Source organism: Callospermophilus lateralis, chromosome Y, assembly GCF_048772815.1.
Source record: "Callospermophilus lateralis isolate mCalLat2 chromosome Y, mCalLat2.hap1, whole genome shotgun sequence".
NCBI lineage: Eukaryota > Metazoa > Chordata > Mammalia > Rodentia > Sciuridae > Callospermophilus > Callospermophilus lateralis.
Genome location: NC_135326.1, coordinates 10,794,893 through 10,853,645, shown reverse-complemented (window position 1 = coordinate 10,853,645; position 58,753 = coordinate 10,794,893). Strand labels below are relative to the sequence as shown.

Genomic DNA, 58,753 nt, shown 5'->3' with positions numbered 1-58,753 from the left:
GACTGGGGCTTTCCCTCAGTGCCCTTCATCTACCGATCACCCTAGATACCCCTGGGGGCTGTCGGGAGGGGGCTCAAGAGAAAGGACCTTAGGAATCATCTGAGTGTAGCCCAGACCAGAATTCCGCAGTTGTTCCAAACTCCTTCCTCCACCTCCAAGCATCCAAGGCAGATCAGAATTTGGGACACTGTGTACTCATGCCAATTGCTCTCTGGGCCCAGACAGAAAAGTTGGAAGCTGCTTTGGCAGAACCCAACATGCCCGCTCTGTACCGAACAGGTGAAGTAGCCGTCGGGTGCCCACCTTACCCTCCAGAAAGAAAGAGAGAGAAAGATGCACCTCAAACAGACACGGGGTGCGTGCACTTACCTCGGTGTAGAATCTCGTTATGGGACCTCCAATATGTTACCGCTGTTGACCGGTGAGGAGTCCTTGCTTCCCCAATGTTGAAGAATAACACCAAAGAAGCACACCAAGGCAAGGTCAGAGTAGAAATTAGAAGTTTATTAAAGGACAGCAAAAAAGACTTCTCCCGGAGGAAGAAGGGGACCCAAGCGGTGGAATCCCAAGATGACCATTTTTTAAGGAAAAACATGTAAAAGTCCATTATTGGAAACTCATAGAGAATACCAGAGATGGTGCTATATTGGTATCTAAGTCATCTAATGCACATTTCAGAAAAGGAGCTAAAAGCAATCATTGAAATGGCTGCTTCAAAAAACCAGAGAAAGAAGAGCAAGGTAAACCTAAATTTACCACAGAAATGTAACAGAGAAGGTGTTGATGAAACCACAATCAGGAAATTCGTAGTCTGCAAAATCAAGTTCTTCATGAACATCAGCATCACTGATAAACTGACATAAGGCTGAGAATACAGAGGACAGGGACTGGAGTTATGGCTCAGTGGAATAGTGCTTGCCTAGTGCTTGGGAGAAACTGGGTTCAATCCTCATGACACATAAAAAGAAAGAAATAAAAGTGAAAATATACAATAACATTAAAGAAAAAAGCAAAGAGGACAGAAAACCTACTAACACATTTAAAAGTGTCATCATCAACAATGTATTGGGACTTCAAGATTATCATAAACGTACTTGATACAAATTAGAAAATTGCAGAAACTGGACCATTTCTTTGAGAGGGAATACACAAAACAGATGAGCCCATGGTGGCTCAAAAAAACAGACTCAATAACTAATTACTACCCAAAAAGGCAAGGCAAGGCTCTGACATCTCAAACAGGCTTCCATGAGACACTTAAGAACTGCCACCAATTTTCTACCTTTTTTTCCAGAACATATAAGCTAAGTTAACACCTCCTAATTCTTTCTGAGGCATAGGTTACTATATTATCCAAATTAAGTAGATAAAGAAAAGTATTAAATAGAAAAGAAACCTATGAATGATGCTTATAATCATAAATGCAAAATTTAATCATAAATGCAAAAAACTGTACAATCCAGCCAATACACTCCAGGTGTCTATGCAAATGATGTGAAAATTATGGGCACAGAAACCCTCACTACAGTGACTACAGCAGCCATATCCAGAACTGCCCAAAGCTGGATGCAAGGAAGATGCACTTTTCAATACTGAATGGACAAGCTGCAGTTTATCTACATCAAAGAACATCCCCCAGAAAATGAGCTCTGCAGCTTGGAAAGAAACAGCACTCTTAAAGGCAGACTGGTAAGTGAGAGAAGCCAGTTTCAAATGGCCAAGTGCAGTAAGATTCCAAGTCAAGAACATTCTGGAAAAGACAATATTACAGATGAACTAGCAGAACTGAAGGGTGCCAGGGACTTAGGGAGCAGAAAGGGTGGAAGGAATGAGGAGGAGTGATGAACGGGGAAACACAGGATTCCCAGAGCACTGAAACTCTTCTGTATGACATTATCTTCTAAACTATGTGACACACACAATCACATCACACTGAGGAGGAACCCTAAGGTAAAGGATGAACTTTGGCTTATCATAACATGTTGCTTCATCCATCTCTTTATTAAATGTTCAACAGTGGTTTAGTAACTAACAAATACCCTACACCAATGCAATATGTTGAAAACAGTGGAGACTATTGGCTGAAGAAAAGGGATATTCCATACTATGAGTAATGGCACATTTAATTGTCACCTTGATGGGATTAAAGATACTGATAATTAATGGGATTCTGAGTGTGTCCATGAGGGTGTGTCTACAAATGATTGGCATGTGGAACAGTGAACCAAACTGAAGAACCTTAAGGTAGGCAGCACCATCCAATAAGACACTGTCTTGGGTGGAACAAAAGTTGGAAGAGGAAGAAAGCAGCAGAAGAGCAATTGTTTCTTCAAAAAAAGCAATCCTTTCTTCTCAATCGGTTCTTGATTGCTACTGCAATGGCCTGAGGATATCAGAGTCTGCCTTCTTCACTATCCCAAAGGGGACTCTGCCAGCGATTCTCCAGGGAGTTTCAAAAATCTTTGGTCTGCACTAAGGTAGCACCATTGATTCCTCTTGTTCTGAGGCCTCAGCCTCTTGGACTCTGCAGCTACTACTTCTCAAGCTCTCCAGCTGCAGACAGCCACTGTAGACATCCAGCTTCAAGTCAAGTAGGCCAATCTAATGAATCCCCTTTGATAATCATACTTCCTCTTGATACTCTTCCTCTAGAGAACACTGACTAATAAACTATGTAAGCCTAAAATTGCTCATAAAACAAAGTTTATCTAATAAAAAAGTAAATAAACTACCAAGCCATGAAGTTTTACAAATATATACATAAGAAATAATAGTATATACTAAATACCATTTTCATAATAATGTAAAAATAAAGCAAAGAGGAAAAGTCATAGGTACAAATTTCAAAACTATGGACAAAAGCAAGGAAATTGATTTTCAATACTATTTCCATCTGGAAATAAATTGGATGATAAGTCTTCAAAAGTCATTCCAGGGTCTGGGGTTTTGAATCAGTGGTAGAGCACTCGACTCACACACGCAATACCCTAAGTTCAATCCTCAGCACCACAAAAAAATGAATAACTAAAATAAGGGGATTGTGTCCAACTACAAATAAAAAAATAAATATTTTTTCTAAAAAGTCGTTCCAACTGCTGGTGTGGTGGTGTGCACCTGTACTTTAGCCACTAGGGAGGTCAAGGCAGAGAAATAGCAAGTTGGAGGGCAGTCTCAGCAACTTAGCAAGATACTCAGAAATTTAGTGAGACTGGTCTTCATCAAAAATTCAAAGGGGGTCTGGGATTGTAGTTGAGTGGCAGAGCACTTGCTAGCATGTTTGAGGTACTGGATATGATTTCAGCAACACAGAAAAATAAACAAACAAAATAAATGTATTCTGTCCATCTACAACTATACAAAATATAAAAAAAAAAAAAAGAAAAGAAAAAGAAATAATAAATATATAAGAAGAAGAGCTGAGAATGTGCTCAGTGGTCAAGTGCCTGTAGGTTTACTCCCCAGAAAAACACTTGCCCACCTCCAGAACACTGCTCACAAATTGAAATTCATTTCTGGAGGATAACTAAGCATGAGCAAGTCCATGGCATCAATCCCCAGCACTCAATAAGTAAGCAAATAAATAAACAGCAGTCTACAATACTAATTCTCTTGGGCTGGAGAGTAGCTCCGTAGTAGAAAACATGCCAAGCATGTATGTGGCCCTCCCTTAAATCAATCTCCAGCAGTCCTCCACACACACACACACACACAAAATACATGTAATGAGAGATAAAAGTTATTACAATACAAAAGGTACACAATTAGAGGCATAAAATACAACAAAAGAAATAGAAAGACAACACACTTTCTCACAAAGGAGATTGAATGTTCCCATGATCAACACTCTCTGAGAAAGCACTGAGAATTTCAGGAAATTCTGTGAAATTTAGGTATGGTTTACTGTATTTTGGAGGTAAACTTAAGAAAAACTACATCTAAAAATGGAAATAGTAGGGTTGGGATTCTGGCTCAGCAGTAGAGTGCTTGTCTAGCACATGAGAGGCCCTAGGTTTGATCCTCAGCACCACATAAAAATTAATGAATAGATATTTTGTCCAACTACAGCAACAACAAAAAATACTTTTCAAAAAATAGGAAATAGTAGACTATATCTAAGATCAGCCAAAATGTTGTACAGGATAGAGTCAAGAGAGCATTTATGTTGCACCCAAATTTCAGAAGCTAAAAGGCCAGCTCCCAAAGGGGTAGCCCTAGGAGGAGGCACTTAGGAGGGAACAGGAATCAGGTGACATAGTGGGAGTGCTCTTAAAGGGATCAACAAACTTATTTAGACAGTTGTATCGCTCCTTTCCAGAAAACAAGTGTCATTTACTATTTCACTGATATTCAGTGATTAAATCATCATAATTGGGTATTTCAGGTATTGACAAAATTGTCCTTAAAATTTACAATGATGACAGGAGTGATGGTGCACACCTGTAACCCAGCAGTTCAGGAGTCTGAGGGCCGAGGCAATGTAGCAAGACTCTGTCTCAAAACAAAGAATCTAAAAGGGGCTGGTGGTTAAGCACCTCTGGGCTCTATTCCTGATACCAAAAAAACACACAGTTAACATGAACCTGCCAAGTCCAGATAACAACAGTGAAAAACTGTAATCCTTTGTCAAATTCATCACCTTGTGAAGGACAGATACTAGTTTTCATGAAATCACATTCATAAATTTATCCACCACTATTTTTTATAGAATTGGACTTAAAATCTTCAGCAATAATGCAAGACAGAATTTCTCTGTATCTTACATGGCATTTTGGAATCTAGGGTTGGATTTCAATTTGAAATTACTGAAAAGACAAGATTGAAGCTTACAGACTTTCTATACATACTCAGGGGTAGCAAAAGGTAAATTAATTAATTAGGACTTTCCTTTTTCTTTTCTTTTCTTTCTTTTTTTTGGGGGGGTGGTACCCCAAGATTAAACCCAGAGACATTTACTACTGAGCCACGTCCCCAGTCATCCAGTCATTTTTATATTTTATTTTGAGATGCAGTCTTGCCAGGTTGCATAAGGTCTGGATAAGTTGCTAAGGCTGTTCTCAAATTTGCAACACTCCTGTCTCAACCTCTGGAGCAAGAAGGATCACAGGTGAGCTTTTAATATCCACATCTCTCTTGCCTATTTAATAATAGTCCATACCATTTGGCTCTAAATAAATAAACCTGGGCCTCAGATAAGTGAGCACATCATTTCAAAGTGATACACAGAAAGCTTTGGTGCTGAGGGAGCACACATGTGTCAGGCTCAAGGGGCAGGGAAGGTCCCTGACAGCGGGGACATGCCCCCTCCTGGTCTTGCTCCCTGAAAGCATCCAGGATCACTGTCCCAGGGACCGAAGTTGCTGTCTAGATGAGGCCTGTTCCAGGAGATTCCTCAGCTCAGAGCCCCCAGCAGCTTCCCTGAGAGGCTGCACCCTACATCTCAGGCTGTCCCCTAGGAAAAGCTGGCCCAGGGCCTGAAGTTTTATGTTAAGGTCTGTAAACAAGTCAGATTGGCACCTGTTATTTTGCCAGAGAAATGTAAACAAGTCTGCATGGTGCCTGGCAAAATGCCAGAGGGAGTGGTTTGTGAAGTAAAAAAAGCAAGCCATTAAGTGTGGAGATTCCTTATTGGTTGACTGCTGTATCTATTTTATGCTAATTAGATAGGCTGTGTAAAATGTATAAATACCACTCCTGTCCTACAATAAAGGGCTCCCATTCCTGCTGCATCAACGTACGCAAGTTATTCATCATTCCCCGATTATTTTGCTGCAGCCGGACTGCAGCAGTTTTATTCACCCTACAGGACACAGGGCAGCTGTGGGCACTTTGTGGCAGCTCCAGGAGAGGATAGTGGCTGAGGACATGGGACCCTGTGAAGTGGCCAAAGGGAAACTTTGCCCAAGAAATCTGATTATGGTGTCTACACCTAAGGAAGGTAAAAGGAGAAGTACAAGATTTTTACAGCTGTGAACTCAAGTTCTCTATACATTGCATCTACATCAAAGAACCTTCAGAGTACTTGATTTTAGCTAACTAGACCACCATGAGGGTAGAAAGGCAGGGTTCTCTATGGAGAACAAAAATTATCTTGGGCTATCTTAAGCCATTCAATAGCCAATCATCTTAATTTCTGTATTAGACCACAATCTCAAAATTTCTCAGAATATATCATTAACCTTACCAGACGTCTCCAAAATCTACCAAAGCTCAGAATGCAACAACAGACATACAGAAGAAATTTTCTGTATTTTTTTCTGTACCCCAACAATGTGATGTTCCTACCAATGCAATTGGTTAATGCAGTGATACACAGTTTATTTTATAAAAGTTCATGTAGGCCAGACACAGTGGCCCACAACTGTAATCCCAGCAGCTTGAGAGGCTAAGGTAGGAGGATTGCTAAATTCAAAGGCAGCCTCAGCAACTTAGTGAGACCATAAGGAACTTAGTGAGATCATATGTGAAAAAACAATATAAAAAGGGCTGGGGATGTAACTCAGTGTTTAAGTGTCCCTGTGCTCAATCCCTGGTATATTTAAAAAAAAAGAAAAGAAAAGAAAAAAGAAAGAACAAAAGAAAAAAAGAAGAAAATAAAAAAGAAAGAAAGAAAGAAAGAAATTATGTAATCATGTAATTTCTTCCAGGGAGGGACACACACATCATTCAGGGTAATATGAATCCATGTACCTTAGTATAGTCATTAATATTTGGTTTAAAATGAACTATTTTCTGTAGCTGGGGTTGTCAATGCCTTTAATCCCAACAGCTTTGGAAGCTGAGGCAGGAGGATCACAACTTTCAGGCCAGGCTGGGCAAAATACCCAGATCCTTTCTGAAAATCATATTGAAAAGAGCTGGGGATGAAGGACAGTAAATGAATCAGACATTATTGTAGTGGCATCCTCTTTTTTCACAGAGAATTTTAACTGGGTTTCTCCAGAAATCTTCACCATGGCTAATTTTAGGACTGTCAACAAAACAGTGTCCACAAAAAAGTTCAGTGTAGACAAACTTTCTATTTTTATGTTGCCCTATTTGACTGGGCCACTAGTCTGAAAGAAATTAGCACTCCAAGTGCTGGACTCAAACTCCCCTTACTAGTTTTTTACACACTTGTATCCAGTATAGTAGTTTGTAGAAATGTGCAAACAAGGCCTCTGGCCTTGAGCTGGGCTTCACAAAGAACTTACCAACTAGGCTTCATGGAAACAGCTGGTGAGGGAGGAAAGAAAGGGGAGAAGAAGCTCTCCCCTTATCAGGTGCTGTCCTTGAAGGGTTATCTTGGTCAGAACAGAGAAACAAAAAGCTGCCTTTATGTGTGTGACTTGACTATGGTGACTCCATTTTGTGAACTTAGCCATGACACACAAAAAGGTCATGACTGGGGCAGTTTGTATTCTTTTATTCATGAAAATCCTCCAAGAACACAGAATGATCTATGGTGCCAACTGAAGACTGACTACAGCTTTCAGCCTTGCTTGCATTGCCTGAAACCCCAAATGTCCGTTTTGTGGTTTTTGTGCTTAAATATGGAGTCAACTGAAGGCAGGGGCACCACTCTGACCATCTCATTCTTTTGAGAGCAGAGTGTCTGCCAAGAGCCAGCAATATAGGCTTAACTGGAATGAGACTGTGTGGTCTGAGAGTTATTTGAGAGTCTCAGTATTACAATGTGAACTTCTGAGCCCCTCCTCTTACATGATGAGTATAAAATCCTAAAACCACCTGAACTCAGGGTTCAGGGGATTGATTGATTGATTGATTACAGCAAAAGCTGTGCCCTCTGAGACTGGCTGAAGCCAGATAAAACTCTTTCTGGCTATCTTCAGTGCCTTGCCTCCTTTGTCCCTACATCATTATTACCCTGTGTGCTTACGTGACTACATGACTGGGGTGACTCTACATCATGGACTATCAGAAAGGGGAGCAGTTATACTCTATTGATGAAGCCCACGATTCCATATCCCTGGGATCAATGAACAACTTCCTTATTCCCTTTAAAGCAGTTATTTTGACCAAACACAAGCAAGAAAATAGAAAATAGAAAACAAATGCTTTCAAAAGTGTTCTTCTTGCCAGGGACAGTGGCACAGCCCTGTAATCCCAGATACAGGGGAGGCTAAAGTAGGAGGATCACAAGTTATGGGGGGGGGGGAGGGAGGAAGATTATTTCAAATATTTCCCTAGATAAAAAGTGACAATTAGCAGACAGTGTCCATTCATTGGAAATAAGTGGGAAGAACGAACGTCTGGCTGAGCTGTGAGGTGGAGGGAAGGTGGGTTTTAGAAGGCAGGAGGCGCCTGCAATTTGGAGGACCTACAGCAGCCTCCGGAGGAGCTCCCCTGGGAGGAGGAAGGTGCATTTGTGGCCCTGCTTCCTCCACGTTGGGAAGAGTGGGTCGGGCCACCAGTAGGGAGCAAAGGGGACACCAGGGACCTGAGCCGCCCTTCCAAACCCAGGGAACCAGGGGACAAAGCCCATGGCCACCCTCCAGCAGGGACTCTACTGCGCTCCACAGCTCCCCTGCGCGCAAGCCCCAAGGAAGGTGCTGACTGCGCACCTTCAACCTTGGTCGCAAACTCACCATTTTTCACTTCCTTGATGACCTGGGGTCCCCTGAGGAACCTCCAGTCACCCCAGATAGCGGGGTTCACAGGGAGCGAGAGTCACCTGGGGTCCTTAAGAACTCAGGCGCCAGAGAAGGAGTAGGCCAGTTAGTCTGGAAGAAAAGCCCGCGAGATTGAGGAAGCCCGCCCTTCCCCCTCCTTCTGCGCACTGATTGGACAGTTCCCCCCAGTGTCCCTGATGGATGGCCTCCAGGCCCGCCTCTGCATGGTGACTGACAGCTAAAGTCATCCAATCACTGGCTGAAATTGGGTTAGTTACAGATTCTTGGCCCCAGCCCTTTTCAGGCAGAGCTTCCCCTCTGTGCTGGGAACTAATCCACGTGGGAAGCCTTGGCTTAGCCACCAGAAGTGACCTGGTGCTGAGCTAGGCTTCAGCCACAGAGTGCTTTCCGAGCATGGCGAGGCCCTGGGTTTAACCCCAACACAAAAACAAAGCACAGCTTCTCAGGGAGGCTGAGGCTGGAGGGACCCAAGGTCAGTGAGACCCTCTCTTGAAATAAAAGGAAAAGTGCCGGGGTCCGGCTGCAGCAGAATAACGGGGGGGGGGGGGGGGGGGCGGCGGGGCTGACGAATGACTTGTGTACGATGCAGCAGGAATGGAAGCCGTTTATTGTAGGACAACAGAGGTATTTATACATTTTGCACAGCTTATCTTAATTAGCATAAACTAGATACAGCAGTCAACCAATCAGGAATCTCCACACTTAATGGCTCGCTTTTGTTACTTCACAAACCACTCCCTCTGGCATTTTGCCAGGCGCCATCCAGACTTGTTTACAGACTCTAACAGAAAAGGGTGGGGATGTAGCTCAGAAGCCCAGGTCAAGCCCCACTGGGTTTATTCCCCAGTACCTCAAAGAAAAAGAAAAAAAAACTATATTACATATATATATATATATTTTTTCAGCTGATGCGACCTCAAGCAACTTAGAAAGACACAGTCTCCACATTTCTGAAACACTATTTAAAGATATCATATGTATGACCCATACATAATATCTAAAAATGAGAACAATTTGAAAACTATTTTAGTAATTCTCATCACCTCCTGGCCTCTGTTGCTTTGAGGAGGCAGCCTGAGCTGTGAAAGGAAGCAGTTGGGGTTGGCTCTGATGCTCAGGGTTCCATCCCCAGCAGAGAGGGTGGGGGAGGAAGGAAGGCAGTCCTCTAGGGCAGCAATGTGCGGTGGAAGTAAAATGGGTGCCTCGTGCTTAGTGTAGATGTTCTACTTCGACTGTTAGGAAGTCTCATGCAGAGACCTGACTCTGGGGATCCCACAGGTCTGGTCAGGTGTTTGCCTCGATATCAAACAGAAAAGGTCATGATGCAAAGCAGGAAAGGAACTTTGACCAGTGCAACTACACCAGGAAGACAAGGAAACCCTATCCATATGCTGACTTCAGGTGCTGACAAGGATGTTGAGGTTTTATAGAAGGATAATCATAGGCATGTAAATAAAGGAAAAAGTGTATGCAGGGTTTAGTATTATCTGTAGGATTTAGGTTTCAGGCACCTGTGGGTCTCATGTCTGTGAGCTCACACTCACTTGCCCCATTGACACATGTCCCTCTACTGCACAGACTGACCTCATTTTGTCTCTCAGGAGGAAGTCCCCCTCCAGTGTATTCTTTCCATGTCAAGGTTTCAGATGCACTAACATTTTCAAGCAAAGCCACAAGCCCTAGAAAGAACATACCCCCAGAAGCTGACCCAGGGTCTCAGCTTGGGAAGGCTAGTATCTGAGGCCCCGGGGTGGGGCGTGTCACCCTACTCGGCCTGGGGCCCCTCCTCCTGCTTGGCCCTCCATCTTTGCGCCCCACCCCAGGGCTGCTCTCCAGGCCAGGAAGAGAAGGCGCCCGGGGCTGGGTTTCGGTGACTCTGGGTCTCAGGACACCACCGCTTTATTCCCAGGGGCCGTCGCTAGACCCCTCCCCGGGCTTGAGTGGGGCCTGAGTTGCCGAGCGCCCCTCTGCTCTGGGGATCCCAAGGCTGCGGTTGCGCTGCTGCAGGATCTTGTCCCCCAACCAGGGTCCACAATCCACCCCAACCTCTGCTGGCATCTCCGCCCTGGTCCCGCCCGCCCTGCTAGCTAAATCCAATTAACATGCAAACTCTGGCCTGGGCGGTGCCCTTCCGGACAGGTTCTCCTTTCTGGCTGCCCAGTGAGTTTGAGGCTCCTGGAGCTTTTTAACCGGGTGGGGCCTGAGTACAGTGCGGGGGGGGGGGGGGGGGGGGGGGGGCGTCCATTTTTTATTCCCACTGTTATACCAGATTCCTGAGACCCCATAGGCCTCCAGGAGCCGAATCTGATGCAATCACACAGGAGTCTTTACTGCAAGCTCCAGGCTGGACTCACAACCCTTTCCAAGACAGCGGGCCCAGGAGTGAGTTCTGATTTTTGGTTCAGTGAGATTTTATAGGTTTTGGGGGAGATACTCTACATGTCACAACATCACACACAAAGAATTTCACACCATGGGAAAAATCAAACAACTCATAACATTGATTAGCACATTCCCTGGCGGGAACAAGTTGGGTAGGGGGAATTGGTGAGTTCAAGAGGTGGGGCCAAGAGGCCTTGCAAGAGTGTGCCCTGCCAAACAACATGGTTTCCTTACATGTTATGGATCATTGAGACTACTGGGGGAGGGGGGGGTCACCTGGCATTCCAGTTATTTTCCCTGGCTTTAGATGATTGGTGGTTGCTAGTGGGTTGCTATGGGTTTCAGGGTCAAGGTGTAGGTCACAAACACGGTTTGGTTTTTCCAGGAAGTAGCCTTGCTGAATTAGAGACACCTGGCACTGCAGATCTCTCCTGTTATTTATAGACAAACAACTCAGCACATAGCTGTGACCCTGGGGACCAGTGTACCTAGACTCCACAGCAGGAGGAGATGCCCAACCTGAGGCATACACCATGCTGACCTGTGCAGAGAGGGGTCTGGAAGGAGCCCATGAGGCTAAGAGGGAGTATGTTTCCTGGTGCCCACCAAGGACATCAGGAAAGAGGAATGTGAGTGTGGAGAACTGAGGGGACTCTGAGCTCAGGCAGTGCAGGGAAGAAGGCGACAGTGAAGAGCAGACCCAGGCACGACTGGGTGGTCATGGCCCGGGATGTTCATCAGACCCAGGAGTAAATGGGCATCCATGCAAGTGCCTCCTGCTCCACAGTCATTAATAGACCCCAGGACCAGCAATGTCCAGGCCTCTTGGGCACAATGACCGCAGCAGAGCACAGCAAGAATGCCCAGAAGTTTATATAAACATGCAAAATCCTCTGCAGTACAGGACAAGCACTGGAAAGGTGGATCTTGGAAATTCATTGGCTGTAGGGTCAAGAGGGGTATTGCCTTCATGAAGGCTGACCACCTCCAGGGTGCTTCACCCACTTCCTTACTGCTGGTAAGGAAGCTCTAAAGTGTCTGGGAGCCTTGAAACTAGTGCTCCTAAATCCCATCAGAGACTCTGCTGTTAATGTTAAAAGAAAAATTCCTGGCTACCATGTGAAATATTTTGCCACTTGAGGCTCTATTAGTGATGTATGGCAGATGAGGCTGGATATTCAGGAAAATTCCAGGAGCAGACTTATTCACAGCAGGGCTTAGAAGGGTATCACCTAAAATTTTGTGGACCTTGATGTTGTAATTTCATTATCTTTACACCCAATGGGAGGGGGAGGAGGTTTGTTTGTTTGTTTATTTATTTATAGGACTCTACAAAAAAAAATTTTTTTTGGTTGTTCAAAGAAAGTGAACTTTTAATCATTTTTGAGATTATTCAGAGGTCTTCCAAGCTTTACCAAAAAAGAAGAATTAACATCATTAAATCTTCATTCAACACATATTGAGTTCTTTGCAAGACCTTTTCCTGATATTTGTTTTAAAGAAAATTATGGTGAGGGTCTCTGGAGAAGCTTATTTAAGATTCTTAGGTGCAGAAGGGGGCACCAATACATTAGGACATCCGACTGGGTCCCTCCTTACCTAGTTTTGATCACATGCTGTGTATGAAGAAAATCATCGCAGGAGGTTCCCAGGGCTACTGAGGTACCCTGAACACAGAGAGAAGTCCAGCCTGTGTTTTCCAGCATATTCCACCTAAGTATTAATCATGGTGAGAAAAGCTAAATTGGATGTCAGTGGTTAAAATTCCCTGCTGTCTCGGGCTGGGAATATGGGTCAAGCGGTAGCGTGCTTGTCTGGCATGTGTGTGGCCGGGGTTCGATCCTGAGCACCACATACAAACAAAGATTTTGTGTCCGCTGAAAACTAAAAAATAAATATTAAAATTCTCTCTCTTAAAAAAAAATGTCAAAGGATAAAGTTAATTCAATTGATTAAGTTAAAAAATAAATAAATAAAAATCCCTGCTGTTAAATATGTTTAAGAAGAAAGGGACCAGGTGAAAACGTGGAGGAAAACCTGCAGAGCTGCATCTACTAAAGTGGTCATCAGTGGGGTCCATGCACACAGCAGCAGCAAACTCACCACCTGAGCTAGGGGAGGGCTCAGTGCTAGAGCACCTGTCTAGCAGGCACAAGGCAGGTTTGGGTCCCTGGCACCAGGGAAAGAGAAGAAATAGAAAGCCACTCAATTAAGTACAGGGCAAAGTATATTTTGAGAAGGTGCCTCTCCTAACAATACATACAAATTACAACTTTTATACTGCCCTTAAATGTGCCTACATACAACACAACACATGAGACTTAGAAGAAACACTAGTGACAGAGTGGTGGTCCCAGAGTCATCAACAGGCCAATAAGGCACCAAGGAAATGGAAGAGGCCAGTTTCAGGACACAAAAGAGCACATCTCTATGGTCCCAGCTGCTAGGAGGCTGAGAAAGGGTGACCACAAGTTTGAGGCCAGTGTCACCCCCATTTCAAAAAATAATAATAAAAAGGCTAGGGGGAATCTCAGTGGTGGAGCACTCCTGAGTAAAATCTGAAGAAGGGAGCAAAGGAGGAAAAAAGAGACATTCAGCCAATCTGTACAGAATGCCGGAGTGCACAGGCCTCAACTCACATACACAATGTGTAAGCAAATTTTGAATCACACAAAAGAATAAATTGAGAAGTCATGAAGTAATAATTTTTGAGAAAAATAGTGGGCAGCAATGTTGTGAGAAAAGTCAAAGAAATCAATAGTTGCATTACACAGTGAGGATGAAAGAACTGCATTAAGGAGGGTATGTAGAGAAAAGGGTGACTTGATCCTGTACATGTGTGTGCATGTGGGTATGAGTGTAAATATGTGGGTGGCACAACTCAGCCCTCTCAGGTGTTTGCTTTTGTAGTTTCACTTGGTGCTCTAGAGAACACTCACATGAGCACCAGGGCACGTTCCATAGTCTCAGTGACTCTGCGAAATTGATTATCTGGTGTCTGGTGCACAGAGGGAAATATAAAATCATTTGTTTAAAAAATTCTGTAATAGTCTTAGTGATTATTTGCATTTCATTTTATCATAAGATCTTAATAGAAATGAAAAGATTTGTTCCCTTAAATACTAAAGCAGTTCTCCCACCCTGTTTTCAACAGAAATTATCTAAAATAAACTTTTTCCAAGTGGACTTCAGTTTAGTCCAACTGGAAATATAAAAATTTGGAGTATAAGGTGTGAATTAATGTCATTGTGATGCTCTGAATCATTCTAGAATCTTAGAGCTTGAATGGCATTAGTATACATAAACACATTAAAAAGTAATTCTTGCCTCTGTATCAACTAAGACTTCGAAACTCTACAGAAAGAAGGCACATAATGATTTACTTCAAAGTTTCAAGAAACATCTAGGAGCCAGGCATGATAGCACGTCTGTAATCCCAGTGGCTATAGAATGAGAATCACAGGTTCAAATCCAGGCTCACCAACATACTGAGGTCCTTTAGAAGAATTTAAAAAACACTTCAATCAAAATTTAAAAAATAAATAAATAAAAACAGGTCCAGATGGGATCAAGGCTTATGCACTTTCACAATATTTATTTTGTGAAAACATATATAAAAGTCATAAAAATGGACAATAAAAGAAAATGAACTCAAGGGAAGAAGAGAGATGAAAATTCTTTAAAAAAAATTAAACTGCTGCAAATACAGGTTAATACATTTTAAATACACAGCTTGGTATTATTCTATATCATACTTCTTTGTACAAAATCATACTACACACTAGATTTTGCCAACTCATACACAGTAAATATAGGATTATGTCAACATATGGGACAGTTGACAACAGATGCAAAAAATATATAGAGAAAAATTAAATCTAACAGGAAGAGATATTTAACCAGGAGAAAAATGTTGCTTTCACATCTTCATGCTGACACAATTCCTACATCCACTCCAGGGTGCATTCTCATTACCTCTGAATAGACAAAAAATAAATGAAGTCACACACCCTTTTTACTCGCCTACAGTGGTTTTCTCAAAAAAAGAAGTTTCTTGCTGAAGGGGTTGCATAACTGTAATTTCACTGGAAAAGCAGGCTGAGGCAGGGGATTACAAGTTAAACATCAACCTTAGCAACATAGTGAGGACCTAAGTAATTCAGTGAGATCATGGCTAAATATTTGAAATAAAAATTAAAAAGAAGTAGGATGTGGCTCAGTGATCAATTGTTTCTGGGTTGAATCCCTGGTCTGAAAAAAAAAAGTAAAAGAAATTGAAATAACAAATTCTCTCAAGTCTAAATAAGTCTAAGTGGATCTGAAACAACTGAAAGTCTCACCACATTTCTATATACAAGGCTTTTCTCCAGAGTGAGTTCTTCCATGATGTTCAAAAAGAACATGGAAAAGTGAAAGTGTCATCACATTCTTTAAAGAACAGAAGGGTTTTCCCTGATGTGAATCCCTTTATGTCTTTGAAGGAAACCAGGAAAGCTAAATACTGCCCCACATGGCTTTTCCACAGGATTTTCTACAGTATGAGTCCTTTCATACAAGTGAACAAAACTGAAACACTTGAACACTTACTTGCACATGATTTATTCATTTTGGCATGAATCTTTTCAGAAGAGTCTTCCCAGACCTTATAAAAAACTGGGAAAATTAGAAGACTTCCCACATTAATCACATTCTCAGGGCTTCCCTCTGTATTGTCATATATGAGAAGGAAAGCAGGGCTGGGATGGGAAGTTGACAGAATGTACGCAATCTTCCTCATTCTGAGGGATTGTTTTTCAGTGTGAGTGAAGTGACTTTGAAGGCAACAGGAAAAATGGAATGATTTTCCAATCTTCACATTTAAAGCTTTATTCAGTTGGATCTAGTAGTGTTTGCCTTTAATCCCAGAGACTCGGGGTCTGAGGCAGAGGATCACAAATGTGAAGCCAAACTCAGCACCTAAGCAAGGCCCTAAGGAACTCTGCAAGTCCCTCTCTCAAAATAAAAAGGAAAAAGGTTGTGGCTCAGTGATAGATGACCACCAGGCTAAATCCCCAGTACTATAGATAGGGAGATAGATAGATAGATAGATAGATAGATAGATAGATAGATAGATAGATAGATAGATAGAAGATTGATTGATTTGGACATGTGAGCAGTTTTTTCACTTCGACAAGAAATATTGATCTCCCACATTTCACATTCAAAGAATTTTTCTACAGAAAAATTACTACATGTTAATGAGTGAAACTTTATGAACAGAAGACTTTGCCAATTGTTTTCATGAGCACGATTTCTCTGCACTATGGGTTCCTTCATGTAAGTGAAGCTGAGCAGATGTAACAAAGGCTTTTTCACATTGTTTACAACCATAGAGCTTCTCTCCGATATGTGTTCTCCCATGTCTTTGAAGTTCACTGGAATTAGCAAAGGCTTTGAAACATCGCTTACACTCATAGGGCTTCTCCCCAGTATGCATTCTTCTATGAATCTGAAGATAACTGGATGTACAAAAGGCTTTGCCACACTGCTCACACTCATTGGGCTTTTCTCCAGTATGAGTTTTTTCATGTTGGGCAAGGTAACTGGAACTAGCAAAGAAATTACCACAATGCTTACATTCATAGGGCTTCTCCCCAGTATGTTTTCTTCTATGTCTGTAAAGGCTACTGGATGCAGCAAAGACTTTGCCACAGAGCTTACATGCATAAGGCTTCTCTCCAGTATGAGTTCTTTTATGTAAGTGAAGTTCAGAGGAACGAGCGAAGGCTTTGCCACACTGCTTACATGCATAAGGCTTCTCTGCAGTATGAATTGTTTTATGTGAGTAAAGGCCAGAGAATTGAGTGAAGGCTTTTCCACACTGCTTACATTCATAGGGCTTCTCCCCAGTATGTGTTCTTCTATGTCTCTGAAGGCTAATGGACCTAGCAAAGGCTTTGTCACACTGCTTACATGGATAAGGCTTCTCTCCACTATGAACTGTTTCATGTGAGTGAAGGCCAGAGGAATTAGTGAAGGCTTTTCCACACTGCTTACACTCATAGGGCTTCTCTCCAGTATGTGTTCTTCCATGAATCTGAAGGGAAGTTGATGTAGCAAAGGCTTTGCCACACTGCCTACATTCATAGGGCTTCTCTCCAGTATGCGTTCTTCCATGAATCTGAAGGTAACTGGATGTAGAAAAGACTTTGCCACACTGCTTACATTCATAGGGCTTTTCTCCATTGTGAGTTTTTTCATGTGAGTAAAGGTTACTGGATGTAGCAAAGGCTTTGCCACACTGCTTACACTCATAGGGTTTCTCTCCAGTATGTGTTCTTCCATGTCTCTGAAGTTCACTGGAGCCTGCAAAAACTTTTCCACACTGCTTACATTTATAGGACTTCTCTCCAGGATGTGTTGTTCTATGTCTTTGAAGGTTAGTAAAACTAGCAAAAGCTTTGTCACACTGCTTACATTCATAGGGCTTCTCTCCAGTATGTGTTTTTCCATGTATTCGAAGGTAACTGGATGTAGAAAAGGCTTTGCCACACTGCTTACATTCAAAGGGCTTTTCTCCAGTATGTGTTCTCTGATGTATTCTAAATAAACTGGGATAAGCAAAGTCTTTCCCACATACCTTACATTTGAAACGTGCATTCCCCATGTGTGTGATCCTCTGCCTTTGAAGACTTGTGTGTGAAATAAAGGTTTCACGATCTTGTTTACATTCGTAGAGTTTCTCTCCATAATGAGTTCTTTCATGTCTTCTAAATAAAGAAGGGAAATGAAAGGCTTTCCCACATATTTCACATTGAAAAGTTTTACCTACACTGTGTGTTCTCATGTGTCTTTGAACATGTGTGGAAGAAGATGAGGCTTCACCACATTGTTGATATTCATAGGTTTGCAACCCAGTATGAGTATCTTCATGTCTTTGAATGTCACTAGAACAACTGAAGACTTTCCCACGTACTGTACTTTTGTAAGGTCCCTCTCCGGTTTGTATTAACATTTGTGTGTGAACATTTTTTAGAGAAGCCAGGGATTGCCTATAGTGTTTAAATTTATGTGGATTCTCTTCACATTCCTTGTGGTTGTAGCATTTGTGTCCAGAGTGAGATGTGATGTGCCTATGAAGTAATGAAGGGCATATGAAGTCTTTGGCACACATATAATAACCACATGGATTTAGTCTATTAAAATTTTACTTTGTCCAGGTAAAAACTGGAATCTCATTGAAACTTTCCCCACACTATCTTCTTGGCTGTTGAAGGTTACCACATAGCTTCTTTGAAGAATGACCAGCACATTATCAATGCTTGATTCATTCACGACTTTATACTTATTTATAGGACCTAGGCTTACATTACTATCAACATCAGGTAAAGGCTAGGTTTCCTGATGCGTTCAAATTGCCTCAAAATCAAGAGATTGAAAGGAAACAATCCTTTGCAATGCAGCTTCCCTATGGTGATTATCCAAATCATGATATTCGCATGCAATTTCATATATTTTTGGCATGCCAAGTACTTAGAAAAAACTGAATATCTGTTACAGTTAAGTATATATTTCTGGTTAAAAAAAAAATCTTATAAGAATAAATATATTTCAAATTGTGCATACTTCCTGAGTTGGTCTGTTTTAAAAATTATATGACCTTCTCAGATTCCCTCAAATACACCTCTTGTGGGTACAATTACCTTAGAATGCTCTCAGAATTTTTGATCTCATCTTCAATATTCTTTTCATCCAATTTGTTTTCTAAAATGAGAAACCAGAACAATCTGTATGAATTTTTAGGACACAAAACTGCTTTGCCAAATTGTAGGTGCCTTTTATGCTGCAATAATTCAACAATATATTCCCTGTTCATGTTGTAAATAAAGGATAAAAATAAACATGAGTTTTCTATTTGATTAATTAAAAAAAAATCATTATTACCTATAAAAGCCAGGTTTCTGAGGATTTCCAGCATCACATCTCTGTAAAGGTTCTTCTGAGAAAGATCCAGCAATGCCCACTCCTCCTGGGTGAAGTCCACAGCCACATCCTCAAAGCTCACTGAGATCTAAAATACCCCACAAATGTTTACTGGAGGTCAGAAGAGATTGGCAGCAGAAGAAATAAGTACTCAACATGCTTGATGTCCACAGGATTTTATGAATTTCTGATTAATTCAATGATTTGGTCCATCAAATCCTTCCTGCACGCAATTACTCACAAACATTTCAACACTAGAACTGAGCCACTCAGAAGGCAAGCAACTAAGTGTTTTACTCCCTTCCATTGGTGAGTTCACAGGAAGTAAGACAGAATCCTGGGTCACTTTCTTGGTTACACCTCTATTACATGTCCTAACAACCTTCTCTGCAGTGGAGAGCTAATATTATCATCCCCGACAGTACTTACCCTTAGGAAAGAAAGCTGACTGAGTATGAAATTGTTGCAATCACAGAACTCAGCAATTGAGAGAGATTCTGCCAACCACAGTTGGTCACTGTGCCTACACAGTTAATATAGACAACAGGGCATTCACTGATCTCTTGATTCTTTCTGAAAGTCTATTGTTCCTTCTTTAAGGAAATGCCTAGAACAGTCCCCACCCATGACTTCTGAGCATGGATCACAAAGAAGATTCCCCTACAGACAGCATATAGACAAATTGACACTTGGGTTGCCACAATTTGTGAACTGGGGATTGCGTTCATCTTGTGGGATTACACGAAGAGAACAAGTAGATATTTGCAGGTGCATTTCTCCATAACAAAATTAATAAAATAGAAAACATGCACAATGATTAATAAACACAAAAAATTAACGATTTCTCAAGGTTACTATCAAAGCAGAATGAGGTAAGTGGAAAGATGGAACATGTCTTAGATATAACTCAATGATACAAAGATGTCACCTTATCCAAACAACAACATTGCAAAGTTTTATAAGTCTCAAAACAGTTTTCTTAATGAACAGCAGACACGAATTTCTAAATCTCATAGCAACAGTGAATGTGCAAGGATTGTCAATAACCTACTGAAAAGCAATCAATTCACTACCATAAGGACATGTTCCACATAGACATGTTCCACTCAAGGACACTTTGGTCAAGAGTGGGCCACATGTGCACTGGTGTCTGTTTTGAAAGAATTTTCTCCTGCCTGTAATGATGGTGGTGCAAATAAACCTAAGAAAGAAGCATTTCCAGGGTGTGTAAAGAAGCAGGGTTGCAACCCAGAATCCTCACCTATCTAACACAGTTTGGGTGTGAAACATGCCATGCCATGTATAATCATAACAATACTATGATGTCTGCTCCATGAAGGAACAGCCAAAAATATCACCTACCAGAAGGTGCCCCTGCCACTGACACACAACCATTCTCAAGGACTTAAAACATGTGATCTCCTGAGCAGCACAGTATCAGCAGAGGTGAGCAAGAGACCATGAGGAAGGCTTCAGTGGGCTGGCCTTCACAGCATGGAAAGATGAGTGAGAGCAGGTGTCTTGGATACAGATCACAATGATGGTCCAGGCAAACTGGAATCTGGGTGGCCAAAGGCACTATATCCTCAATTCTGTAGACAAAAATCCATTCAAATGTAAAACACTAAAACACATTTAATGAGCTTACAAGAAATTTTATTTTATTTACTTATAGGGCACTTAATGACTGAGCCACATCCCCAACACATATGCCATTTTGACACAGTACTCAAAAAACTTCCTCAGGGCCTTGTGAGAGGCTGAGGGTAGCATTTAAATTTATAATTCTTCTGCCTCATCCTCCAAGGCTGCTAGGAATACAATCATGCACCATTGCACCTGTGGAAATTTAGTTTTGTAGAAGAACATGTTACACAATTCCCTAATGATTAGAAGAAAGAAAAAAAATCAACACTCAGAGCAAAATGACACAATAGGGAGCCTGGAATCATCTCAGTACAGCCATGAAATAGAGCAGAAGTGGAAACCCAAGCCAAACCATCACAACAAGAATGTCATCATGCCCCAAAGCCCTGAAAGTTTCCCAACAGCTCCGTGAAGCAGTCATAGGGAAGAGTGCAGTGCAGCAACCATGGTTTGACCTTCATGATCCCTTCAGCCTGACCCTTTATGACTCCAGACACACATCACATCTTCTTCAGTTTTGGGCAATTCATACTAAAATCACCATGGAAATATATATATTTTTAAATATTTTGTTTTTTAATTGTAATGGAAGTCAATACCTTTATTTATTCATTTATTTATTTTTCAATGTGGTACTGAGGATTGAACGCATGGCCTCACATGTACTAGGTGAGTGTTCTACCACTGAGCCACAACCCCAGCTCAACCATGGAAATATATTAATGCCTAAAACCAACTCTCACTCTTCTACATCAGAAGTAATCACTATAAAAAATAGGCAGAAAATCCTTAAAAGGATTTAAGTAAACAAACAGCCTGCAAATAGCAAGAAAGAAAACTATTGTCTACCCACTCACCCATCACCTAAAATTTGACCAAGAAAGCTTCAGAGAGTTTCTTTTAAAAATCAGGTTTTAAAAACACCCAGGTCTAGAAAGCTGAGGCAGGAGGTTCTCAAGTTCAATACCAGCCTTAGCAACTTAGTTAGGCCCTAAGCAGGTTGGTAAAATCCTGAAAGAAAGTTAACAAAAATAAAAGTTAAGGGGGAAGGTGCTGGGGATTTGGTTCAGTGTTTAAGCACCTGAGGATTTACTCCACAGTATGCTCGCCCAAATAAAACCACCGAGATATACTGATGAAAGAGGAAGTTCACACAGACTAGGAAGAAACATAAAAAAGAGGACCATGATCCACATGCTCAGTACTGGTTGCTCTCCAGGTGGGAATCTGCAGAGCAAAGGCACAGCAGAGTTTTCAATAGCACCACTGTGTGTTAATGCACAGGCCCCAGCACAACTACTCACAAAAAGCAGACAAGTGAGGTTTTGCTGTTTCTACTATTATTCTCTAGTTTCTGGAATATGGAAAAATGAGGCCAGGGGACACTGAGATCTGGCAGCAACAGTTTATTAGTGGCACTACAGCCCAGAAAAATAATTTCCAAAGCGTGAGCCCAGAGAACATCAGGGCTTTTTCTTTTATACATAAACAAGGTTTGAGGACATCAAGAAAGAAAATTGGGGCAATATATTGGAGAGTGAATTTTTTATTTCTTATATGGAAACAAGCTTCCCAATGACCTAAAGACTCATACACATTTGGGACTTTTACTATGCTCAACCTGAAGAGGGATTGTTCTTTCTCTGCTACTTTGTTGGCTGCTTCTCCTACGGCATTACAGGTACCTGCAGCTGTTGCCAGTTCTCATGGTGAAATGTCAGAGACCACAGCTGATGGGTGTCAGTCTGCAAAACCACAGCCTATCAGCTCTGAAATTGCTACAGTTTTCATTTTGTTGGATGATCTAGCATTCAGAGAAATTTTTCAAAGGAGCTGAATACAAAATAATTTGTTAGACTTCCTAATGTCTGCCAATCTTACTGGAGTGAGATGGTACCTTAGGGTGGTTTTGATTTACATTTCTCTGACTGCTAAGATATCATCCAGTAAGATTGGCAGCCATTAGGAAGTCAAACAACAACAAGTGCTGGCGAGGATGTGGGGAAAAGGGTCCACTTGTACATTGCTGGTGGGACTGCAAATTGGTGCGGCCAATTTGGAAAGCAGTATGGAGATTTCTTGGAAAGCTCAGAATGGAACCACCATTTGACCCAGCTATTCCCCTACTCGGTGTATTCCCTAAAGACCTAAAAAAAGCACACTATAGGGACACTGCTACATCCATGTTCATAGCAGCACAATTCACAATAGCAAGACTGTGGAACCAACCTAGATGCCCTTCAATAGACGAATGGATAAAAAAAAATGTGGCATTTATACACAATGGAGTATTACTCTGCATTAAAAAATGACAAATCATAGAATTTGCAGGGAAATGGATGGCATTAGAGCAGATTATGCTAAGTGAAGCTAGCCAATCCCTTAAAAACAAATGCCAAATGTCTTCTTTGATATAAGGAGAGTAATTAAGAACAGAGTAGGGACGAAGAGCATGAGAAGAAGATTAACATTAAACAGGGATGAGAGGTGGGAGGGAAAGGGAGAGAGAAGGGAAATTGCATGGAAATGGAAGGAGACCCTCAGGGGTATACAAAATTACATACAAGAGGAAGTGAGGGGAAAGGAGGAAAAATATAAGGGGGAGAAATGAATTACAGTAGAGGGGGTAGAGAGAGAAGAGGTGAGGGGAGGGGGGATAGTAGAGGATAGGAAAGGCAGCAGAATACAACAGACACTAATATGGCAATATGTAAATCAATGGATGTGCAACTGATGTGATTCTGCAATCTGTATACGGGGTAAAAATGGGAGTTCATATCCCACTTGAATCAAAGTGTGAAATATGATATATCAAGAACTATGTAATGTTTTGAGCAACCAACAATAAAAATTAATTAAAAAATAATAATAATAATTTGTTAAAAATAGCTCAGACACCTATTCTCTAGGCAAAGGCATGAAGCCTTCAACAAACAGAAACCACAGAATAGGAGAAAAGGAAGAAACACATTTTCTTTTTTTCTTTTTTAGTTGTTGATGGAACTTTTTTCAGTTGTATGTGTGTTGAGAGTCAAACCCAGTGCCTCATGCAGGCTAGGCAAGCACTCTACCACTGAGCCACAACCCCAGCCCCAAGAAACATATTTCATTAACTTAAAAAATATACAAAGAATACTGAGGAACAGCAAAACATAACTCATGAATGGAAAATAACAGACGTGAGATTGACCATGCCTGAGTAAGATAAGACTCCAGAATCCCTGGGATAAATTATTTTTCTATTCATTTATTCATTTGTTTGTTTATATTTTGTACCAAGGATTGAACCAAAGGGTGCATAAAAAATAAGCCACATTCACTGCCCTATTTTATTTTTAATTATTTCTATTTTGAGAGAGAATTTCTCTAAGTCATTCAGTGCCTAACTTGATGAGCCTTCCTTTGAATTTGTGATCCTCCTGCCTAAGAGTCCTGAACTGCTGGGATTAAAAGGATGTGGGGGCCCTAGGCTAAACTTTCAAGTAACTGTCTTCAATTGTTAGTATGCATGCACCTGAAAAAAAGTCAAAATACATCAGACGGAGACATACAAAACTCCCCAGGACAATGAAGAATAAACTGCTACATTGGGAGACCTCACCACAACACTGCTGGTTCTGTGATCATGTAGCAGAGCAACAGACAGGAGGGCTTCCCTGGCCATTAGTCAAAGTGCAACACACAGCCTTCTCAGGATCACAGTACCACCACCCAGAACAGGCCACATTCTGAGCCATAAGTCTCACCTCAACAAGTATGCAATGCAGTGAAATCCCAAGTAGGCTCAAAGAACATGGGAGTTAAAGCAGAAATCAGATCAGAAGCAGCTGGAAAACCTCTAAGCAATGGGAGATGCAACACAGGGCTCTAAACAGACACAGGAGGAAGAGGTGACTTAAGGGCAAATGTGACCATGTTGAGAAAAATGAAATATAAAAGTCCAAAATGGGAAAAGAACACAGATGGTGCACTGGGGGTCTCTACAGCATCCAAAGCACATTCCATAAAAGAAGAGATAAAAGCAATCATTGACCCCTGTACTTAAGTAAAGGAGAGAAAAAAGAGCAAGGTAAGTATTAATTAAGCACAGGCGGGTAAGAGGGGGTGTTGGTGAAACCACAATCAAGAAATCAGCAGGGGCTGGTGCTGGGGCTAAGTTGTATCTCACTCTCCTTGTATGCGTGAGGTACTGGTTTCATTCTCAGTGCCACATATAGCACCAGTGAGACACTGGGTTGAATCCATACCAGCACATCAAAGTAAATAAATAGAAGAAAGGTATGAGAAATACAACAACATTAAACAAATAAGAAACCCAAGACACAGACACTACCCATTAGAGTTAAAATAGCCACCATTACCATCCATGGGCTCTTCAACAATATCATAAACATGCACTTGACACAAATCTGATAACTTAGAGGAAGTGGCCCCATAATTTCAGAGAGACCATCTCCTACAACATACACAGAAGGACAAATACACAAAACACATGAGCCTGTGCCTACTGAAGAAACTGACTCAATAACTCATTACCATCAAAAAAGTGAAATGTAGGACTTTTAGACATCCTACCGGCTGCCACCAGACACTCCAGAACTGCCACCAATTTTCTACATTTGTTTTGAGAATGAAGAAGCACAGGAAACACCTTCTAATTCCTTTGGAGGCATATGTTACATTATTATCAAAATTATCTTGATAAAATGAGGAAGCTATGAATTATTCTCACGATCATAAATGCAAAATACCTCCACAAACATTACTTAACTGAATCTAAAAATTAATAAAAAGAATTGCATACCAAGTACAAGATGTTGAAAACACTGGAGACTATAAGCTAGAGAGAAGAGGTGTATGATACTGTGGGTGATGGTTCACTTTGATGGAATTAAGAGACACTAATGATTAATAGGCTTCTGGGTGTGCCCATGAGGCTGTGTCTAGGAGTGATTGGCATGTGGGATAGCAAACTGGAAAACCTCCCTAAGTGTGGGTAATGTCATTCAAATAAGATGGTGGCTTGCATGGAATAAAAGTTGCAAGAACATGGCAGCAGCTACACATGTAAGCTGGATTCTATACAGATGGGTTTTCCACTGCTGCTGTGATTGCCTGAGGATATCAACTTTTCCTTCTTTACTCTTCCAAAGCTGATTCTGCCAGTGATTCTCCAGGGAATTTCCAGAAGCATTAGATCTCAGACTAGGGTAGCACCCTTGATCCCTCTTGTTCAGAGGCTTCAGCATCTTGGGCTGCACAGCTACTACTTCTCCTGCTCCCCAGCCAGCAGACTGCCACAGAGGACTCCCCAGCTGTGGTCATCTCAGACAATCTAATAAATACCACTTTTGTATTCATTTTTCCTGTTGATTCTGTTCCAATGGAGAACCCTAACTAATGTACTATATAAGACTACAATTGCTCTAAAAAATAAATTCAATAAAAAATGAATCAACTACCACACCATGGAAGATTCACAAATATATATAGAAGAAACAATATTACATAATGAATACCTTTTCCATAATAATGCAAGAGTAAAGGAAAGAGGAAGAGTTATATATGCAAATTTCAAAAATATAAAGAAAAGCAAGGAAACTGATTTTCAATACTGTTTTCATTTTGAGAGAAATGGGTGACTTATCTTTAAAAGTCATTATAACTCCTGGTTTGGTGGAGTCCACTTAAAATTTTTGCAACTAGGAAAGTCAGGGCAGGAAGATGACAAGACTGAAGCCAGTCTCAGCAATGTAGCAATACCATCAGAAACATAGTCAGACTTGGTCTTAATCAAAAATTACAATCAGGAAAACAGGCTGTCACTGAGTAACAGAGCACATTCCTAGCATATTCGAGGCATTTGGTTTGAAACATAGAACCACAAAAAAAAAAAAAAAATCAACACAATTAAGGTGTTCTGTCCATCTCCAACTATAACAAAATTAAAAATAAATTTAAATATAAAAAATGCTGGAGATGTGCTCAGTGGTCAAGTCCTCTGGGTTTAATCCCTAGGAAAACACACACCCACCATCAAAAAATGCTTTCACCAACTTGAAAGTATTTGTTGAATGGCAACAAGCAGGAGCAAGTCCCTGGCTTAAATCCCAACACTTAATACATAAGTAAATAAATCAATAATTGTCCACTTTCTTGGGCTGGGATATAGCTCAACAGTAGAGCATTTGCCAAGCATGCATGAGGCCCTGGGTTCAATCTGAAGCAGGGCACAAACACACACACACACACACACAAAAAAAAAAAAAAAACCACAATATAACTCTACTAAACAACATCACATCAATGACAAAAAATGTTTATAACAGGAAAAATACAAAATGAGAGGCATAAAATACAATGAAATTAATAGAAAGACAATATACTTTCTTACCAAGGAGATTAAGGAGACTGAACTTTCCCATGATCTACACTCTCTGAAAACCCCTGAGCATTTTAGAAAATTCTGTGAAATCCAGGGCTAGGTGTGCTGTGCTTCTTGGTGAAATTAAAAAAAAAAAAAAAAACTACTTCTAATAATGAAAATGGGAGACCATATTTAAGATCAGTCAAAATCTTGTAGTGATCACAGTGAGTGTAGACAGAGTATTCATGTAACTCCCAAATTTCATAATCTAACAGCCCAGCTCCCAAAGTGGTGGCTTAAGGATAAGGCACATTTTTTTTCTTTTTGATTCTTTCCATTGAACCCAGAGGCAGTTGACCACTGAGCTGCATCCCAAGTCTTTGAAGTCTCACCAAGTTTTATAGGGTCTCGCTAAGTTGTTAAAGCTGTCCTCAAACTTTAAATCCTCCTGCCTCAGCCTCTGGAGAAGTAAGGAGTACCACTGTTCACCACTGCACCTTGCCATAAATTAGGATGTTTACTAAATGGAAATGGAAGTAGGCTTTTTTATTCCACTTCTTTTTTCACTCTTTCATCATATTTCATCATATTTAGTGCTGAATAAATCAATTTGGGCCTCAGATAAGTGAGCAGATCATTTCGCAGTGATAACCACAGATGGCTGGTGCTGAGGGAGCAAACATACCAGGCTCAAGAGGCAGGGAAGGTCCCCCTGCCAGCTGGGACATCCTCACACCTGGGCATGCTCACTGAAACACTCCATGATCACTCTCCCGTGAGACCTAGACCATGACTCCAGCCTATGAGATTTTCAGATTTTCACAGCACTGCACTGGGGTGGCTGGTCCCTATGCTCTGGAAGAGTTTTTGCTCTTCCACACTGTGAGAGAATGCAAGGGTCAGGAATCACTGGTGACCTGGCCTCTCACCACCAGCATCCACAGGCTGAATGTACAACTGTATCCAAGGAATGGGAACAGAGCTTGGGAAAACAAGATCCCAAGAAGTTAGCTGTCTAGATGAGGCATGTTCTGGGACATTCCTTAGACCCAAGACCTCAGCTGAGCCCCCAAGAGGCTGTACCTCACAACTTAGGCTGTCCTCTAAGAGGAGCTGACCCAGGGCCTAAAATTCCTTGTACCATGCAGGGCACAGGACAGCTGTGGGCACATGGTGGCAACCCAGGAAAGGATAGTGGCTGGGGACATAAGACTCTGTGAGGTATGCAAGAAAACCCACCAGAGAAATCTGATATGCTGTCTATACCTAAGAAAGATAAAAAGAGAAGCACAGGATTTTCCCAGGTGAGAACTGAAGTTCTCTATGAACTTGCTCTATATCAATGAACCTTCAGATCACTTGATTTCGGGGAATTAGACCACCATGAGGATAGTAAAATGGGGTTCTGGATGGATGGCAAAAATTCTCATGGGATATTTTTTTTTTTAAAGAGAGAGAGAGAGAGAGAGAGAGAGAATTTTTAAATATTTATTTATTTTAGGTCTCAGCGGACACAACATCTTTGTTTGCATGTGGTGCTCAGGATTGAACCCGGGCCACACGCATGCCAGGTGAGTGCGCTACCGCTTGAGCCACATCCCCAGCCCCTCATGGGATATCTTAAGCCCTTTAATAGTCAATTACCTTAATTTCTATATTAGTCCAAAATTCTCCAAACAAATGCACTTCTCAGGATATATTACCAACCTTACCTGACATATAACCACCATCTTCCAAAGCTAACAATGTAATAACAGACCTACAAAAAAAAATTCACTTTTTTTTACTGTAGCCACCCATCTGATGATCTGACCAATGCACTTGGTTAATGTATTCATGCATAAATTTCTTTTACAAACATTCTTGTCAGACATGCACACTGGGCCACAACTCTAATCCCAGCAGCTTGAGAGACTGGGTCAGGAGGACCACTAAATTCAAAGCCAGCCTCAGCAACTTAGTGAGGCCCTAAGGAACTTAGTGAGATCCTGTCTCAAAATAAAACATAAAATGGGTTGCGGATCAGGCTCAATGATTAAGTACTTCTGGGTCCAATCTCTTTTATTAAAAAAAAAATGTAATTTCTTCCAGAATAGGACACATATATCATTCAGGATAAATTAAATCCATGTTCCTGAGGATGGACATTAATATTTGGGTCAAAATAAACTATTTTCCTCAGGTATGGTGGCCAGTGCCTTTAATTCCAACAGCTTGAGAAGCTGAGGCAGGAGGATCAGAAGTTCCAGGCGAGAATAGACAACATAGCCAGGTCCTGTCTGAAAATAAAATTTTAAAGGGCTGGAGATGAAGGACAAGAGAATAAATCAGACATTATTATCCTATTTCACTACATGACCCATGTGAATAGACATTAGGTACAATCAGAAAAAGGGGAAGTTACACTCTATTTATGTATGATGTGTCAAAATGCATTTTACTCTCATGTAGAAGTAATAAAAGGCAAGTAAAATAAATAACTTCTGCCAAAAACAAACAAACAAACAAAAAAGGGCTGAGGATGTAACTTAAGATTCAATATCCCTAGTACCAATAATCCACTGCCTTATTTCACTTAGAGCAGCTATCTTACCAGAACACAAGATGTGCCAAGAGACTATTCTTTCACCTCAAGTATGATTTTCAGAAACAGAAAAAAAAGTGTTATGCTTGCCAGAGATAGTGGCACATGCCTGTAATCCTAGAGACTCAGGAGGCTGAGGAAGGGTGATCATAAGTTGGAGGACAGTGTCCAAACAAGTGGTATACACCTCTTTTTTTTTTTAAAAAAAAAGGGGGGTGGTGTGGGGGTTTCCTGAGGATTTTACTGATAAAGCTTCTCTAGTTTTGATCCCCAATATAAAAAGAAAATATTCCTTGCATGTTCCAGGCCAATCCTTAGCCCCAAGACCTCAGCTGAGCCCCCAAGAGGCTATACCTCACAACTTAGGCTGTCCTCTAAGAGGAGCTGACCCAGGGCCTAAAATTCCTTGAACCATACAGGACACAGGACAGCAGTGGGCACGTGGTGGCAACCCAGGAAAGGATAGTGGCTGAGAACATAGGACTCTCTGAGGTATCGAAAGAAAACCAGGGGCTGGGGATGTGGCTCAAGCAGTAGCGCGCTCGCCTAGCATGTGTGTGGCCCGGGTTCGATCCTCAGCACCACGTACAAAGATGTTGTGTCTGCCAAAAACTAAAAAAAAATAAATATTAATAAAAAAAAAGAAAGAAAACCAGCCTGAGAAATCTGATATGCTGTCTATACCTAAGAAAGATAAAGAGAGAAGCACAGGATTTTCACAGGTGTGAACTGAAGTCCTCTATGAACTTGCATTATATCAATGAACCTTGAGACTACGTGACTTTGGGAAACTATACCACCATGAGGATAGTAAAACAGAGTCCTGGATGAATGGCAAAAATTCTCATGGGATGTCTTAAGCCCTTTAATAGCCAATTACCTTAATTTCTATATTACTCCCAAATTCTCAAAACAAATGCACTTCTCAGAATATATTACCAATATTCCCTGACATATAATCACCATCTTCCAAAGCTAACAATATATTTAACAGACCTACAGAAGAAATCCCCCACCCTTTTTTTCTGTAGCCACTCATCTGATGATCCTATCAATGCAATTGGTTAATGTATTCATACATAACTTTCTTTTACAAATGACTGTCAGCCAAGCAGAGTGGGGCACAACTGTAACCCCAGCAGCTTGACTAGGTCAGGAGAACAGCTAAATTCAAAGCCAGCCTCAGCAACTTATTGAAGCCCTAAAAAACTTAGTGACATCATATCTGAAAATAAAATATTAAAAGAGCTGCAGATCTGCCTCAGTGCTTAAGTACCCCTGGGGTCAATCCCTGGTGTTTAAAAAAATGGAATCTCTTCCTGGTTAAAACACACAAATCATTCAGGATAAGTTGACTCCACATTCCTGAGTATGGTCATTAGTATTTGGGTCAAAATAAACTATTTTCCTCAGTTATGGTGGTCAGTGCCTTTAATTCCACCACCTAGAGAAGCTGAGGCAGGAGGATCAGAAGGTATAGGCAAGGCTGGACAACATAGCCAGATCCACTTTGAAAACAAAATTTAAAAGGGCTGGAGATGAAGGGCAAGAGAATAAATCAGACATTTTATCCTACTTGCATATGTGACTACATGACCAGTGTGAATGGACATTAGGTACAACCAGAAAAAGGAGAAGTTACACTCTATTTACGTTTAACGTGTCAAAATACATTTTACTGTCATGTATAAGTAATGGAAACCAAGTAAAATAAATAAATAACTTCAGTCAAAAACAAACAAACAAACAAACAACAAACAAAAAAGGGCTGTGGATGTAAACTAAGATTCAATATCCCTAGTACCGGGGCTGGGGATGTGGCTCAAGTAGTAGCGCAATTGCCTGGCATGCGTGAGGCCCGGGTTCGATCCTCAGCACCACATACAAACAAAGATGTTGTGTCCCCCGATAACTAAAAAATAAAATATTAAAATTCTCTCTCTCTCTCTCGCCCCTCTCTATCTTAAAAAAAAAAAAAAAAAAAAAATCCCGAGTACCAATAACCCACTTCCTTATTTCATTTAAAGTATGTATTTTATCCAAACACAGGATGTGTCAATTGACTTGACTATTCTTTTCCCTCAAGTATAATATTCAGAAACAGAAAACAAAAGTGTTCTTCTTGCCAGGGACAGTGGCACAGGCCTGTAATCCCAGGGACTCAGGAGGCAGAGGCAAGAGGATCACAAGTTGGAGGGCTGGGCTGGGGATGTGGCTCAAGTGGTAGTGCACTCTCCTGGCATGCATGTGGCCTGGGTTGGATCCTCAGCACCACATACAAATAAAGATGTGTCTGCCCAAAACTAAAAAAAAAAAAAAAAAAAAAAGTAAATATTAAAATTTCTCTCTCTCTTAAAAAAAAAAAAAAAAAGTTGGAGGGCAGTGTCCCAATTAACTGGGATACAATCTCATTTTTTTTTTTTTTTAAATTGGCGGGGGTATGCCTGAGGATTTCACTGATAAAGCTTCTCTAGTTTTGATCCCCAATACAAAGACAGAATATTGTTTGAAATATATCAGTAGAGAAAAAGTGAAAATTAATAGGCTGTGTCCATTTGAAACACAGGAGGAAGACCAGATATTTATGACGGGAAGAGGAAAAGATGGGGCATTTTAGAAGGCAGGAGGCAACTGCAGTTTGAAAGACCTACAGCAGCTTTCGGAGGAACTAAACTGGGGGAAGGAAAGTGGATTTGGGCTCCTGCTTCCTACACATTTGGAAGAGTGGGGGCGGGCCACCAGCAGGGAGGGGAGGGGAAGCTGGGGACCTGAGCCGCCCATTCAACAATGGAAGCCACAGGACAGGGGCCAGGGCCACCTCCAGAGGCGACTTTGCCACGGCTCTGCAGTTCCCCCTTTTGCGGGGGCCCCAAGGCAGGTGCTGACCAGGTACCTTCAGCCCTGGACACAAACTCACCATTTTTGTCTTTCTAGGGGACCTGGAGTTCTCTGGAGGATCTCAAGGCAGCAGAGATAGAGGGGAACACAGCCCGCTCAGAACCACTGGGGCCTTTTGGGCAGAGCAAGTGCGGAGGAGCAGAGTTGGTGAGGAAGAAAAGTCCGGACATTGCGGAAGCCCGCCCTTCCCCTCTGTCCAGAAACCTGATTGGACAGTTCCACCCCAGCATCCCTAATGGGGCGCCTCCAATCAGGCCTCTGCATTGTGACTGACAGCTAAGGTTATCCAATCACTCACTAAAATGGCCTAGAGTGGCAGATCCTTGGCCCCAGCCCTTTTCAGGTGGAGCTTCTTTGCTGGGCTGGGAACTAATCCAGGTGGGAAGCCTTTGCTTGAACTTGGTACAAATGGAAACATCTGGGATTGAGCTCTGGCTGAGGGAGACTGATTTCCCAGCACGGGTGAAGCCCTGGGTTTTAACTCACCACAGAAACAAACAATTAAAAAAAATACAAAAAACAGTTACTTAAGGAGTCTAAGGCCTGAGGAGCCCAAGGTCAGGTGAACATCCACAAATGTTAATGCTGTTTACCGTGAGGAGTCCTTGCTTTCCCGAATCCTGCAGTATAACACCAGAGAAGCAGGTGGAGAGTGGAAAGTGGGAGGCTTTAATAAGAGAAAGCACAAAAGACTCGCCCCACCCCAGGAAGAAGGGGACCCAAAAGGCAGAATCCCTGGAAGGAGGAGGACTTCTCCCTCTTAAACCTCAGGTCATGTTTTGTCTCCCACATTCCTGTCCTTTGTTTCCCTTTATTGTGCAGGTGATTGGGCCTGAGGGTGCAAAGCCAAAGAGAGGGAAATGGGTGGACTGATGGGGTGGGGAGCACAAACCCGGGCAGGAACAGCCTAGGGAGGTTTGATGAGCATCTCCCTGTTTTACTGGGAGCTACTTCAATTAACCCTTATTTGGGACCTGCCCAGGGCCATGGGGACATGAAAACTTACTCCTCAGGTGTTATTTTTTCTTTTTCTTTTTCTTTTTCTTTTTCTTTTTTTGTTTTTGTTTTTGTTTTTGTTTTTGTTTTTGTTTTGTTTTGTTTCCCAGGCTTAGGTAAGATTCCATTTTTTTTTTTAATTGAACCTTATATTAGACCCCATTTACCTAGCTACACAAACTACTATCTTTCAATCTGGCTTCAAAAACAGGGAGATCCTAGCTTAAAATAAAATAAAGAGAGTTGGGGATCTAGCTCAGAGGTTGAGCCCGACAGAAATTATCCCACAGAACCTCAAAGACAAAGATACCTTTACACATATATAGTATCAGCTGGTGTGACCTCAGGCAACTTACCAAGACATAGTCTCAAAAGTTTTAAAACAATATTTAAAGATATCACATATATCACACATGTATGATATCTAAAAATAAAAACAGTTGCAGTAATTGTCATCACCTTCTACCACTGATATTTTGAGGAGACAGCATGATCTAAGAAAGGAAGCAATTGTGTTGGTGATTCCACTCAGTGTTCTCTCCCCAGCAGAAAGGGGGAAAACAGGGAAGGGGAGTCAATCCTCTTAGGCAGCAATGTGGGCTGGAAATAAAATGAGCACCTTGTGCTTAATGTCCATGTGCTACATTCCACTATTAGGGGAGTTCTAGGAAGCGACCTGACTCTGGTGACCCCACACATCAGGTCATCTGTTTACCCCAAAACCAAACAGAAAAGGTCATGATGAAAAGCAGGAAAGGAACTTTGATCAGCGAAGCTACACCAGGAAGACAAGGGAATCTTGTCCTTAGCCCTCTCTTCAGGGGCTGTTACAGAAAGGGTAATTGAAAAGCTAGCCTCTACCTCAGAGCAAAGCCTATCCAAGGAAGAGTGCCTGTCCTTTGTCCTCAGAAAGACCCACAGAAAACTCCTAGGCTCATGCTCACCATGCTGAGTTGTTTATCTACAAATAACAGGTGAGGTCTGCTGTGCCAGGTGTCCCTGACTCAGTCTAGGTGGGAACCCATAGCAACCCCCCCAAACCCCCCCACCCCCCAGCCACCAATCAGCATGACACACTGAAATACCTGGGATATCAGATGACCCTCCCAGTAGTTTATGGTGGTTGATAACATGTTGGGAACCATGTAGTTCAGCAAGTATCCCCTCATGGCTTAAACCATGCCCCTCTTTTACTAGCCAATCATCCTTACCCAAATTGTTCCCGCCAGTGAATGTGCTAAACATGTTTTAGGGTTGTTTTATGATTTTCCCGTGGTGTGTGATGATTTGCTAAGAGATGCTATGATGTCTGTGAAGTCCCTGCCTTCCCCAGAGTGTAGAAAAGTGCTCTAAACCCTGGGCTCGGGCATCTCAGCATCAGCAGTTTCTGTGTGCACGTGGAGGACCAAGCTAGCTTGCAATAAACACCTCTTTGCTGCTTACATCGATCTTGGTCTCTGGTGGTCTTTTGGGGGGTCCTTAATTCAGTCATAGGCATGCGTGTAGAGGGCAAATTGTATGTATGTTTGGTGTCATCTGTGACTTTGTTACTGCTGTTGACCAGTGACGAGTCCTTGCTTCCCCAATGTTGAAGAATAACACCAGAGAAGCAGGCCCAGGCAAGGTCAGAGTGGAAAATAGAAGTTTATTAAAGGACTGTAGAAAAGACTTCTCCTGGAGGAAGAAGGGGACCCAAGAGATGAAATGGTTGTCTCCCATTTTTATAGCTGAAATCTTCATTTAGCTTTCCCGCATTCCTGTCACATTCCTGTCCTTTGTTCTGTCAAGGGTGGGGCACAGGTGGGTCAAAGGAGTATTCTGGGCAGGAATGATTTTTGAGTCAGCATCTTCAAGTTTGCTGGGGACTGTCATTAACACTTCTTTGGGATGGGCTTTGGCCTTGGGCTTTTCCGGGACTTCATTAACATTCCAAGAGTTGTTCAACTTTTCCTGGAATTCATTCTAATCATGGCCTCCATTTTGAATCTTACTCCATACCAGACCCGATTTACCTAACTACACTGACTACCTAACTTTAAATCTGGCTTCAACTTCAGGCATCTGTGGGTCTCATAAAATGTCAGTGAGCTCATGGTCAAGTGCCCCCTTGACACACTTCACCCCATTGTACAGGCTGGCCGGAATTGACCTCTCAGGAAGGGCCCCCCTCTCTTGTGTTAGTTCCATGTCAGTGGTTCAGAGGCACCAACATTTTCAAGAAAAGCCACAAGCCCACCTGCTCCTGCCTGGTAAGCAACATATCCCTAGATACAGACCCAGGGCTCTCAGCTTCCTGGGTTTCAACTGATAGTTAATCCAAAAAGAAATAACAACCCTGCTCAGCTCGGCCCATGAAGTCTGCATATGAAACCCCACTTGGGGCACATATGGCCTGTGGTGTTGATACCGCTGGTTACTGGGAGGAGTTCTGCCCCCTCACATGTTGAAGTTTGAACATTAGAGAAGCAAGCCCAGGCAAGCACACAAAGCAGGGTTTATTTATAAAGGAGTAACATAGACTTCTCCCCAGGAGGGAGAGGGGGGCCATATCTGGTATCCTGACATCACAGAAACAAGATGTTCAGCCTTTTTGAGTCCTAGGCTTCCTTTGTTCTCCATTCCTTTCTCCCTTATCTTTCTCCTTTTTGCCTTGGTGACTAGGCCCAGGAATGCTTGGTGACATGGCACAAAGGAGATAAACAGAGGGGCTGAAGGGGGAAGGGAAGGATGCAGCAGCCAAGGACACATTAACAACTTTATGGCTCTCTGTAGGGAGGGGCAATTCCTGGGAGAGGCTACCTTAGCAACTGGAAGGAGCCAGGGCAGGTCCTTGATGAGGGTTGAGCAAGGGCTCAGAAGGAATTAACATTTCTATCCCTCAGGGGACAGTCTCCAACTTGCCAGACTCAACTCAAATTTGGCCTCCTAGATCAGACCTGACTCCATTTACCTGTCTATACTGACTGCCTGTCTATTTCTGGCTTCAGTATCTACCCCTTCCTGGAAAGTAAATACAATTTTATTTTTTACTCTTAACTTGAATTGGTGAAGTCTTTCGTATCTTGTACACTGGCCCAAATTCAGTCTACTTACCAATATTGCCGATGACAATGGGGAGGGGGGTTTATATATAAACAGCCACATTCCCCCAAGTGTGGAATAGTGGCCACATAACCATTGAGGGCTGAGAACTCAACTGTAGTTGCTCCCCCTACCACCCCACCTCCGCTGGGCACTGAATCCATGGCAAGGATACAGAACCCCTGGGCTCCATCTCCAGTCCCTTTTCTATTGTGGTACAAAGAAGGTGGGTGGGAGCATAAATGTAATGGGTTTGAGAATAAAAGTCTTAAACTCCTTCTAATTCCTTCTTAAGATTAGGAGCCATCTCGTCCCAAACTCATGAAAACTAGTTTCTGTTTTACTATAAGTTACTGTGTTTTCTAACCTTGCTTAGAATGCCTGCCCATCCCTTGAAGTCGCCCATACCTGGCTCCTCCTGAGCAGACAACAACCCTCTCCGAAACTTCAGTGGTATCCTTATGCTCAAATTCAGGACCCCCAAAATGCCACCAGAGACCAAGATCCATGTAAGCAGCAAACAGGTGTATATGGTGAGCTAGCTGGGTCCTCTGCATGCACACAGCAAGTGGTGACAGTGAAAGTTCCTGAGCCCAGGGTTTGCAGCAGTCTTATACACTCTTTGGGGAAGGCAGGGACCCCACATACATCATAGCATCTCTTAGCGAATCATCACACACTGTGCAAAAATCATAAAACGACTCTAAAACACGATTAGCATATTCACTGGTGGGAACAAGTTGGGTAAGTGTGATTGGTTAGTACAATAGGAGGATTCCATTGAACTGATTGATTTAGGCCACAAGGGGAGTATGTACTGAACTACATGGTTTCCCAACATGTTATCAATCACCATAACTACAGGGAGGGTCATCTGGCATCCCAGGTATTTTTCCTGTCTCATGCTCATTGGTGGTTGCTAGGGGTTTGCTATGGGTCCTCACCTAGCCTGACTGAGTCAGGGACACCTGGCTCTGAAGATTTCTCCCATTATTTGCAGAAAAACAACTCAGCAGGGTGGGTATGTACCTAAGAGTGCTCTGTGGGTCTTTCCAAGGACCAGGGTTCTTTGGATAGTCTTTGCTCTGAGGTAGAGGCTCTTTGTTCAGCACCTCATGAATTCTGATGTTGGAATCTGAATGTATTCCCTACCTTGAAATGTTGAGCCACGTAGTTCATTAACCTACTGTCTGCCTTTGTGTTATGCTTGCCAAAATCCTGTTATCTGTAAGTTCTCAAGACACCCCTCATTGCATATTTTGGGCTATAAAACTGGGTTCCTAGAGAGCTGGGGTAGTGATCTCAGAATATTTAATAGTCTAATATTGTCTAGTTCATTAAATCTGGAAAAATGAGAATTATATCTGGGTATCGTGAAATATTTCAACACAGTAGCATTAATCATCACAGTGAAACAATGAAACACAGATATATTGTATCTTAACTTTTGCCTGGGGCACACTACTGCTCATTGATGATGTGGTCCTATCTATAAGTATTCATACTCAATACCAAATATAATTTAAATTAATAATCCTGTCTAATCAACAACTGGTATATATTTTGGCCTCAGATTTGGCTAATATTTTCTGTTTTCTCTATTTAAATAGCATTCTACTGCAAATTGTTCTTACCACTGAAAAGACCAAATAAATTTTCAGACTACTCATCAGTCTTTCACTAATAACTTTGAGCAGAGACTCACAGCATTCCCCTTTTTCCAGGAGCACAGGTTTGATCTTAAATTGCTGACATCATCCTCCAAGGGTCCCTGACACAGTCCTTAAATACAAGAAAATCTGACATCTTTTAGGCTGCACTTGACCATGTGGCAACTTTTTTTTTTTCCTTATCAGTCTCACTTGATCTCCCCGGTGACATCATCTATAAATCAGAGTCCTCCATATGGATTTCCTCCACCAAAAATCTCTAAGACAGGAACTCTTAGCACCTTCAGAGACTCCTGCACAACAGAGGCTTTCGCAACCACTTCATGATAAGGAGACTATCAATTACTGAGGTGTCCCAGAGCAGGAAGCTTCCCGTCAAGGCCCTTGCTATATCTATATTTTTAAAACCCATAAAACAATATAATTTATGAGCCCATCCACCCATCATACAGTTTATGAAAACTTGTTGCCTAATGAATTTTTGTGGAGAGTACCAGAAATTGACCTTGGAGGCACTCCACCACTGAGCCACATCCCAGCCTTCTTTTCTATTTTTTTTGTAGAGACAGGGGTTCACTGAGTTGCTAAGTGCTTCTCTTTCCTGGAAGCTGGCTCCTGCCTCAGCATATTGAGCCACTTGGAGTACAGGTGTGTGCCATAGCACATGGTGATTCACAAGCATTTTGAGAATTTCACAGTCTTTCATAAAATTATAACAACAGTTGCAATTTCAGTCTGCTGCAGGCCTTCAAAACTCCTAATGGTATGCTATACCATTAGTAAGCCTCTTCATATTCATCTCAGTTTATTCCACAAAAGCATCACTCTACAAAAGCTTGTGGGTGGGGCTGGGGTTGTGGCTCAAGCAGTAGCGCGCTCGCCTGGCATGCATGCGGCCCGGGTTGGATCCTCAGCACCACATACAAACAAAGATGTTGTGTCCACTGAAAACTAAAAAATAAATATTAAAAATTCTCTTTCTCTCTCTCTCACTTTCTCTCTTCAGAAAAAAAAAAAAAAAAAAAGCTTGTGGGAAAATGCATACATGAAAGAAAACATGAGACTCAAGTTCCAAGAGGTTACTTGTTAAGGTGTTTGGTGCCAAATAATATCTTCAGTATAGCAAAGAATATTTTAATTCTCATTTAAATCAGTGTACATCCTCCCGACTGGCTCAGCTACACACCCAAACACATCAGAAGGTGGCCCTCCACCTGCCAGCCCACAGGCCAACTCTATTGCCCAGAAGCAGTAGGCCTGTCCTCTCGGGATTCTGTAGCCCTCTCAGGAGCCTGATTCCTGCACTGATGTACTCACCAAGGCTGAACTACAGAGAATGCCCGCACCCCAGCATAGTTGCATGCACTCCAGAGCTTCATGCTGGCCAGTAACAAGCCTGTAACTCCTGCCTTTGGCAAATGGATTTATTACAAAGCAGTCCAGACTGCATCAAGTGCTCACATGCCACTATGCAATGAATCAAAGATGAAATATTAGAAAACTGCCAAGCTGTCTCATTAGGTGGACAGAAAGTTTTCAGTAATCATGGGAGCTTCAAAAACTATCTTTTGAGACTAAATGCTATGGGATAGCTTAAGCTCTATTTATTAATATCAGAAGTTCCACCTTCGTTTCCAAATGAACACTATGAGAGACACAGCAAATGGCTGGTAACAAAGATAACAGTGACAATCACTGATCTTTATCATGTTTGCCATCTTAAATATTTGGACACAAGTACATAAGAAACTCTGCTCAATGACCACACAAGACCCATGACTCTTGAATATGTTGTGGGTGAGGTTTTTCTCAGGATGCTTCGAATCCTTAGGACAGGTGACTGAATCCCTTAGCCTAAGCAGAAAGAGCCCTCTCCACAGCGTGTACTGCAGACCCTTTTCAAATGCTATTTGGATCAATTCTAGGGATTGGCAAATTCAGGGGTTATTTTACCATTCTCATGCATATTTTAGGCACTGACAAAACAAGCAAATTGCTGTCAAAAAAATTATTCCAAGTCAAAGCAAAAATAGGCCTTAATGTGGAACACCAAAGAAGGAATATTCAAACAAAAAATGATTGAGAGAAAAAAAAAAAAAAACAAAAAAACATTGCATCCCCAAACCCTTTTCCCACTTGGTGGACCCATGTTTGGCTGAATGGGTTTTATGACTAAAACCTTAAATCATAAATCACAGCCACACAGAGATGACACAGCTCTTCCTGGTGGCATGTTTCAGGAAGCAAAATACAAATAGGTACACCTGCAGAGTCTTCCCTACAGTGGCCAAGGACAGGTCAATGGAGGTCACTTAAACCACGTGCTGGCAGCAGATCAGAACTCAGGCTCTTGCTGGATAAGCTCTTTCTTCTCTTGGCTGAATACTGAGATAGGGGCCAAGTATACCAGGGTTCCCCAGAACAGGAGGGATGCCCAACCTGTGGCACACACCAGGTTGACCCCAGGGCCTAGTGTAACAAGAATCCACAGCAGGGGGGAGATGCCCTATCTGCAGCACACTCCTGGGTGACCCTGTGCAAAGAGAGGGATGGAAGGAGCCCGAGAGGCCCCACGATAGGGGGCATGGTCCCTGGTGATCACCAAAGCCATCAGGAAAATGAATGTGAGTGTGGAGAATGAGGGGACTCTGAGCTCAGGCAGTGCAGGTAAGAAAGTGACAGTGAAGAGCAGATCGGACACGACTGGGTGGTGGTGGCCCAGGAAGGTCATCAGGCCAGGAGTAAATGGGCATCTGTGCAAGTGCCTCCAGATCCCAGGTCCAGTGGTTTCCAGGCCTCCTTGGTAGAATGACCCCAGCAGAGCACAGCAAGGACACCAAGAAGATTATAGCAACATGCAGGACCCTCTGCAGCACAGGGCAAGCACTGGAAAGCAGGACTCCTGGGGATTTATTAGCTGCAGTGTTGAGAGTGGTATTGCCCTCATGAGTGCTGACCACGTCCGGGGTGCTGCACCCACTGTGGACTTCACGAGGGCCATGACCACTGGGTAAGAAGGTTGCAGCTCTAAAGTGTCTGGAAACCTTGAATCCAGTGCTCCTGAATTCCCACCAGAGACCCTGCTGTATAATTTCCAAACAAGAATTCCTGGCTATGACCTGGGATATTTTTTTACCAGTGGAGGCCCCATTAGTGATGTGGGGCAGATGAGGCTGGACACCCAGGGAATATTCAGGGAGCCAACTTACTAGCTGCAGGACTTAGAGGGGTATTCCTAAAATTCTCTGGACCTCGAGTTTGAAATTTCATTGTTTACACCCAGTGGGAAGAGGTGGAGGTGTACATTGTTTCTAGGAGTCTATATAAAGTTTTTTTTTTCTTTTTTAGTTCACAGAAAGTGCTTTTTGTACCATTTGTGAGATTAGTCAGAGGTTTTCTAAGCATTACCAGAAAAGCAGAAGTAAGGTCATCAAGTCTGAATTCTAACCCACTTTGAGTTCTTTGCAAAACCTTTTCCTGACATTGTGTTTAAAGAAAACTATGGTGAGAATCTCTGGAGAAGCTTAAGATTCTTAGGTGGAGAAGGGAGTGCCACTACATTAAGACATCAGACTGGGACCCTCCTTACCTTGTCTTTGGTCACACACTGTGTAGGAAAAAAATCATCACATGATATTCTCAGGGTTACTGAGGTACCCTAAACACAGAGAGAAGTCCAGCCTGGATTTTCTGGCATATTCCACCTAATATTAATCATGAGGAGAGAAGCTAAGTGGATGTCAGTTTTTAAAATTCACTGATGTCAAAAACCTTCAAGAAAGGGACTAGCTGCAAATGTGAAATAAAAACCTGTAGTGCTGCATCTACTGACATGGACAGTAGTGGGGTCCACACACACAGCAGCAGCAAACTCACCGCCTGAGCTAGGGGAGTGCTAGGTGTTAGAGCACCTGCCTAGCATGCACAAGGCAGGATTGGGTCCCTGGCACCAGAAAAAGAAAAGAGAAGGCAACTAAAGTATTTTGAGAAGGTGCCTTTTGAAGCAATAAATACAAATAATATTTTTTAAATGCTCTTTAATGTGCCTATATACAACACAACACATGAGACTTAGAACAAGCAGGAGTGACACAGTGGTGGTCTCAGAGTCATCCACAGACTGAACAGGCATTAAGAAAAAGAAAGAGTGGGGCTGGGGATGTGGCTCAAGTGGTAGCACGCTTGCCTGGCATGTGTGGCCCGGGTTCGATTCTCAGCACCGCGTACAAACAATGATGTTGTGTCCGCCGATAACTAAAAAATAAATATCAAAAAATTCTCTCTCTCCTCTCTCACTCTCTCTTAAAAAAAAAAAAGAAAAAGAAAGAAGCCAGCAGCAGGACACACAAGGGCACAATTCTATGGTCCAGCTGCAAGAAGGCTGAGGCAGGCTGAGCAAAAGTTCAGGGCCAGCCTCAACCCATCTCAGAAAACAACAAAAGAACTATGGTGAAGCTCAGTGGTGGAGCACTCCTGGGTGAAATCTGAAAGAGGCAAGGAAGCAAAGGGGAAAGGAAAAGACATTTCACCAATCTGTACTTAAGGCTGGAGTGGAGAAGCCTCAACTAACATACCTAATCTGTAATAAAACTTTGGAAAGACACAAATAAATTGTGAAGTCAGGAAAGAACAATTGATTTTTGAGAAAAAAAAATAGTGGGCAGCAGCATTGTGAGAAAAATCAAAGAAATCAATAGTTGCATGACACAGTGAGGAAGAAAGAACTGCACTAGGGAGGGTATGTACAGAAAAAGGTGACTTGATCCCATGTATGTGTGTGCACATGGGTGTGAGTGTGCACTCCCAGGTGTTTGCTTTTGTCATTTCACTTGTGCTCTAGAGAACACTTACATGAGCACCATGCAATGTTCCATAGCCTCGTGACTCTGCAATGTTGTTCAGCTCATGCCTGGTGCACAGAGGGAACAATAAATTGTTTTTAAAAAATCTGATAATACTCACTGTGATTACTTAAATTTCATCCTATCATAAGATCGTAATAGAAATGTTTGTTCCCTTAAATATTTGAACAGACCTTCCACCCTGTTTTTAACAAAAATTATCTAAAATAAACTTTTTCCAAATGGACTTCAGTTTAGGCCAACCAGACTAATAAAAATTTAGAGTATAAGGTGTGAAATAATGTTCTGATGATGCTCAGAATCATTCTAGAATCTTAGAGCTTAAATAGCATTAATATACATAAACACATAATGTACATTAAGTAATTCTTGCTTCTTAACCAGTTAACACTTGGAAATTCTACACAAAAAGGCACATTTTGATTTACATCAGGGTTTCAAGAAACACCCAGGAGTCGGGCATGGTAGCATGTCTGTAATCCCAGTGGTTATAGAATGAGGATGGCAAGTTCAAGACCAGCCTCAGCAACATACTCAGGCCCTTGAAAAGAATTTACCAGGATCTTCAAACAAAATTAAAAAATAAAAGTATCTAGGGATGTGATCAGTGCATAAGTACTCCAGTTATGATGATAATGGTGGTGGTGGTGGTGATGGTGGTGATGATGATGATGATGATGATGATAATGTTTATTATGGCATAATATGTAAGAGATGACTACAGATGAAAAAAACTTAAAATATAGAAAAATTAAATCTAACAAGAAGAGATATTTAACTGGGAGAAACATGTTGCTTTCACATCTTCATGCTGAAACAATCCTTACATCTACTCCAGGGTGCATTTTCATTACCTCTGAATAGACAAAAAAAGAAATGAAGGCACACACTTTTTTTACACATACAGTGGTTTTCTGAAAAAAAAAAAAAAAAGTTCCTTGCTGAAGGGGTTGAATGACTAATTCCAGTGAAAAACGAGGCTGAGGCAGGGGATCACAAGTTCAAAGTCAACCTCCACAACATAGTGAGGACCTAAGCAATTCAGTGAGAATGTGTCTAACTATTTGAAAAAAAAAATTAAAAAGAACTGGGATGTGGCTCAGTGGTTAAAGTCTCTGAGCTGAATCCCTGGTACCAAAACACGTAAAATAAAATAAAGTAAAAAATTCCCTCAAGTTTGATGAGTAAGTCTAAACAAACTGGAACAACTGAAGATCTCACCACATTTTTATATACGAGGCTTTTCTCCAGAGTGAGTTCTCCCATGATACTCAAAAAGAACCTGGAAAGGTGAAAGTTCTACCACATTGTTCAATAGGGTTTCCCTGATATGAATCCTTTTATGTCTTTGGAGGAAACCAGGAAAGCTGAATACTGCCCCACATGGCTTATCCACAGGATTTTCTACAGTCTGAGTCCTTTCATACGACTGAACAAAACTGGAACACCTGAGCCCTTTGTATTTCTTACTTGCATACAATTTATTCATTTTGACATGAATCTTTCAAGAAGAATCTTCCCAGTCCTTGGAAAAAAAGTGGGGAAATTAGAAGACTTCCCACATTTCTCACATTCTCAGGTTTCTCTCCACGAGTATTTTCATATGAGAAGAAAAGCAGGGCTGAGACGGGAAGCTAACAGGATGTATCAATCCTCCACATTCTGAGGGTCCCCCCCCCGCAGTGTGAGTGAAATGGCTATGAAGGCAGCAGGGAAAATGGAATGATTTTCCAAATTTTTTACATTTAAAGCATTATTCAGTTAGATGTGGTCATGTATGCCCTTAATCCCAGAGTCTCGGGGAGCTCAGGCAGAAGGATCACAAATGTGAAGCCAGACTCAGCAACTTAGGAAGACACCAAGGAACTCCTCAAGTCCCTGTCTCAAAATAAAAAGCAAAAGGAATCTGGCTCAGTGATGGAGGGCCCTCAGACTAAATCCCCAGTACAATTTATTGATAGATAGATACATAGATAGAAAGAGAGATTGATTCATTGATTCTGATATGTAGCACTTTCTTCTCTTTGTGACAATACTGATTTCCCACATTTCACATTCAAAGAATTTTTCTTCAGAAAACTTACTACATATTAAAAGTGAAACTTTATTAACAGAAGACTTTGCCAATTGTTTTCATGAGTACAATCTCTCTGCATGAAGTGTTCCTTCATGTAAACGAAGCTGAACAGATGTAACAAAGGCTTTTCCACATTGCTTCCAATTATAGAGCTTCTCTCCAGTATGTGTTCTTCCATATCTTTGAAGGTCACTGGAACTAGCAAAGGCTTTGCCACAAAGCTTACAGTCATAGGGCTTCTATCCAGTATGAAGTTTTTTATGTGAGTAAAGGCCAGAGAAATAAGTGAAGACTTTTCCACACTGCTTACATTCATAGGGCTTCTCTCCAGTATGTGTTCTTCCATGAATCTGAAGGTAACCAGAAGTAGAAAAGGCTTTTCCACACTGCTTACATTCATAGGGCTTCTCTCCAGTATGAGTTTTTTCATGTGACTGAAGGTAACTGAATCTAGCAAAGGCTTTGCCACACTGCTTACATTCATAGGGCTTCTCTCCAGTATGTGTTCTTCCATGTCTGTGAAGGTTGTTGGAATTTGCAAAAGCTTTTCCACATTGCTTACATTCATAGGGCTTCTCTCCAGTATGTGTTCTTCCATGTCTGTGAAGGTTATTGTAATTTGCAAAAGTTTTTCCACACTGCTTACATTCATAGGGCTTCTCTCCAGTATGAATTTTTTCATGTGACTGAAGGCTAGAGGACTGAGTGAAGCCTTTTCCACACTGCTTACACTCATAGGGCTTCTCTCCACTATGTGTTCTTCCATGAATCTGAAGGTTACTGGATGTAGTAAAGGCTTTGCCACACTGCTTACATTTATAGGGCTTTTCTCCAGAATGAGTTTTTCCATGTGTGTGAAAGTTACTGGATCTAGAAAAGGCTTTTCCACACTGCTTACATTCATAAGGCTTCTCTCCAGTATGTGTTCTCTGATGTATTCTAAGTAAACTGGGATAAGCAAAGTCTTTTCCACATACCATACATTTGAAATGTGCATTCCTCATGTGTGGGATCCTGTACCTTTGAAGACTTGTGTGTGAAATAAAGGATTGACCACCTTGTTTACATTCACAGAGTTTCTCTCCAGAATAAGCTCTTTCATGTCTTCTAAATAAAGAAGAGAAATGAAAGGCTTTCCCACATACCTCACATTGAAAAGCTTTACCTCCACTGTGTGTTCTCATGTGTCTTTGGACATCTGGGAGAGAAGATGAGGCTTCACCACATTTTTGATATTCATAGTGTTGCCACCCAGTATGAGTATCTTCATGTCTTTGAATGTCACTGGAAATGAAGACTTTCCCACGTACTGTACTTTCATAGGGTCCATCTCCAGTTTTTGTTAACACTTGTTTGTGAACACTTTTGAGAGAAATCAGGGATTGCCTATACTGTTTAAATTCACATGGCTTCTGAGATGTGATCTGCCTATGAAGGAATGAAGGGCATATGAAGTCTTTGGCACACATATAACAACCACAAGGATTTACTCTAGTTTTCTTTTCTTTTTTGAGAGAGAGAGAGAGAGAAAATTTTTAATATTTATATTTTAGTTTTTGGCAGACACAAGATCTTTGTTTTTATGTGGTGCTGAGGATTGAACCCGGGCTGCACACATGCCAGGTGAGTGCACTACTGCTTGAGCCACATCCCCAGCCTAAATTTACTCTATTAAAAGTTTTCTTTGTCCAGTAAAGAACTGGAATCTCATTGAAACTTTCCCCACACTATCTTCTTGGCCGTTGAAGTTTACCACATGTCTTCATTGAAGAATGACCAGCACATTATCAATGCTTGATTCATTCATGATTTTATAGTTATTTATAGGTCCTAGGCTTATGTTACTACCAACATCAGGTAAAGGTTAGGTTTCCTGATGTGTTCAAATTGTCTGAAAGTCAAGAGATTGAAAGGAAAACCCCCTTTGCAATGCAGCCTCTCTATGGTGATTATCCAAATAGTGATATTCACATGCAATTTCATATATTTTTGGCATGTCAAATACTTTGAGAAGACTGAATATCTGTAATAGCTAAGTATATATTTCTGGGAAAAATATTATAAGAATAAATACTTCTCAAATTGTGCATACTTCTTGGGTTGGTCTATTTTAAAAATTATATGACATTCTCAGATTACTTCAAGAATTTCTCTTGTGAGTACAATTACCTTAGAATGCTCTCAAAATTTTTGATCTCATCTTCAATGTTCTTTTCATTCCATTTATTTCCTAAAATGAGAAACCAGAACAATCTTTATGAATTTTTAGGAGACAGAATTGTTTGTCAAATCGTAGGTGCCTTTTATGCTGCAATAATTCAATAACTGATTCCCTTTTTCTGTTCTATATAAATGACCAAAATAAACATGAGTTCTCAAGTAGATTAATTTTTAAAAAAAACTTCATTATTACCTATAGAAGCCAGGTTTCTGAGGGCTTCCAGCATCACATCTCTGTAAAGGTTCTTCTGGGAAGGATCCAGAAAAGCCCACTCCTCCTGGGTGAAGTTCACAGCCACATCCTCCAAGGTCACTGAGATCTAAAATATCCCACAAATGTTTACTGTTGGCCAGGAGAGATTGACAGGAGAAGAAATATATACTCAACATGCTTGATGTCCTCATGAATCTCTGAGTCCCTGATTAATTGTATGATGTGGTCCATCAAATCCTTCCTGCAGACATTCCACAGACATTCCTCACAGACATTCCAGCACTAGAATTGGGCCACTCAGAAAGCAAGCAACTTAGTGTTTTACTCCCTTCCTTTGATGAGTTCACAGGAAGTGAGACAGGCTCCTGGGTCACTCCTAACTTCTTTCTTGGTTTCACCTCTATTTCAAGTCCTAACAACCTTCTGTCCAGTGCAGAGCTAATATTGGCAACCGTGATAGTACTTACCCTTAAAAAAGAAACTGAATGAGAAGGAAATTGCTGGAATTACAAAACTCAGAGTTTAAGAGAGATTCTGCCAAACACAGTGACTCACTGTGCCTGCACAGTTAATATAAACAACATGGCATTGACTGATCTCTTGATTCCTTGTGACAGTCTATTGTTCCATCTTTAAAGAAATGTCTAGAACACCCCACCCTTAACTTCCGAACATGGATCACTAAGAAGTTTCTCCTACAGACAACATTTAGACAACTTTACACTCAGGTTGTCACAATTTGTGAACTGGGGATTGAGTTCATCTTTTGTGATTACCCCAACAGAACAACTAGATGTTTGCAGGTACATTTCTCCAGAGAAAAAGAAAAATTAGTCAAATAGTAAACAAGCACAATGATTAATAAACACAAAAATTTGATGGTTTCTCATGATTACTGTTAAAGCAGAATATGGTAAGATGAAAAGATGGAACATGACTTAGATATAAATCAATACCCAAAGATGTCACCTTGTCCAAACAACAACCTTGCAAAGTTTTATAAGTCTCAGCACAATTTTATTAATGAACAGCCGACACTAATTTCTAAATCTCATAGCAACAGTGAATGTACATCACTATAAAACTCTAGTGAAAAGCAGTCACTTCACTACTATAAGTTCATGTGGCCCATAGCCATGCTCTGCTCAAGACACTTTGATCAAGATTGGGCCACGTGTGCACTGGATGTCTGTTGTGAAAGAGTTTCCTCCTGCCTGTAAGGATGGTGGTGCAAACCTAAGACAGAAGCATTTGCAGGGTGGTAAAGAAGCAAGGTTGCAACCCAGAATCCTCACCTATCTAACACAATTCGGGTGGGAAACAGGTCACTGCATGTACAACCATAATAATACTCGATGTCTGCAGTGTGATGGAGCAGCCAAAAGATCACCTACCAGAAGGTGCCCCTGCCACTGACACCCAACCACACTCAAGGACTTAAAACATGTCACATCCTGCGCAGCACAGTATCAGCAGAGGTGAGCAAGAGACCAAGAAAAAGCCTTCAGTGGGCCAGCCTTCACAGGAGGGAAAGGTGAGTGACAGTAGATGTCTTGGATATGGATCACATGATGGTCCAGGCAAACTGAAATCCAGGTGGCCAAATGCACTACATCCTCAATTCTGCAGACAAAATCCATTTAGTATATGTTCAAATGTGAAACACTAAAATACTTTTAATGAGCTCACAAGAAATTTCATGATATTTATTTATTTGTGGTTAGAAATATTTAGAGAAAAATAAGCAGGGATTGAACATAGGGCACTTAATGACTGAGCCACATCCCCACCACATATGCCATTTTGACACAGCACTCAAAAACTTGCTTAGGACCTTGTGAGAGGCTGAGGCCAGCATTGAAATTTATGATTCTCCTGCCTCAGCCTCCCCAGCTAAGGAGAATACAGTCATGCACCATTGCACCTGTGGAAATTTAGTTTTGCAAAAGAACAAGTTATACATTTCTATACTGATGAGAATAAGGAAAAACATTCAACACTCATAGCAAAATGACGCAACAGGGAGCCTGGAACCATCTCTCTACTGCCATGAAGTAGAACAGAAGTGGAAACACAAGCCAAACCAACAGAAAAACAATGTCATCATGCCCCAAAGTCCTGAAAGGTTCCCAACAGGTACTTGAAGCAGACATATAGAAGAATGCAGAGCAGCAAGCATGGTGTGACCTTCACTAGCCCTTCAGACTGACCCTCTCCGATGCAGGACACTGGCCTGAAATCTCAGTGTGAGAGCCTGGTCACTGGCTCCAGACTACATGCAGCAGCACATCTTATCCAAGTTTAGGCAATTCCTACTAATATCACCATGGAAATATCTTAATGTCTTAACACCAACTCTCACTCATCTAAGTCAGAAGTGATCACTGTGAAAAATCAGCAGGAATTCCTTAGAAGGATAAACAAACAACCTGCATCTGGCAAGAGCAGCAAATTATTGTCTACCCACAACCACCACCTAAAATTTGATCAAGAAAGCTTCAGAGAGTTTCTTTTAGAAATCAGGTTTCAAAAACACCCAGGTTCAGGAGGCTGAGGCAGGAGGCTGGCAAGTTCAATGCCAGCCTTAGCACTTAGTTAGGCCCTTAGGAAGTTGGCAAAAGCCTGAATCAAAGTTAACAAAAAAAGTTAAGAAGAAAGGTGCTGGGGGTTTTGTTCAGTGGTTAAGCACCTGAGGGTTCACGGCACAGTATGCTCCCCCAAGTAAAACCACGGAGATTTCTGAGGAAAGAAGGAAGCTCACACAGTCCAGGAGGAAACCATTCAGAGAGGCCTATGACACTCATGCTCAGCAGTGGTTGCGCACAGGCTGGGTTCTGCAGAGCAAAGGGACGGCAGAGCTTTAAATAGCACCACTGTGTGTTAAAGCAGAGGCCCCAGCACAACTACCCACAAAAACCAGACAAGGGAGGTTTTGCTGTTTCTACTCTTCTTCTCTAGTTTCTGGTGTATGGAGAAATGAGGCCGGGGGACACTGAGATCTAGCAGCAATACTTTATTGGTGACACCACAGCCCAGAAAAATAATTTCCAAAGCCTGGGCCCTGAGTACAGCAGGGCTTTTACTTTTATACATAAAAACTTTTGAGGACATCCAGGCAAGGGAGCTGGGGCAATATACTGGAGGGAGAATTTTATATTTCTTATATGAAAATAAGCTTGTCAATGGCCTAATGACTCAGCTCAGACATATTACGGACTTTTACTATGCTCAACCTGAAGAGGGATTGTTCTTTCCCTGCTACTTTGTTGGCTGCTCATGCTACTGCATTACAGGTACCTGTAGCTGCTGCTAGCCTGCATGGTGAAATGTTAGACAGCACAGCTCCTGGGTGTCAGCCTGCAAATCCAGAGCCTGTCATCGCTGAAACTGTTAAAGTTTCCATTCTGTTCAATGACCCTAGCATTCGGGGAAATCTTTCAAAAGAGCTGAACACAAAATATTTACTAAACAGAGCTCATAGACATAGTCTCTACACAAAGGCATGAAACCTTCAACAAACAGGACCCACATTATAGGAGAAAAGAAAGAAACACATTTTTTTAAGTTGTTAATGGAACTTTATTTATTTATATATGGTGCTGAGAATCCAACCCAGTGCCTCATGCATGCTAGGCAAACGCTCTACCACTGAGCCACAACCCCAGCCCCAAGAAACACATTTTCATTCACTTATCAAAAAAAAAAAAGTACAAAGAATACTGACACACAGGAAAACATAACTCATGAATGGAAAATAAAGCATATGAAATTGACCATCCTTGAGTAAGATAAGACTCCAGAATCCCTGGGCTAAATTTTCTTTCTATTCATTTATTTGTTTATTTGTTTATATTTTGTACCAAAGATTGAACCAAGGGTTGCTTAACAAATAAGCCACATCGACTGCCCTATTTTATTTTTAATTATTTCTATTTTGACAGAGGAATTCTCTAAGTAGTTCAGCACCTAAGTTGTTGAGGCTACCTTTGAACTTGGGATCCTCCAGCCTAAGAGTCCTGAGCTGCTGGGATCAAAGGGATGTGCCACTGTGGTGGCCCTAGGCTAAACTTTCATTAACTGTCTTGAATTATTAGTAGGCATGCACCTAAAACAAAACCAAAATACATCAGGCAGAGACATACAAAACTTCCCAGGACAATGAAGAATATATTGCTACATTCGGAGACATCACCACAACTCTGTTGGTCTGTGAACATGTAGCAGAGCAAGAGACAGGAGGGCTTCGCTGGACATTAGTCAACAGTGAAAAACACAGCCTTCTCAGAATCACAGTAAAACTCCCCAGAACATGCCCCATTCTGAGCCATAAAACTCACCTCAACAAGTGTGCAATGCAAGTGAAATCCCAAGTAGGCTCAAAGAAGATGAAAGTTCAGAAATCACATCAGAAGCAGCTGGAAAACCACTAAGAAGTGGGAGATGCAACACAGGACTCTAAACAGACACAGGAAGAAGAGGTGACTAAGGGGCAAACTTGACCATGTTGAGAAAAATAAAATGTACGAGTCCAACATGGGAAAACAGCATGGATGGTGCATTGGGGTCTCTGCAGCATCCAAAGCACATTCCAGAAAAGAAGAGATAAAAGCAATCATTGAACCTGGCATTTAAGGAAAGCAGAGAACGAAGAGCAAGGTAAGTGTAAATTAAGCACAGGCAGGAAACATAGGGTGTTGGTGAAACCATAATCAAGAAATCAGCAGTCTTCAAAGCCAAGTTCTTCATGAACATCGGCATCACTGACAAACTAATATGTGGTTATGGAAACAGAGGACAGGAGTGAGGTTATGTCTCAGTGTAGAGTGCTTGCCTAGCACCAGTGAGTCACTGGTTTCAATCCTTTCCACCATATCAAAGTAAATAAATATAACAAAGGTATGAGAAACACAATAACAATAAACAAATAAGAAAACCAAGGACCAAAAAACTACACATTAGGATTAAAGTAGCCAGTGTTACCACCCATGGGCTCTTCAACAATATCATGAACATGTGCTTGACACAAATCTGATAACTTAGAGGAATTGGCCCAATAATTTGAGAGAGACCACCTTCTACAACTTACACAGAGAGATGAATACACAAAACATATGAGCCCTTGCCTACTGAAGAAAATGACTCAATAACTAATTCCCATCAAAAAAGTGAAAGGTATGGCTCTTAGACATCATACAGGCTGCCACACAAACTCCAGAACAGCCATAAATTTTATATTTTTTTTCTAGAATGCAGAAACGGAGTAAACACTTCCTAATTTCTTTTGAGGCATATGCTACAATATTATCAAAATTATGAGGAAACTATGAATTACTCCCATGATCATAAATGCAAAATACCTCCACAACATTATTCAACTGAATCAAAAAAATAACTAAAAAGAACTATATACCAAGTCCAAGATGTTGAAAATAATGGAGGCTATGAGCTGCAGAGAGGAGGTGTATGATACTATGTTTAATTGCTCACTTAAAATTGTCACCTTGATCAGATTAGGAGATATAGATGTTTAATAGGCTTCTGGGTATGTCCATGAGGGTGTGTCTAGGAGGGATTGGCATGTGAGATAGCAAAGTAGAAAAATGGGATCCTGGCTTGGATGGAATAAAAGTTGGAAGAACAAGGCAGCAGCATCAGAGCAAGCTGGATTCTTCTCAAATGGCTCTTCCACTGCTGCTGTGATCACCTGAAAATATCAAAGTTCCTTTCTTCACTCTTTCAAAGCAGATTCTGCCAGGAATTCTGCAGGGAATTTCCAAAAGCACTGGATCACAGGCTAGGGGAGCACCATCAATCCCTCTTGTACTGAGCCTTCAGTACCTTGGACTGTACATCTTCTACTTCTCTAGGTCTCAAGCCTGCAGATGACCCAGCTTCTGGTCATGTAACCCATTCTAATAAATATCCCTTTTGTAATTATACTTCCTCTCAATTCCTTTCATCTACAGAACACTAATATACTATATAAGCCTACATTTGCTCTAAGAAATGAACTTTATTTAATAAAGAAGTGCATAAACTACCACACCGTGGAATATTCATAAATATATACATGAGAAACAATATTATATACTGTATACCTTGTCCATAATAATGCAAGAGTAAAGGAAACAGGAAGAGTTATGTATGCAAATATCAAAACCATAAAGAAAAGCAGGGAAACTTATTTTCACTACTGTTTCCTTTTAGAGAGTAATGGGTGATTTATCTTTAAAAGTCACTATAACTCCTGGTGTAGTGGTGTGCACTTCAAATTTTAGTAATTAGGGAGGTCAGGGCCAGAAGATGACAACACTGAAGCCAGTCTCAGCAACATAGCAAAGTCATCAGAAATATAGTGAGACTTGCCCTTAATCAAGAATTAAAATGGGGGAAAGAGGCTGTCACTCAGTGAGAGAGCACATGACTAGCATGTGTGAGATACTTGGTTTGAAACTTAGAACTACAAAAAAAGGGGCTGGGGATGTGGCTCAAGTGGTAGCCCGCTCGCCTGGCATGCGTGCGGCCCAGGTTCAATCCTCAGCACCACATACAAACAAAGATGTTGTACCTGCCGATAACTTAAAAAAAAAAAAAAAAAAAAAGAACTACAAAAAAAATTCAGCAAAATTAGGTAATGTATACATCTACTACTAAAACAAAATTTAAAATATATAAATAAACAGAAATAAAAAACACTGGGGATGTGCTCAATGGTCAAGTGCCTCTGGATTTAATCCCTAGAGAAACACCCACCCACCAAGAAAATGCTTTCACAAACTTGAAACTGTTTTTTGAAGGATAACAAGCATGAGCAAGACCCTGGATTAAATCCCAGCACTCAATACATAAGTAAATAAATCAATGATAGTCCATTGTCTTGGGCTGGGGAGTGGGCACGAGTAGAACATTTGCTAACTATGCATGAGGTCCTGGGTTCAATGTGAAAAAGACCACAAACACACACAGTCTCTCACACACAAAGAAACTATACTAAAATACATCTCATGAATGACAAAAATGATTATTATAGAAAAGGTACAAATGAGAAGCATAAAATACAACAAAATCAATAGAAACACAATATGATTTCTTACCAAGCGGATTAAAGAGACTGAACTTCCCCATGATCTACAATCTCTGAAAAAACCCTGAGCACGCTGTGAAATCCAGGGCCAAATGTGCTGTGCTTTTTGGTGAAGTTAAGAGAAACTACTTCTGAAAATGGAAATACTAGACCATATCTAAGATTAGTCAAAATGCTGCACAGATCACAATGACTGTAGACAGAGTATTTAAGTAACTCCCAAATTTCATAAGCTAACAGTCCAGCTCCCAATGGGGTGGCCCAAGGACAAGGCACTTATTTTTAATACCTGTGGCTGAACCCAGAGGCAGTTTACCACTGAACTACATCCCAGTCTTTGAAGTCTCACCAAGTTGTATAAAGTCTCCATAAGTTGGCAAAGCTGTCCTCAAACTTGAAATCCTCCTCCTGCCTCAGCCTCTGAAGCAGCAAGAAGTTCAGGTGTGCACTACTGCAACTTGCCATAAATCGGGATTCTTAACAAATAGAAATGTATGTAGACTTTTCATAAATCTACTTCTTTCTTTCCTCTTTCATAATATTTCATCATTTGGTTCTGAATAAATAACCTTGGGCCTGAGATAAGTGAGCAGGTCATTTCAAACTGACAAATGCAGAAATGGCTGACGCTGAGGGAGCAAACCTGTTAGGCTCAAGGGGCAGGAAAGATCCCTGCCAGCTGGGACACCCTCACATCTGGTCCTGCCCACTGAAACATTCCATGGTCACTCTCCTGGGAGACCTGGACCACGACTCCAGACTATGAGGCTTTTCAGGTTTGCACAGCTCTGCACTGGGGTGTTTGGATTTTATCCTCCTTGAGTTTTTACTTTCATGGTGTGAGAGAATGCAAGGGTCAGGAATGACTGGTGACCTGGCCCCTCAGCACCAGCATCCACAGGCTGACTGTCCACCTGTCTCCAAGGAATGGGAACAGGGCTTGGGGAAAACAAGATCCCAAGAAGTTAGCTGTCTAGATGAAGCTTGTTCCAGGACACTCCTTAGCCCCAAGATCACATCTGAACCCCCAAGACGCTGTACCTCACACCTTAGGGTGTCCTCTAAGAAGAGCTGACTCGGGGCCTAAAATTCCTTGTACCATGCAGGGCGCAGGACAGCTGCGGGCACATGGTGGCAGCCACAGGAAAGGATAGTGGCTGAGAACATAGGACTCTCTGAACATAGGACTCTCTTTTCCAAAGAACACCTGGCTGAGAACATCAGATTTGGTGTCTACACCTAAAAAAGATAAACAAGAAGCACAGGATTTTTGCAGGTGTGAACTGAAGTTCTCTATGAACTTGCTCTGTATCAATGAACCTTCAGACCACCTGACTTTGGGGAACTAGACCACCATGAGGTATAAGACAGGGTTCTGTATGGTTGGCAACAATTACCTTGGGCTCTCTTAAGCTCTTTCAAAGCCAATTACCTTAATCTCTGTATTAGTCCACAATTCTCCAAACAAATGAATTTCTCAGAATATATTACCAACCTTATCTGACATATAACCACCATCTCCCAAAGCTAACAATGTAATAACGGACCTACAGAAGAAATTTCCCCTTTTTTATTGTAGCCTCCCATCTGATGATCCGACCAATGCACTTGGTTAATGTATTCATGCATAACTTCCTTTTACAAATGTTCCTGTCAGTCATGCACAGTGGGGCGCAACTGTAATCCCAGCAGCTTGAGAGACTGGGTCAGGAGGACTGCTAAATTCAAAGCCAGCCTCAGTGACTTAGTGAGGCCCTAAGGAACTTAGGAGAGATTATGTCTCAAAATAAAACATAAAAATGGCTGTGGATATGGCTCAGGTATTACCCCTTGGTCCAATCTCTTGTATTAAAAAAAAAAATGTGATCTCTTCCAGAGTACGACACATACATCATTCAGAATAAGTTAAAATCCATGTTCATGAGGATGCTCATTAATATTTGGGTCAAAATAAACTATTTTTTCAGGTATGATGGCCAGTGCCTTTAATTCCAACAGCTTGAGAAGCTGAGGCAGGAGGATCAGAAGTTCCAGGTGAGGCTGGACAACAAAGCCAGATCCTGTCTGAAAATAAAATTTAAAAGGGTTGGGGATAAAGGGCAACAGAATGAATCAGACATTATTATCCTATTTTCATATATGACAACATGACCGGTGTGAATGGACATTAGGTACAACCAGAAAAAGAAGAAGTTACAGTCTATTTATGTATGATGTGTCAAAATGCATTTTACTGATCATGTATAAGTATTAAAAACCAAGTAAAATAAATAAATAACTTCTGCCCAAATCCACAAAACAATCAATCAAACAAAAAAAGGGCTGGGGATGTAGCTTAAGATTCAATATCCATAGTACCAATAACCCACTGCCTTATTTCGTTTAAAGCAGCTATTTACCAGAACACAAGATGTGCAAAGTGACTATTCTTTCCCCTCAAGTATGATATTCAGAAACAAAAGTGTTATTCTTGCCAGAAATAGTGGCACAGGCCTGTGATCACAGGGACTCAGGAGGCTGAGGCAGGGTGATCACAAGTTGGAGGACAGTGTCCAAAACAAGTGGTAAAGGATCTATTTTTAAAAAACGGGGGCGGGGGGGTGCCTGAGGATTTCACCGATAAAGCTCCTCTAGTTTTGATCAGCAATACAAAGAGAAAATATTCCTTGCAATACTTCACTAGAGGAAAAGTGAAAACTAATAGACTGTTCATTTACAACACAGGAAGAAGAACAGACATTTGAGAGTGATGGGAAGTGGAGAGGGAGTTGGCATTTTGGAACGCAGCAGGCAACTGCAAATGAAGCACCTACAGCAGCCTTTGGAGGAACTAAACTGGGGGAAGGAAAGTGGATTTGGGATCCTGCTTCCTACATATTTGGAAGAGTGGGTGTGGGCCACCAGCAGGGAGGGGAGGGGAGGGAAGCTGGAGACCTGAGCAGTCCATTCAACAATGGAAGCCGTAGGAGGGAGCCCAAGGCCACCTGCCAGGGAGAATTGGGCCTCATGCTCCACAGCTGACCTCAGGGACCAACCCACCCCTCAGGCCCAGGGAGCAGAAGCCCAGGGCCATACCCCACAGAGGACTAGACCACACCCTCTGCACCAATTTCCGGCACCCAATACCCAGCTCACCCTGCGGGACCAGTGGACAGAGGCATAGGGTCAGTTGCCAGGGAGGTGACTTCAAGGTTCTACCATCCATTCCAACCCCCAGGACCAGGGGACAGAGACCCAGGGCAACCTCCAGAGGAGACTCCACCAGGCTCTGCAGCTCATCCATTTGCAGGGCCCTAAGGCAGGTGCTGACCGTGTGCCTGCAGCCCTCCTCACATACTCACCATTTTTATCTTCCTTGGGGACCCGGAGTTCTCTTAAGGAACCTCTGAGCACCAGAGATCTCCAGGACACAGGCTGCTCAGAATCACCGAGGCCTTTTGGGCAGAGCACATAGGGCCAGGAAAGGGAAGAGCCGAGTTGGTGAGGAAGAAAAGCCCAAGAGATTACAAAAGCCCACCCTTCCCCTGTGTTCAGAAACCTGATTGGACTGTTCCACCCCAGCATCCCTAATGGGCCACCTCCAGGAATACCTCTGCATTGTGACTGACAGCTAAGGTCATGCAATAACTATCTAAAATTCCCTAGAGTGACAGATCCTTGGTCCCAGCCCTTTTCAGGTGGAGAGTCTTTGCTGGGCTGGAAAAAATATCCAAGTTAGAAGCCTTTGCTTGGAACTTGGTAAGGATGGGATTGAGCTATGGCTTGGTGTTAACCTCACCACGGAAACAAAGAACAATTAACAAAAGAAGGTACTTGGGGAGCCTGAGGCAGGAGGAGCCCAAGGTTCAGGTCAGGATCTACAGTGTTACCTGTGTTTACTGTGACGGGTCCTTGCTTCCCCAAATGCTGAAGTATAACACCAGAGAAGCACGTGGAGAGTGGAAAGTGGAAGGCTTAATTAAGGGAGAGCAGAAAAGATTCACCCCCACCCCCCAGGAAGAAGGGAGTGGAAGGTAGGAATCCCTGGAAAAGGGAGGTCTTCTCCCTTTTATACCCAAGGTCATCTTTTGTCCTCCCAC

The 58,753-nt window shown here is 41.8% G+C and overlaps 2 protein-coding genes across 2 annotated transcripts; both read right to left on the bottom strand.

The window, feature by feature from the left end:
* Nucleotides 1-14,719: 14,719 nt before the first annotated feature.
* Nucleotides 14,720-32,625, bottom strand: LOC143639795 (uncharacterized). Its single transcript, XM_077107855.1, has 4 exons — nt 32,490-32,625; nt 18,936-19,062; nt 18,695-18,755; nt 14,720-18,124 (listed from the first exon to the last, which is right to left on the bottom strand). Exons 1-4 carry the CDS (start codon nt 32,490-32,492, stop codon nt 16,291-16,293), a joined length of 2,025 nt encoding a protein of 674 aa, XP_076963970.1. The 5' UTR covers nt 32,493-32,625; the 3' UTR covers nt 14,720-16,290.
* Nucleotides 32,626-45,332: 12,707 nt separating this feature from the next.
* Nucleotides 45,333-47,664, bottom strand: LOC143639796 (uncharacterized). Its single transcript, XM_077107856.1, has 3 exons — nt 47,570-47,664; nt 47,326-47,386; nt 45,333-46,584 (listed from the first exon to the last, which is right to left on the bottom strand). Exons 1-3 carry the CDS (start codon nt 47,601-47,603, stop codon nt 45,396-45,398), a joined length of 1,284 nt encoding a protein of 427 aa, XP_076963971.1. The 5' UTR covers nt 47,604-47,664; the 3' UTR covers nt 45,333-45,395.
* Between the last annotated feature and the right edge of the window lie 11,089 nt (nt 47,665-58,753).

What these genes read in the sequence shown, in the direction of transcription:
- LOC143639795 (XM_077107855.1), bottom strand. An exon ending in CAGAAACCTGGCTTTTATAG is followed by an intron (nt 18,756 to 18,935) that starts GTAATAATGATT and finishes TTCTCATTTTAG; the next exon opens with AAAACAAATTGGATGAAAAG. An exon ending in AATTCTGAGAGCATTCTAAG is followed by an intron (nt 18,125 to 18,694) that starts GTAATTGTACCC and finishes ATTACTTCATAG; the next exon opens with GCACATCACATCTCACTCTG.
- LOC143639796 (XM_077107856.1), bottom strand. Translation starts at nt 47,603, where the DNA reads ATGCTGGAAGCCCTCAGAAACCTGGCTTCTATAG. An exon ending in CAGAAACCTGGCTTCTATAG is followed by an intron (nt 47,387 to 47,569) that starts GTAATAATGAAG and finishes TTCTCATTTTAG; the next exon opens with GAAATAAATGGAATGAAAAG. An exon ending in AATTTTGAGAGCATTCTAAG is followed by an intron (nt 46,585 to 47,325) that starts GTAATTGTACTC and finishes ATTCCTTCATAG; the next exon opens with GCAGATCACATCTCAGAAGC.